Source organism: Blennius ocellaris, assembly GCF_963422515.1.
Source record: "Blennius ocellaris genome assembly, chromosome: 12".
NCBI lineage: Eukaryota > Metazoa > Chordata > Actinopteri > Blenniiformes > Blenniidae > Blennius > Blennius ocellaris.
The window spans coordinates 15624183-15685130 of NC_137661.1; the positions used below are offsets into that span (position 1 = coordinate 15624183).

The window sequence follows — 60948 nt, forward strand, 5'->3', positions numbered from 1 at the left end:
TTGGAAATCTCATGAGAATCGCACATCCTGCAGCCCAAATGGAGACGCTAACATGAATGTAAAGACTATTAGTTTCTAAACCTGAGAGAGTCCATGCCTGTAGTGTGGAATGAAGAAACATTTATTTTTCAAAGACATGGTAAGGACTTACATCGAAGCATGTACAAAGATCTTGTGTGACTCATCCTCATTCAAATACTTATGGTTAATCAAGTCTTGTGTTTTAGCTCTTTAAATGCACATAATAAAGGTAGTCTCTAAGATGTAAATACACTGAATTAAAAAGACAAATCTGAGTGGCAGTGTTAACACAGTTGCGTTTCTTTCTAAAGCCACTGCCTTAGACCTACAGTAACCTCTCCACCCTTGAGAAGAAAACCAAAACAGCATAGTGGTGGAACCACAAGGTCTCTTCAGAAGAATAACAAGCAAGTTGTTTGTAATTTTGCATAATTCAAAATCACAAAATGATGGAAACATTGTTCACTATGAGGTTTATGAGGCCAGACTCATTGTGGCAAACTGAAGGACACATGATGGTGTCGAACTGTGTTCCCTCCAACTTAGCTGTTGGAGCGAGTAACCTGCAAGTGTGTGTGTGTGTGTGTGTGTGTGTGTGTGTGTGTGTGTGTGTGTGTGTGTGTGTGTGTGTGTGTGTGTGTGTGTGTGTGTGTGTGTGTGTGTGTGTGTGTGTGTACTAGTGGGTGTGTACTAGTGGGTGTGTCTTGGTGTATGATGTCATGTCATGGATCCGGGTGATTTTTCCCAGCCAATCAGTATGAAGCAGGAGATTTTTTTTTGGGGGGGGGGGGGGGGGGGGGGGTGCTGTCAGTGAATGATTAAGGGATGGGGGAGGTTAAGCTCTAAACCAGGCTGTAAAACATTGACCTACTGGTTAGTGGTGTAGTATGTTGCATGTCATTATTCGCGTTTCAGGCCAAGAACCTGTCTGCAGCCAGTCCAAATGAAAGAGGCTGTTGGATTTAACCCAGAAGAGACATGAGCCTCAGTTAATCACTGTACAGATAGCAGGAAAAGAGGAAGATGTAATGTCATGGTTTTATGGTGTTTAGGTCATAGAGAGCAGGAGTCAGTACCCAAATCCTGTAAGTCCTCCTCAGAAGATCCAAGCTGACATGTTGGAAAACCCAAGAGAAGAATTAAAATGGAATTCTTTTCAAATGTTACATACTATAGAAGACAAGGTCTGTTGGGTTTATACACCATTTGTAAGATATAGATAAGAGATGGACTGATTTGGGAAGTCAGTCTTTTCCTGACAGTAAACAGTTTATTTAGAAGAGAGTTCTAAAATTACACTGCCCAATAGGTCACCAATGTAACTGCAATGCTTGGATCTGATCTCCTCTGAGTCATTCCAGTATGTCAAACATTCCTAGAAAATGTACGCCAATAAATTCACAAACTTGATGTGTTATCTCTTCACTGGTTCTGTTTTTTTGGTAGCGGATCTGCTCAAGGTAAGCCCCTTCAGCAGATGCACTGCTGGACATGCTCAAAGCACATGTCAAGGCAGATGTGGATCACATGCACATAAGGCTCTGCACCACACAAGTTCATTAATTGCATTGTGAACGACATCAATCTGAGATTGAAGAAATTAACTGATTACACCAATTAAGGAAAACAAAACATCTATGCTCTATTTATCTTGCTTGGGGAGACGTCAGGATATTTTCTCAAAAATCCATAACATCAAACATTTATGTGTGGGAAAAATATCAACAAACTCTCTGGCGGTCTTCTGTTAAAGTCCTTAATTTAAAGTTGAAGGGACCAACTCTAAGCATCCTGGGAACAAGAATACAGCATTTGCAAATCCACTCGTCTGTGTAGTGGACATGTCAAAATCCTCTCTAATCTAATCATTCAGACCAACAAAGCTGTTTTTGCATGAAGACAGCCTCACTGTTCACCTCAAATCTCCTGGATTTACTTACTGGAAAAAACAAAACATATTTCAACTCAATTCTTTTCATGTTTGGTTTGACTCAAAACAGTTCCAAGTTCCAAGAAGCTATAGTGATTTATTGCTGTCCAGTACTATGAGAGTGTTTTGTGCTTCATCTTAGCTGTATATCTATAAGAGTTATTGCTGAAGTGCAGTGAAGAGCACCAGCATTCAATCACGGAAGTAGTTAATTTCTTTCATCTGTCTATTTGTCATGAAACACAGCAGAACCTGCAGACCTCTGTAATGAGACAATAAATATGTATGTGATTGGGACCAAAATTGTATCTATTACACATGAGTAAAAGAGGAAGCTTTTTTCAGTTAGAGGAAAACATTTGCTTTAAATAACTACAGACCCAGGTCACAATTCTACTTCATGTGTAATTGTTCCTCTATCATATAAGCCTGGGAAGCTTTGTGGAGAATTACACCACAATTGCCTTTCACACAGAGTGAGTCACAACAACACTCAGCTCATCTTTATTTTCAGAATCACCTCCACACTCTGCACCATGCTGACATCTGCATCCGGTCATTAACTGCAGACGCAGTGGAAAACATGCCAGTCAGGTAAAAACATCCTTTACTACCTTGTTGGTAAAAGAGACAAAATCATAAAGTTAAGATGACAAAATGAGCGTAATTCAGCAACCATGACACACCTTTGAATTAACGTAATTGGCTCAATTAACACACAATTGCAGGCAAACACAACAAATAATGATAGTGATTACAGATCAGAACATCACAACAGAGCTAAATTGAAGCCCCAAATAACTGCTTCTTGTACATGTCCAAAATTTGTATTGAAGCACTTTTGGCAACTTCGTCTCTTCTTCTGAGTGAGCAACATCATGTTACTCTGTTGTTAATTTCTTTGAAATAAAGTTTGAACATGCAAAATTGGCTGATATTACACTCTGTTTATATTCTTATCAACGGACAAATCTCTGACTATCAGAGCAATTAATCTCGATCCATCTTCAACTCAATGGCTTCCTGCATCTCCTTACATTCTACCAAACAAGTCTGAATATGCCTCCCTGCTGTTTCAATTTTGAGTTGTGGCTTGAACTGTCTAACTAGTCACATTCCTGTGTGGGACAACCACAGGTGTGAAGAGGCTGGTGAGTAGAGAAGCAACAAGAAAAGGCATGAAAAAGCGAAAAAGGACCGGAACAAAAGAGGCTAAAAAAAAAAAATAACTGAGGAGAAACGAGAAAGAAACAATGGAGGCTCAACTCTGCTGTCTACTGCTGTTTCTGATGACTGTTAACTGGACTACAGGTATGGTGTGTGTGTGTGTGTGTGTGTGTGTGTGTGTGTGTGTGTGTGTGTGTGTGTGTGTGTGTGTGTGTGTGTGTGTGTGTGTGTGTGTGTGTGTGTGTGTCCTCACACTGTACCCTCTTTAAGTGGTTGTTGTACTGGGTGTATGTGTGTCACCTCTCTGGCGGGGGGGACTGGTCTGCTCTGATGTTTCTGGACACGCCTCGGCCTGTTTTCTGAGGAATGCTGAACAACAAAAAGAAACCCTCATAGCACAATACTTGTAGATAAGATTTAAGAAGTTATCTGCAATTAATGGAGTGGGTCACTCACCACCAGCATGCACTGGAATGTGCTAGGCTCTCTGAGACCTCCCAAAGGTGAGCTGAAGTCAAAATTTTATTTGGTGGTGGCAAGAAGGCAACACTTTTAAAGCTGGACTGGCTAAAGTTTGGACAAGGCTAAAGGGTTTCCTCTCACAAAAAAACAAACAAAAAACAACAACCCCAGTTTGAGTATTTCACTTTTTTGTGAGGCGCTTCATTATTTTCCTGTGCAGGTGTCTCCTGTCCGCCTCCTCCAATTCAAAGACTAATGAGGTAGATTAGCAAAACCCTAACAGGTGTCATTTTGTACTTAGCCGTGTGATTGGTTCCAGCTTCCCATAACCTTGGATGAAGCAGAAGTAGCACAGGAACAGACTGATGAACAGAGAGTTTGGAGTGCACCCATAATTATTTATTATAGATTGACTTAATTGACATAATAGCTACCTCTGAGCTCTTACTGACTTGCAGTCGTTCTTAACCTGTTTTCTTTGGAATCCCACAGATTAGTACAAGGTAAGTCTGTGGACCATTTCTTAGATCCCTGATTCACCCAGATATTACAGTGAAGCCAAAAACGTGCCCTTGCATGACAAAAAGTAGAATCAAACCAATTGGCAGTTTCCCAAGACTGGGCCAGATTCTGAAAAGTATATGGTTTTCTTTTACAAGTTACAGTTGTGGTTTTCAAAAAAATCTGGCAAGAAGAAAAATCTCAGGTCCTCTCTGCGAATTGCGGTTGCCCCCCTCATGGGACCTCTGGACTGAAACTACAGATTCACTGTATAATATATATGAGAAATTGTTGCATCAACACATCAGAAAATGTGCAACAAAACCAGTTCATGTTGAAATATGTTGCACCAATACCGAGTTACTTTTGGAGGGTGACAATAAAGATGAAGGAAGAGCACATAAGTTCAATGTTAACACTAATAATGTATAAAACATATTGATTTCATTTGTAATTTTATATGGCCCTTCTTCAACTTAGCATGTAGGTTTCTTTCACTGGTGATATTCACTCACACTAAAGAAAAATTAAAGCTTCTATCCCAACAATTAAAAAAAAAGTTTAGCTGCAGTTATTTATGTATTTGAAACATGGACTTGAACACAAATGAACAATTTTGCAGGCTCACCATGAAAAAAAAACCCAATAAAACATTACAACAAACATGAGAAATCACATTATCAGAATGCACAGTTGAGACATGATGGCCACACTATCAGAGAACTGAAACTGTTTAAAACTGCTGCCTCGTTCTTTTAACTTTTATGTCTTTCTTCCCATCAGGTGGCGTCAATAGCATCAGTCCACACATTCAATATTATGAGGGTTTATCGTACAACAGAGAAGATCTTCACAGGAAGCACTTAAGAGCCAAGAGGGCGACACAGCATCAGCAATATACTCTCCATTTGGATTTTACCGCTTTTCACAGGTGAATTTACATTCCTCCAAGTTCAAATACAAACTTCCAGCCATCCAATTGAATAAACAATTTATAAATGTTTGAGAAAACTCTTTATATTGGATTGTAAACTAACGCCACATGCCGTCTCTTACATGATCTTCGCCCTGATTTGCAAGCTGCTCCCAAAACACTAAAGATGTGGCCACATCTGTAAACGGTGTCTTTGTTTCCTTTTAGGAATTTCCACCTGCTTTTGAGACAAAACACAGCAGCGTTTTCAGAAAAGTTCACGGTGGTCAGTGAAGAGGGGTCCAGATCAGCTGACCTCTCACACATCTACTCAGGAACGCTGCAGGGTGGGTATGATTGGATTACGTGCACTCACTGTAGAATAGGAAATAAGTCTTGTATACTAGAAACAGATACATATATGTTTTTAAATACTTTACAGCAATTGAAGACAAGTGAAAAGAAATTATTTTCCTTTTTCCTTATATTTCCCTCCTGATAACATTCCTAAATTGTATCAATCGCAGCAGCAAAAGTGTGAGTGAGAATCAACATCAGTAACTCATGTGATGACAGGCACATGGGAGACACATTTACTGCACTTTTTTTCCCTTTTTTTTGGGGGGGGGGGAGTTAATAATATACAGATTTTCTTCTTACTGAGCTTTGATGTACATTCACTGGAATCACAAATTCACGTGGAAGTTTATTGCTTTTTCTCTTTCCTTACTACCCATCTTTTCTGCTCCTGATGCATAAATATTACTTCTAATCTTCACATTTATCTCACCCTCTGTGTACTTACTCTAATTCTGTCTCTGCTTATCAGTTATCTCAGTTAGCTTCTTTTTTTCTCTCTCTCTCTCTCTCTCAAACCTTGACATGTTATCTTTTTTTTTGACCCGGTCTAATAGGTGAGAAAGGTTCCGCATGCCACGGGTCTGTGCTGAATGGCCAATTTGAAGGAACCATCGATACAGACAATGGGACTTACCACATAGAGCCATCTTATAGATATACCAGCAACCCATCAAAATACCACTCTATCATCTATCATGAGGACGACTTGGGTAAGGATACTTTCGCACTATCAAAACTCAAAGAAAAAGTTGGCTGAACATATATTCAGCCTAAAAGTTTTAGGGAAAAAAATTAAGCCAAATGACACACTGGAGCTCCAGCTGGTGTCTCCGGCCTTTTGCAAATGATGGGAAAGAGCACAAAACATAAATCCTCTCTACACTAGCTCTCCATAGTTCCACGGCCCCCTTGGCAGCCTCAGAGAAGGACAAACAACTGCAGCAAAACACATTTTCTACTCCAGTGTTATTCATCTTGTTTCATACAGTATCTGCAACCTTCAGCTCTGGTTCAGACGAAGTTTACTATAGGGCAGTGAACCTTGCAGTGAGAGCAGAGTTGTAATGTAACCACACTCACTTACTTACTCTGTGGGGCTTGCTGAGGCCCTTTTTTACCTGGGAACCAGCCAAAACAAAGATAAACTGTGGATGGTGTGATTTTTGCAAGAGGAGGAGGAGGATGGAGTGAGGGTAGTAAAGGTAAAAAAAAGCGGATAGAGGGATTCACTTGTTCACCGAAATGGTAAATGAAAAGGGAGGGAATAAATGCAGAAGAGGGGCATGGGGTGGCTGTTTTAGACTCTTAAGGCCTTAGAGACGGTCGCTACAATAACAGATTGAATTGAGGTCTTGGTTGGCTCACAATTAGCCTTATGATTTGGCCAGATGGCAATCATCAATGAGCTGTCAAAATGTGCATGTGTATTTTTCTGTGTATGATTCCCATGGTTGACTGCACATAATTGAAGTAGTATTTGAATATTTCCAGAAAGCCCGTTCCTGGAAGCACTGCGAGTGGTGCCAGAACCTCCCTGTGATTGTCCTTAAGTCTTCTCAGATTGTGTGGCCGCCTTCCTTGCAACTCCTCCCGCCACTTTCTTTAGCCTTTCAAGGTTGAAGTAAAACTGTAGCTCCATTAGACAACACAGCAGCTGATAACATCCTGTTCTCTCATTCATCGGCCAGCGTATCAGCAGGAAACGGTGAAAGATTTGGCAGATAAGCCAATAAACAATCAATGACAAAATGACAAAATGGGACATGAGGGGTGACATAATGCCCCTTGTTGTGCATTTTCACTTCCTGCGGTTGTCGTCTGGAGGCAACACGGGTTATGTGAGGTCGTTTCTGTCCCGTGGGATGTTGGATGTCATGACACCAATTAGACGTAGGATAACAGGACACAGTGAACGCAGTCCAATTTGTACAAATGCAGGGAAATGACCTCAACACACCTGGTCACAATCAAATACTATTTTTTTTTAGATCAAGAGCTTGATTCACAATGCTGAATGGCAACACACATCAAGATAGCAGAATAAAATGCAGATTTCATTCATTAAATCAGACAAGTTTGTAAGTCAACATTTTACAGAAAAATTCCTCCTAACAAATTAGATTTTAGATTTTAAAATGATCACATTAGTGACTTTAAAATGATGAATGGACCCAAAATAAAAGTGGGTGACCTGTTGCTGCAACATTTCCTATAAGATGTTTTTTGTATCACAGCCCCGTCCATATTTGTCCCATTTGTTGGTTTTATTATATGTCAGGGACACCAAAACCAATTGGTTGTTTGTTTCAGCAACGTATTTCAACCTTTATATTGCTAGCATGTTTGCAAGTTCAACCTGTCCATACGTTGGTGTTCTTCAACCATATATTTTCCTTTCACAGTCCAGAGACAGCACATGTTGCATAACAGAGGTTAATTGAATTTAGGGGAGGACATGTGACTTTCTGTTCGCCCTGGGATGGACATTCTCATTGTGATTCATTCTCAGTGTCTTACCCAGTGTTTCTCTCGTTATTATGGAAATAAAGTCTTTAGTACATATCTATACAATAAACGTTAACAGGCTCAATTAACTTAAACTGAACTTGACTTTGAAAGGTTTTTAAAACTTTTAATTTCTTCTAAATGTGATGTGTGTGAGGGTGGGCCTCGCCTCCAAAGCTAACAAACTGCTGCACTAAATACAGATACCATTATCACTAATGGAGGTCAAAGAGTAAGAAAACGTGAAGCACACTGAGCAAGAGAACGAGGCAGAAAGGAGAAGAAGAGGACAGAGAAGCCATCACTGGTGCTCATGCTAGGCTAAGCTGGCAAATCAATTCAAACGGTGAAATGAGGATTGTGCTGAACAATTAAATTGTCAATTGCATTGCACTTTTAGCTGTAAAAATTCGGATAGATAAGGTAGTAGTGCGAAGAGTTACCCGTTGCTCCCAGGTGAAACAGGAAGTGATACAGTTACTGTGACGCAACCGTATGTGAGTCATCTGAAATACAGAGCAGAGATATCAAATATAGAAATGATATCATTTTGAGGAACTGTTCCCTTTTGTTTTGAGCATGTGCTCCTGAGTTTACAGTTTTAATTTGAAAATTAGGTTAAAGTACCGTGTTTCTCACAGATGTTATTTTTGGTATTTTTGCACGTGAAGGCTTCAGCTGGAAGGAACAGCAGGAAACGTTAGATCACTGAGTCAAGAAACATAAAGGTCATGACCTTAAAACAGGAGTGCAATAATCCAATAAAAGTACAAAAATGCCCTGTTTGTTAAATGTCTAAATTAATGTTCACTTATTTGACTCTCGCTCCACCACACTGACTCGTCTTTATCATAAAAACGATGCACAAGACTTAGCGATTCAGATGTGATTTAATCACACCAATAAACTGTCTTTACTAACAGAAAACAAAGCAACAACGTGTGTTTGATTGCTGTTCCCCACCTTGATGTCTTTCATGTTTGTCTGAGTGTGTGACAGTCGTCACCTGGTGGCTTGGGTACGTGACGGGCTTTTCTTTTGTGTTCCGATTGTCGGTTCGTCTGTGTTTCCATGTTTCTGTGGCTCTGCGTGGCTGTTCTCCTGTGCTTCAGTGCCTTTTTCTCTGTGTCTCAATTTCCTTTTGGATAACATTCTGACTTTTGGATATTTGGTTTCAAAAATTTTTGGCAATAAAATGAATTTTCTCATCAACAATGTGGCACCTCTCCTGAGCCAAACGTAGCATTACCAGTGAGGGGGAGAGGGAGAGAGAGCATGGGAAACCGGAGAGGTCTGTATATAATTTTGCTCGTGGGTCGACACCAGCCTTTTAGGTCTCCGCTTCCACCCCAACCCCCACTCGTGCCATGTATGGACTAAATTGGGGGTTTGTGATTGGGTGAAGGACTTGGGTAGAATGGTGTGATCCAATCATGTGTCCCTGTTCCATTATAGGCTCATCTCCGACCTGTAGAGACCGAACTGGTAACAGCGTTTCACAAAGACAGACTTTGTATTTTCTCCTTGATGTTATCATGGGTCACCTGTTCGCTGGCAGAACTTTGCCTGATTCTGTCGCTCACATGTGAAAGTGATTATTATTTCACATGACTCTACTGTAGGCAGAGAGCAAAGATATTGTGTCTACATTAATGCCGCTTGGATATTTTGTTTCTGTGTCGTGGTCTTTGTTTTGACCACCACTGCTGGTTCTATTGCATAATACACTGGGAAAAAAATAGTTTTTAATGCTTATGTCCACTCATGTTGCATATAGCCCATATCCATCATATTCATACAGAGATACACCATGTACTTGATAATGAACCTATCATTCTCTGTTTTAACATGCCGTTTTCTTGACCTTTCCTACTTTGCACACATTTTTGAGCAACTTCGTTTTTGCAAGTGCAAGAGGATGAGCCAATTAATAGAAATGTAATGTTTCCCTTGACTGAAATCCCATCTTTGCTACATCAATCCAAATGCAATCAGTGGAGACCCAGGGGAGTTGCAAATCACAGACAAAGTAGGAATTTTTTTGTGAATTCAAACCAGCTGCTTTCACAGGCTTTCCACAGAATGTCTCAGGACTCCAGACCACAGTGCAAGATTTCCAAATGGAGGACCTCTATTTATAAAGTGCTTCAGCGCATGAAGGTGTCTGAAACAATTCATTCACTGCAAACTTGAGGAGCCAGTCAATAACTAAAGTATAACTAAATAAAAATAAAAATAGGCCATAAAAATGATAAAACAAGGTTTTAAGAAAGGAGGAACATCATATTTAATTTAATGTAACTAAATTACAAAAAAAAACATCATACATTTTACAGGTGGATTGGTCAAAGAGAAAATAAATCCCACAGCTATCACCGATTGGATGACAAGGATAAATGCTGGCATTAAAGCAACAATGTGTGTGGAACAGACAAGACATATCTGTCAGAAAAAAAGGACATGTAGTTGCTGAAATCCCAGATACACTTTCCTACCTTTCCTGCTGCAAACTTGTGATGAGTAGAAACACTGAATTGACCATCTACAGAAGCAAAGCTCATACCCAATGTCAAAAGGCTTTTTGTTACAAATATTTCCACTGAGTACATTGACCTTCTCAACCTCAGATTTTAAATGATTCAATATTTCTGCTTGGGTCATTGCCCCCGAGTTGACCATATCCATTGCAAGATATTTAAATGATCTAACCAGAAATAAAGAATACTGTGGCCCTGGGTCTCATTGCATATGTGTGTGTTGATTTGTCAGCTTTGCTTTCACAATTTCTTGTTTGCTCCCAAAAAGTACTCAAGGTTGAACCTGCCTCGTTATTTATCTCTGTTCCGTTTTTTTTATTATGCCGAGAGAACATGAGCTAAAGGGACACATTCAAGGTCAAAATTGCTCATGACAGTGTTTGCTTGGCAGTCTGTGCCTGTGAGTGTTTGGCCAAAGGTGAGTCACAAAACAAAGTGGATTTAATATGACCAATATCCGTACGTGAACTTAAATGTGTTTGTTTTTCCTGCAGTTCTGCCAGACAGGACTTCTGCCCCTGATGCTTTCTGTGGTGCAGAACTTCTGAATAACCTCACCGAAAGCCTCGACCCCCATCAGGTGGGACAGTCCAGACATAACTGACACAACAAACGAACGGAGTGTAAATGAACAAAAAAATAATAATTTCTGGATTTTGAATTCACTTTCACATGTCTCCGTTTATTCATGCATGTCCTCATTTGTTTCTGAATTTAAGGCTCACATGTATTAGGTATGTTAGAAAGGTAAACAATCCTAGTCAAAATCAGATTTGTGAACTGGGTGAAGTAGAATGGCACATGGCACAAAATAGTCAACCCCCATCCCCATCAGCTCTCATTTGAATGAAACATCTTTTCGAAAGAGGCCAGAGACAGACCTACAGCATGAGGAAGCACATCTGCAAACGGCATGTGAAATTGGAGGGAAGCTTTTTGCAAACAGTTGAGCACTGCTCCATTACATCCTAATTTCATGTCAACCATGAGCCGAAGTGATTCACAATTCTTCCATGCTGAAAGTTGAAATAGTAAATAGGTGTTTCACTCCCTAAACTATTCATCAACTATCTCATATCAATGTTTGCCCTGTGTTGGAGTGGTGACCTGTCCAGGGTGTAATGTGACCGAATAAATGATTGAAGGTCTGAATAAATGAATTGCCTCCATCTGCCATTATCACAGGTCATTCATTCATTCATTTTATCCATCATACTGCTCAGAGTGTACTGCACCTGTCCAAGACAAACTTCATTCTGCTGTGAACTGTAAACAACAGCACTGATAAACATCTGCGATCAGTATTCTGCTGAAATCCCCCTTGGGCACGTTGCTAATGACTAACCTTTGACCAAGTGGGTGGTGATCTCAATGTCCATTGTCGACAATGGATGCCGAGACATCGGTTTGGATCTATTTTTAATAACATACCTGCCGGTGGAGATCATTTCCACTATTTGAATCTCAAATGATCGGAACAGATGTTTTTTCCCAATGGAAAGTCCGCATTGTGTTCCCACTGAAATACATCCACCAGTCTCGCCGGCACTTTCATATCAGTAAAGGATCAACGTTTAGTTTCAGACAAGCTGTATTCCCCGTTGAAATGTTCTGATCAAAGACAAAGCCACCTAGGCTCTGGGGAACAAATTTAAGTACATTTAAGCAATTAAAAAGGCCTTATCATAGTTTAGCGCTGCCTTTGTCCTCCCGCCTCATGTTCTGATGTTTCATCCTACAGGAGGCGCCACTAAGCCGGTCCAGGCGAACTCTGGACGAGTCAAAGACCAGTTGCCTCATCCACTTCCATGCTGACCACCTCTACTACAAAAAGTTCAAGTCTGTAGAAGCTGTTGTGGCTCAGGTGAGAACTTTAAATATGCCTTTGAAGACACTTTGTCATTTGTCTATCATAAGTGTTACAGTAGCAGTTATAAAAGTAAAAAACAAAAATGACACAAGAAGAAATATTGTGCTACGTTTTGAGCCTCAAGTGCATCTGTTAGTTATGGGTTTTTTTTGGAGGCTTTTTTTGTTTCTTTCGTGGGGGTGGCGTGGGAGGTGGGGGTTTGGAAACAGAAAAATGGATTCACTTCATAGAGTGCATTGTTTATCAGACTGTCTCCTTCTGAGATTAAAAAATAAATAAATCCAACTGATTCACCAATTCGGAGCAGAGGTTTCACTGAGTGCATCATGCTTTGTTTACAAACTTGTTGCAGGATCTATTGTTTCAGATGTTGCCTGCACGCTGCTACATTATTGCTCACTTTGACGCTCAAAGTTAAAGTCTGATAGTAAGTGACGGCATATGAGATGTGCAGTAAATTAGTCAGAAGGTCAACCAGGAGTTTTTGACCTGTTATAAAATGTCACAGTCACGATAGTTGAAACGGGTGTAAAATGTAACAGATGTGTGAAAATATCAACAGTGATGTTAACAAAATTATCATACATGTATTTTTTGACTTTTAAAAGTCTGGATAAACTGAGCAGAAATAAATAATGCTTCATGTGTATATACATCTGTCTCTTTTCAGGCCCCTCAAAATAGCCCTTACATTTTAAAAAGGTTGATGACCCTATTGACCACTGGAGCTTTTTTTCCCCCAAAAGTTGAAAATTTCCCCATCTGCTGACCATCGGACCTGATTTTGACTTTTTTGTGTCGGCCAAGCCGTCTATGAACTTCAGAACCACTGTCTTTCACTCTGCACACGCTATTTAACAACAAAATACATTTGTATGAACTATTAACAACTCTGGGAATTTTTTGTTTGTTTGTTTGATTTGTTTATTGGTTTGGCGGTTAAGTTTATTGTCAATAATATGAACAATTTCAAGACTTTTGGTGTAAAGTTCATTCTTACTGTGTTAAGGAAGGATTTTGGTCACCCAATCTGTTGGCGCTACTTCGCTGTATAACGGGCCAAATTCCAGACCTTGTCGAGACACACAAAGCAGTCAAGACACTGGAGGCCACTGCAGACCTTCTTGCTTTTTGACAATATGGAGTCACATGGCGAGAGCAGACATCTGGCTCAAACAACTTCACGCCAAGGCTTTTATGCCCGGCAAAGAGCGGCAAGTACACATGGTTGAATGAGCAGAACCAGTCACTCCTATGACAGCTTGACTATGGAACTTTATCATGAAACAACAAGCTGGAGTTCAGAAGTGAAGTCGATCTACAAGTACAACGTCAACACAGAATCACAAACTTCAACCAGATTTTGGATGTTTAGTGAACCCCCGTAGTTTAATGCACACTGTGAAGTGTGAGGAGGGATTATCGTATTAAAGTTACTGAACTTGTGTGACCCTCTTTATTGCGCTGAGGCTGAGGTTTTGGATTCAAGCTGATTTGATTCGGTTGCATCTGTTTGGTCTCAAAGTGTCTTTGGACATGCTTTGATCGTTGATTCAGTAAAAAAACCTTTTCATTGGGGTCAGTGGCAGGGCTGGAAGTAACACATTACAAATATTGACATTTCTGGAATCAAGTGGGTCTGGGTACACATATTTGAAGTACAATTCACAGCATGTTATTGACTTTAAAATCATAAGTCCCGACTGAGTATACCCACAATGATGTCAAGTGAATTTCATGAAAATTAATAATGTATTGATTTTTCCAAACTTTTCTCTGGTGGTTGGATGATACCTTTAAATGCTGTGACGATCAAGATATATGATTGTGCACTTCATTACAATATAATTACTTTTTCAATTATTTCATTATTTTAAAAAATCCCCAAATCTGTGATATTTTTTGGGTGTTCCACGTTTGATACAAACTGAAGAAGGCACAGATATCAGGCTCCATCTCGGACATGTTTCTTTTTAGAGCGTTTAGTAAATTGAATCTATTTCGAACAGAGACAAGGTCACCTGAAGATTTGGGCAGTTTGTCCTCATAGCCGCTTCTTTTGTGGCTACTCTGTTATTCTGTCCGGTCCTCCTCCTGCTGTCCGGCCTCTCATCACCTACTCTGACCCTCCTCAGATTCTTTCCATTACAAACACGCACACTTGTTGATGTGATTGAGTGAGTGCCAGAGCTTTGTGCACCGGCCGAGAAAAGTTGTGCTGATCTCTGAATGTCAATGCACAGAATGTTGTTGTCACTCACAGTCTCCTCTGGTCAAGGTGTCAATATTTACGTGGGTGATAGTTTCCTAGCGGGCTCAACTTCATGTTTATGCCCGGCTCTATAGAGTTGGACCTCTGCATGTGACTGCTCTGCACGTGCCCAGCTGAATGGTTGACCAACTGTGTCACCCATACAGAAAAGGCCCCGTGGCTGGCCCCATTTTACAGGTTACCAGACACAGTTCTTTTATATTTTTTGTTTGTAATTTAGCCAAAAATGCTTGTATTGTTTTATTCTGTTCAGGGCACCACAGGGGGGACATTTCAAAGAAATATCCAATGCATTGTCAGAAGGATCAGACACTATACCAGCTGTGAAATGTTTTCTATTTGTTTAAAAAAAATAGAAAAGAAAAGTCCATAGCATTCCTGTTGTGTATCAGTCAGTTCGTGACACTGATGTTTTCTAACAAAAACTTGTATTTTTCACAGATTGCATCCTACGTCCGAGCAGTGAATGACGTATACGACAAAGTGGACTTCGATGGAGTCAAGCTGATCAACTTCAAAGTGAAATCTCTGCATGTAAGCAGCTGGTGCACTGAAACAATAACCCCTATAGGGATAAACCTCAAATATAGAGCACCAGTAACACAGAGCAATATATTACACTGCACTCCAAACCTTTATCTGTTATAAAGCAATACATCATGGCCTTCTTCTGAGTTTTTTTATAATAGGGATTTATGGAGATAAGTTGATAAGTGCACCAGTCACAGTCTATCCATTAAGAATCAAACAAAGTGAACGAAAAAGGCCACCATGTGTACGTCAAGTAAGCTGTCCATCTTTCCCCTCAGGTGATAACTGAAGAGGATAAAAACGATCCTCTGCAACCTCTGTACATCGGACCTGAGAAGCTTCTGAGTCTCTACTCTGAGAACAACTGGGGGAACTTCTGCCTGTCCTACCTGCTCACTAACAGGGACTACAGTGGAGTGCTGGGGCTGGCCTGGGAGGGCAAAAGTGGTGAGTCAGAATCACTGCATCAGAAATCTCAACGTCACGCATTCACAATTCAATTACAATGCAACAGTTTCTACTCACCTGCATATGAATGCTGAGGTGATTACAACTGATACGCATGCAAAGCACAACATGGGGGTATCTTATTTTGTTGTTGATCACTTTCACAGCACATCACAGCAGCGGTTTGCAATAAGAGAATCAGTCACATATAACCAGTATCCTGATTGTTTCACTTTGACTTCTTTTTTAGCTGCTTGTGCCATCTGAGTTCAATTTTGTGGCTCTGAATGGGGTGGAAATGATCTCAACCGTTGAGTTTTCCAATATTAAATAAGAATGTTGAGACTGTTTCAATATACACTGAATCTCAAAACATGTGAACAGAAAGAAAAAGTGAATTTCCCCACCGTTAATGAAATTACTGACGGAGAAATGTAAAGACAGAGCTGTTATTCAGCTGAAGGCACAGAAAGTCTCCAAAGAGCTCAACATCATCAAACGTCCTTATAGATATTCTGAAATGTAAAAATGCTTATTTCTTGACACATGTTCATTGCACCGTGTTTCAGTCATCAGTTTTTATTTTTTATTTTTACAAATACGAACTTTGTAAACGACATAGTCATCTTACAATCAGGGTCATCTTATATTTGGACCAATACAGTATTGCATATTATAAATTCTCTTTAGTGATTTCATGATATTGCTGTTGTATATGTTGCACCAGCATATATATTTCCAGAAAATGTCTCTTTAAGATGTACATGTTTGCACAAGATTAATCAGATTCATAGTCAATATGGTAATTAGAGCTAAAGAGGAAAAAGTAATGCAAGAAAGGTATGATTAGGCCAAGTTGTTTCCCACTGCTTCTCCTCCTAATGATATGCTAAGCTAATTACATGCTTGCTAGAGCATGATTCAATGGAGTAACGATCTTGTTGTTTCACTGAAAAGAGAATGTCTTTATGTTTATTTACATTTTAAATGGAATATAAATTTACAAGCTGTTCCAATGATTGAAAATAATATGACTTTAAAGGTGTATTGCTCATTTCTCAGAAGTGAATGGGCCTCATGTGTAACTGATTGGAGATAACCCTCTGACTTTAGGCCTGAGGCTCGTGTAAATTAATCCACACTGTTTTGACAGCAGACAAGAATTTGAAGTATTGAATCAAGGGCTGTCTCCAGAATAAACAAAAATATGAAATAGATATAAGTCAGTCTGTGTATGAACACTGGAAGGGGAAATGTTTTCCTGCTCTGCCTCTCTGTGTGAAACTCTGCGTGAGTCTCGGCTTATCTGGTGAAGCGCCGCTCGTACTCCGGCTCCCAGGATCCCCTGGCTGCACGTGAAAAAAGAAAATCTCATCAAGGGTCACATTCAACACTCCCTTACAGTTTCCAAAGCAGTGTGAAGTATTTGACCCGTGACTTGGGTGAAGTGAGTCAACGACTGTGTAGAATCAGCTTGAATCGAACTGCATCCAAAAATATTATTGGAAAGATGGTTGATGAAACACGCGTGCATTTAGTCAAATTATTGTTAAAACTCATGTTGTAGATTCACCAGTCAGGTGCAATGGTAAAATGCATGTCAGTTTTATGTGTGGGTTTTTATTATTTTATTATTTTATAGTGCACAGTTACAGGAATCATCCACTCCTATTTCAAATATCATTTATGTAAGATAACGTTAGCTGAGCTAAGTAAACTCATTAGTCAACAATCCTCAGTTCTGTATAAATCCTCAGAGCTGCATAAACTGGTAGGTGCATATGCGTCTTATTTCTTGATCTTATCTTAAATTCTGATAACTTTACTTAAATGGCTTATCAAGATTTTCCAGTGCCAGTTTAAAGGTAAACATGCACGTAAACATCCCTCTGCTCAGTGTCTTGGTGTTATTGAATGGGTTTTTAGATATTCATAGATGACACAGCCATGAATCTTTTTTATAGCTTCTACCCAAAATGTTTATTTCCAAACTATCAGCTTGAATACCATTAAGCAGCAGAACTGCAGCCCAGTCTGCCTATGGATTATTTACTGGAGGAAGTTGGAAACGTATGTGGGAATTACTGTGGTAGGAGGTCCTCTCCCCTTGTATCTATGACATTGTCTCTCACTCAGTGTTTGATTGGCTAAACTGAGGGGCGTGAGCGCAGACCACCACAGTGACATGTGATCCACACACACCCACACAAGCACACGCACACACATGCGCACATATGCACAAATGTGTTTACATGCCTTTTGCAGATTTTAGTGACTTTGATGAATTTCATGCAAACTTAATCTAAACTGAACCATAAAAAAAATACTTACTTAAATTCAAACACAGTACGACCTCGAAAGGCTTCACCTAAAGATCTTTCACAAAGATGTTGTGTGTGCGTGCATGTGTCTCCATGGGACTTTGCATTGATTTACATTCATTTCCTGTACACTTAATTAAATCTTCATAACCACCAATGTCTTACCCTGACTTTACTCTGACCTTCATTTAACCTTAGTTATCTCAAAATAATAATTGCAAGGACAACAGGTCCTCATTATGTTAGTGTGTAAACAGACATCGTCCTCACAGTAGTTATAAATATAGGTAAACACACACACGCGCGCGTCTTAGCGAGGATTGCATTCCACAGCGGAGTTACCATGGTGACATCTCACGTGAGGAACACATGCACACGCGCATTGTGGATTCATGATGGCATTGACATTGTTGTGACTTCTCCGCATCATGTGACCGCCTCCAGGGAAAGAGCAGCTCGGATAATGTTTGACCTCCAGGGGCCGATACACTCTGTATCTTCATAACCTACTTCCAGTAGTTTACAAGCGGTCTTGGGTAATGGACGGCCTCTAAGCACACAATCATAAACTCCAACATCCTTAGACTTCACTCATCCCGCTACAAGAGAGCACACACATGTAGGAACGCACAACCCCCCACTACACCGTCCGAGTTGCATGTGTCGGTGCAGGATGGGGGTTGGGGCCAGAATATCCTGCTCCACTGAGGCTTTCAAACCAAAAAATTCCTCCCGCTTCTTGTGAGACTGAGTGAGGCAGACGCTAATGTTATACACAGTATGTTTGGAGTCTTTTGCACCGAGAGCTGGAGTTTAACATTTGAATCAAACACATAGAAAATGGCTGCATTTGAATAGTATTTTAAAAAAAACCTTTGAAAGGTGAATTTAGAGGAGAGACAGCGAGTGAAAAACACAAATAAAATACAAAAACACAATAGGAATAGTAGTGCATGGCTGTGAGAAAATGTTGCTTTTGACAGTTACATTTTGCTGTGTAAAAAAAAAAGTTTGTATTAAGCCATAATGTTGTTTGCTTTGAATATTCAAGTGAAATTACTACTTATAAAACTTAAAAGATTTTCTCGTCATGACTTAAGGCTTTTAGAAAATTGTGCATCTATCCCTTGAGGTAAATGAGAACTTTGTAACCCTCTTCCCTGTTTTCTGCGGATGGACTTGCAGCGTTTATTTTATTTTCCAAAAGAAACCGACACATAAAGTCTTTAAAGGGATTAAAAACGCATTAGAAAAAATACACACAAGACACATCTTCTAATATAACCAATTTCTTGTGATTGTGTACTTGCTTTTCTAGTTACATGATGATTGTGAATTTTAGGTTAGTAAAGATAAGGAAAATAACAAAGTTATAACTCACCAGGTAAAATAGAAACTTTTTATTTTGTGATTAGTAATGAGAAAAATATTAGAATTTTTTTTTTTTACATGTTTGATTACTGTAGCTTTATTGTTCGTGAGAAGTTCACACTACAACAAAACAAAACATTGATATTATTATTATTATTAGTAGTAGTAGTAGTAGTAGTAGTAGTAGCAGTAGTAGTAGTAGTAGTAGTAGTAGTAGTAGTAGTAGTAGTAGTTGTTGTTGTTGTTGTTGTTGTTGTATCACATCATACAGATCCAAAACAATGAAGAAAGAATATTCAGCTTGAAAAAACATTCCAGACAATTGAATGTCTTTAGTTTTCAAGAACAAAAATAACAGTCAGTTTAACTGGTCATTGAACTGCGAGGACAATAAGAGCAATGATGGAAAGTTCCCGGGTAAGGATACATTACTTTACAGTACTTTTGGTTGGCGTCCAGCGTCGTGCATCTGATGGTTTCTGAGAAGTGCGGATGTTGTTACGAGCGATCAAAGTCTGGCCAAGTCTGCTGTTGTTGTTACAAGTGTTGTATGGACACTGAAACTTCCTCCCATTAGTTGAGGAAAGATTGGCCTTTAACTATTGTTCATTCTTAAGAAAACATGTGAAACTGTGTTTGCTTATGTGTGCATGTCCACGTGCATGTGTGTGTGTGTGTGATTACCGTCACGCCTGCCTCAGTGCGCAGCAATATATTTGTCTATGAATGTAATTAAGACTAATTAATCAAACATATTTGTAACAGAGCTGGTATCCGTCTATTGATGAGTCAGTTTTCAGAGGTACTAGTGATATCTGCAGGTTTGTTTGTTCGCTTGGACTTGTGTTTATCCAGTGAGCTAATAGTAAGAGTCTTTCATTGGGGATCTTTTCTGTGGTAAAGACAAGACGGAGGAGGAGACTTAACCACAGCCTCTCTCTGCTCAATGCTGCCAAAATCCACAGCACTGGCCCCCAAAGCGGCACTCTTTCTAGGAAATCTAGCTCCTTGAATAGCCCACAAGGGGGCCATTTTAGGTCAAAAGCAGGGAATGCTGCAAAAATGCATTCACAGTTTGTGATCTGTATGGATGAGGGAGTGCCGCCTGTCCTGCTGTGTGGCTTTTATCTGCAAAGTTAAACAATTAAAGAGGAGAATATTTATCCCCCTTTCTTCTTTTTATTTTATTTCCAAGTGAAAGTTTAAATATCTTAGTGGGTATTTGCATTTGTAGCCACTTCATGGTATCAAATGCCAGGAGATAGAATGGCATCAGGTGACTGCATTGTCCCTTCACATGATGGTGCAGTGGCCCTGTCTCCGCGCTTCACAGCAGCCTCTTTGTTTCTGCCACAGCAGAGGTCGACTGTTTTCCAGCCTCTAACTGTCCCTCACTGTGGCCGGAGGTCAAATGCACATCTACAATGCAACAAAAAACACTCTGATGGGAAATGCAGAGATCGGCGGCTGGTTCCCACAGACCTCAGTGACACCTGTTTCGCCGAAACACACGCTAAATTACTCCAACATGACGTGTGGTGTACCAGCTTCACCCCCCCCCCCCCCCCCCCCCAAAAGGATCTGTAATATTGTGTAACAGGTGTTACATAAAACTCACGTTTGACTGCTAAGGCCTACAACATGAAACGCACATGGGCCCAGAAAAAAGGCGGGAACTAATCAAGCAACTCGATGGAAATACGGAAATGTAGCAGTGACAGAGAGACAAGGCAGAGGTGGCATCTTCTAGATGCTTGTGGTAAAAAAAAACAACAACATATAAATATAAGCATAAACCTATAAATATACAAAACAGTAAATATCTGAGGAAAAATATTTTCACAAAAAACTTTTACAAGCTTCTTGAAAATGTGTGTGGTTGTGAGGTGCATTCACTGAGACAACACTGGATGGGATTTTTCAATTAACTTTAAATATTTCGAGTGTCATTTACATCCAGTTTTGTACATGATCTCTCTGCACAAAGTTTTGTTAACCACAGCCACAAAATTGTTCCGTTTTTGAGACCCATTATTCCACCAAACCCGATAGAATGAGTTACTTCTGTAATCCTCCTTGGTTTTATGAAAAAGGCACAAAGTCTGCTGCAGAGAAATTACAGCTTAACTTCACAATGATTCTGTTAAATGCTCCAACTCACCCATGTGATTTTGTTTACAGTTTTCTCTTATTTACCCCCGGTCTTGTGCGGCGGCCATATCATAGGTGCACAGGTGGACCAATAGGGCAGCTTCATGTGCAGCAAGTCATCTGGCTGGTCTGCAGAAAAATGACGTCACACCAGAGCTGTCCATCCATGTGAATGTGCCAGCTGTTTTTAATTGTAGGACTGCCCTTCAGGGACATTATGTAAACCTAAAGAGAAACAACCAGAGGCAAATGGCTCCCAGGCTTTGATGTGACGCTCTGGGAGCTCAGCGGGTCTGCTGGACTGACCTCTCCTGCACCTTGGAGGACCCCAGTGGCTGATAACACTCTGGTGACAAAATATTGTTGGGTTAAACTATTTCAAGTACGACAAGGTCACTTATGTAACCTTACTGCAATGTAAAGTGGCGAGCGGCTTCGTTTTCATTTGTTCTCTTTGGGATCTGTGGAGTTTGAATACAAGAGCCAGTATTTGAAGGGATTGTGTGGCACTGATGAGTTGTCGTTTCTGCCATCGTATTGCAGAGCGACGTCTTTTCAAACCTAAGAAAAATAAGGCAATATTTACGGTGTCTGTGTTTAGCTCAACATGATCTTGATAAAGATACGACTATATATGTAACTATCTGTGGTCTGTTTCTTTTAGGAAACTGGGGAGGAATATGTTCAAAGCACACTTCCATCCCTAAAGGCCGTCCCTCCACCCTGAACACAGGCTTGATCACAATCCAGAACTACGGACAGCTTCTGCCTCCTCGACATGTCCAGCTGACCCTGGCTCATGAGCTCGGTCACAGCCTCGGATCTCCGGTTGGTCGTCACCCCAGATACTCATGAATCCACTCAGTACGCACAACGTGTATCCTCATCACTGGAAATTTATAAGAAATTATATTAGCAACAAAAAGATGACAACACTTCATCCATGCACATATGGAAACATCATTTGAAAAAATATTACAATTATTAGTAGGCTGTCATTTTCTGGATGTTGCAGAATTCTGCTTTGGCCTTTTTATCATTGCAGATAGGTTGATGTTGTTGGGCAAGAAAGTGTTTGTTGGTGCATTAAGAATTACTTCTGTAAAGTATAAAGAAAGAGGGACAAGTGAGAAGATAATTTGAGGGAAACAGTGGCTGTAGCCTTTGGTCCAGGTTCTCTCCTCAGCAATGCATTTCTTCATTGACTTACTGCAAAGGTGCTTGAAGATTATATTATTCTGGCTTTGGTAAATGGACTTTGTATTTATTTATGAAAAGAAATCATTTCAGGATGCTTTAAAACACCTGTGATAGAAAAATCAAGATTGAAGTTATGATAAAAACCAGTCAGAATGTGTAGTTCAACAAACATTCAGACCAAGTGTTTTTATAGAAAAAAAACAGCGGGTAGAACTTCAGCCCTCCGCGCTGTTCTTTTTCCACACACCAGAACGTGACTCCTGACTTCAGACTTGTCTGTGCTGGAAAGGTGCAGATATTTCACATTTTTATTGCATTACAAGGTCCAAGCTGACTGATTCTGAAACACTCTGCCTTTTGTTATTGTATGACTAATTAAGGTGTGACTGCTCACTGCTGCATACTCAGCACAGTGATTGACCACAGCTTATTATTATTATTATTGTTGTTATTATTAATATTATTATTAGTAGTAGTAGTAATAGTAGTAGTAGTAGTAGTAATAGTAGTAGTAGTAGTAGTAGTAGTAGTACTAGTAGTAGTAGTATTACCAGTCGTTTGTTTTGTTTTGAGTTGCCTAAACATCAGCTTTGTTTTTCAGGTTTGTGCCTGATGAAATAATCCTCTAAGAAATAAAGACGCTGTTTCTCACATGTAATTTGCACTTTCCATGGTTTCTGTGTATTTCGGAAACCTCCTGTTTACTGCTCTCCTAGTAACTCAAACCGAAAACTGAACTTTTAACTGAACATGATGAATGAGATTTAGATCTCACACATTAACAGTAGACATTCACAACTGTTTGCATTGCAGACGGACAAACAGTCCATAAATGATTCACCTATGTGGGCATTAAGACTTTGGGCTTTATTGACTGCACGTCATATTAGGACTCGGTGCTCAGTTTTACTGGAAAATCTGAAAAGATAAACAGGAATTGTACTGATGTTACTAACGGTGTGTCCTATTTTCAGGTTATTGTCAGATGAAGGCCCGTATGGCCTCTTCCACGAACGCAACAGCAGCACACAGCTTGTATATACGGACACAAACATTTGCTGCTCCTGCAACGTGTGACGACTGCTAACATGTTCAACCTTTCTCCCACTGCCCAAATTGCCAGCGATGCTTCTTACTCTTTTCTTCTGTCCTCTGTTATTCACATGTCCACACACCAAAGAGTTCTCTGAGGCATTCATGAACTAATTAGTTCACCTAAATCAGTCCCTGTAGGCTTTTTAATAAATGAAACTACAGTAAAGCTGCCTTCTTTGGCCCAGTGTCCTCCAGGAAGCTAGAACAATGAGTGAACGCTACACTGTCAATAATAATAGTAATAAAATTATTATTATTATTATTATTGTTTTCAACATTTCATCTGTATTGAACAGTAATAGAGTCATATGGCACTACTTAAATCCACTGGTTCAAGCTCGTAATAATGATGATTATAGTCGTTCACAGTTCATGTTGGTGTCATTTGTTTTGTGTGACACTAAATTATAGCCCGACAGCAGTAAACTACAACAGAAATGAGTAAGAACTCTTTATCACAGCCAAACAGAGCTGCAAATACTGACCGATACAATAAAGACTATAAAATTATCACCCACTTTAACGTGATCACCAGCAGATGGATGAAACCCCACATCAAAAGTTGTTCTCTCTGCATGTGTCGATGTTCATTTCAAGTTTGAGCTTTTGTCTCTCAGACCATCAGTGAGTTTGACATCTGAGAATAATGTTCTGCATAAAATACAGAATACGAACATAGCAGCAGGAACCCTCTGTTATGTCTTTGGTTTCTGCACATGTCGAACATGACATTTGCCTTCAGATCAGCAATAAAGGGAGTTTATTCTCTCAGCTGGGATTACACTTGAAGCAAATGGATTCAGCTTATTTGGATCATTTATTTTCCCCAGGTGGTTCTGTCTGGAGCTCAGGGCGGGTCCATGACTTGATGTGGTGTGTGTGTTTCAGCACGATGAGGGTTCAAACTGCGGGAACCTGGGCTCCAGGGGGGGTAAAGGCAGGTACCTGATGTTTCCTCACGCCACAGACGAGGTGCGCGAAAACAACGACAAATTTTCCCCCTGCAGCATCAAACACATAAGCAAGATCCTGAAGCTGAAGAAGGACGATTGCTTTGTGGGTGAGGGACCAATATCAATGACCAGTACCTATAACTCACATCATTCACTGTAAATGATTGTGTGTGCTTATGTGTGTTCAGTCAGTGACCAGCCCATCTGTGGAAACCAGATCGTAGAAGACGGTGAGGAGTGTGACGTTGGTCAGAAGGACACAGACCCGTGCTGCTACAGCGCGAGAGAGCCTGTAGGAGTCCAGTGTCGCCTCAAGTCTGGTAAAGCCTGCAGGTACAAAAACAATTCACGATCAAAGTCTGCATAAAAGTAATTCCATGTTAAAAAGTTATCCTGTTAGGTTTATTACTCTAAATTTCAAAACTAATTATTATAATTGAGTCAACACGTCCTCACAACATGTTGGGTGTATTATGGCTTACTATTAGCAATTTAATCTTTCTGAAAGTATTGTAAAATGAGATAATTGAATCTGTGGCCACAAGATAGTAACTTGTTCCCTCAACTTATTGACTTATTTTCTCATTCCCTCTCATTATATTATTTCACCAATGTCACTGACATCCCCTTCATATTTGCTGTTATGGACACTTTGAGATCAAATGATGCGGACCACGTAAAATATTGGTGTTTTCTAACTAAACTATGTGAAATGCAGGAATGTAAAACTCACCTTGGTCTAAAAGAGAGGATCTACTTTTCAACAGCTCGGATTCATGTATCCCCTGTTTAGCATAAATAAATAAGGCCGGGGGCTTATTTTTCAACATTTCAGCATTACATTGTGAATTCAGGGCTCTGTGTGTCTGCTCCTGTGTGTTTCACCTCATGTTTCCAATTAACCAATGGCCTTCTCCCACTGTGTGCTCCTATCGTTGTGTTCCACCTGTGTGCTTCCCTTGGGTATATAAACGTCTCCCTCAGTTGTCTTTGTCGATTTGTCTTGTCAGCATGTCACGCCTCTCGCCGCTCCTGTGTCCCTGTGTTTTCCCCGTGTTTCCTGGCCCTTTGTTTCGATAAACCTGGTTTTTACGGAACATTTTGAATCTGTGCTTGGGTCCAGCCACGCTCCACCTGTATTCCCTGACAATTTCTGCTCTGCTGTTTTGTAGTTACTGATGCACCAAAAGTATCGCTTCATTATAAAGAAGTTCTGTGGGGTAGAAAATAGTGGGGCGACTCATAGCAGAGCTAGCAGGCTGCGGTCATAACACAATACAAGACCTGGAAGTGAAGTTGGTTACAATGATATTACAATGAAAAGCATGAAAAAAGGACAACAGAAACTGCTTCCAAATGGTATATCCGATGCAGCTGACTGTGTGACAGCATAGGTCCACTGAAGCACAATCGCCGCCAGCTTCACCATCACTACAATAAAACGTGGCCACGGATTAAATGATCTTGTTCTCTTGCTTTATTAACGTGAGGGAGCAACTTACTATCTCATTCCCACACTTTTTTTTGTTTTTGGAAATGGGAATGTTTGGGCCACAATTTGCTGTTCTTTACCTGTGGCACAGTGTGCACAATAGGTAGTGTATGCTATATAAACATATGAAAGGTTTGCAAATGCATTCAATTATCCATGTAAAAAAACATTGGGTTATTTTTGCATATTCATTAAACCAGCAATGGCTCCAAAAGAAGTATTTTTCTTTTTCGCAGGGTAACTTAATTCATCCTACTGAATGTATGTGCGTGATTCTTTTTCATGTGTTCATCCATCAGTCCAAGCCAGGGCCTGTGCTGTGGTCAAGACTGCGAGTTTAAGCCTGCTGGACAGACATGTGACGAGGAGACAGACTGTCAGAAAAAGAGCATGTGTTCAGGCCAATCTCCCTTCTGTCCCAACCCGGATATGAAGGAAAACCTCACTGTCTGCAGTCAAGGCACACGGGTCTGCCTGAATGGGGTGAGGCATGCACTTCACCCACACACTGGAGTGACTCGAACTGTGTCGTCTTCAAGGAGTTAAATTGCACTAGTGTGCAGTTATGGCACCAATAAGGTCGGAATATGCCTTAATGGTGCTGAAATCTTAAAGTAACCAAATGACCACAAACAACCTGAAATATGTATTTCATGAACACTTTCAATGAGATCTACACGCAAAAACCATTTCACCTTTTTCTGTATTTGAAAAATCTGGATAAAATCCTCCTATGAGCAACAATTCTGATTTTGCTGCTATGACAAGCAGCAATTAAAAAAATAGTACAGCCTCTTTCATCGCTGTACTTTACCTTTTAATGTGTTTGCATTTCTTCCACTCAATAGCATATTTATAATAAGGTACTTTAGATTGGCTAAGTCTCCACTGGCGGGCGCACCATGGTTGTCTGTGAATAATAGTTAACAATACAATCCTACCAGGTTTATTTAGAAGTTGTTCTCCAGCTGACAGGCCTTTTTCAACTGTCAATATTGGGTTGATAGCAAACAGTGTTTGCTGACCTTCACTGGTCCCGTCTTGCATGTAGAAATATCATTTCAGGTTGTGTCACGCAATGGAAATTTGCCGGTAGCTTTGCTGCAGCAAAGCACACGTACCGCCACACCCTTCCCACTCATCAGTAGTGCCAGGGCTTTCAGAAATGTTTTTTGTTTGTTTTTTTTAACTCTGTTTCTCTTCAAGAAGCTTCAACCTGCTGACACTCAGTTTTCTCCTTTTGCATCTATGATTAGAAATAAATCCATTTCTAGATTTAAATGCTGTGCTTCTTTAAATGCTTTTTGTTTAGATGAGATGAGATGAACCTTTAATATCTCCACAAGGGCAACAAAGTGAGCAACAATAGGAGAAGCATAAATAACAAGACAAAAAAAAGAAAAGAATATCAATCAAGTAAGTTTTTCACATTGTTTGTAAAACACAGAATCAAAGTTAACATTACCCTATAAATCAGAAAAGTGTATCCATACTTCTAACACACTGACCCAGGTTAACTATACTACATCTATCTTCTAGTGCTGTTGAGATGCAACATGCATAGTTTACTGTCCTTCCACATGTCTCTACATTGGCTGGTCACATACCTGGACATCACATCTGAAACATCACTGAGAGTATTTCTTCATTCTTCTTAATAATACTCAAATTTAGATTTTCTAAATGCACATTTGGATTTATCATGCTCAAAAACAAAATGTTCTACCACTTTGAAAGGTGGCCATCTTAGAAAATAGCAGCCATTTTTTTCCCCCAAGTGGATAATGTACTTTTCCGAGAGAGTACATTCTGAAGCACCTGTGTGCCAATTGGTGCTTGTATCACCAAGTGAAAGCTTTTTCCAATAATCTGCTCCACTATAAAAAGCCCTCAGGAATGTTCCTTCCACTCAAAAAAAGACCTTAGTCTCCTGAGCAGTTAGAGCCCACTCTGGCCTTTCTTATAAAGTTCTGAAGTGATTATTGCCCAGTCCATGTCAGCTGGCGTGCACTGAAACACCTCTGGAGTATTTCAGCCACATGATGTGTGTTCTGCTTTGTAAACACATGTCACGACACAACATCACTATGAAAAATCATGATTGAATCCTTAAGTGGAGTCACGTAAAACTATTGTGTGACTGTTTGATCTCTACCACCAAATTTGAGGGGGAAAATATTTTACTGCATCTGTGCTTGTTGCTTCATTGTCGGTTTGAGAAATATTGTCCTCCAGATGCTCTAGTCATGCTGCCCTATGATGACACAGTCCAGAAACCTAAGTGGAAAAAGCACAGGGGAGAAGTGGGGAAATTGTGTAATCCCAAATATTTGACAAATGGCTAATGAATAGTCAGACTCCTCAAAAGGTTTCAAGTTTTCAAAACAAGAAAAAAAAAGTTATTTTTCAAATACATGAAGATCTTTGAACAGCATGTGCAGAAGAGAAAAAGTATCCAGAATCCCAAAAGTCTCAGGAAATGTTGAGGCAAAAAAACTTCTATTTATTCTTCTTTAAATAGCCTTATCTGGGTTTATCTCAAATTATTTCCTGATTAAATAAAGATTACCGGTAAATAAAAAGTCAACGGGGGGCCTCCATGAAGTCCATTTAAAAATACTGTGTACTGTACCTTTAAATGTCGCCATTACTTTAGTGTCAACAATGCAGTTTTCTATGTGTTTATGGAAGATAAACCTTGATTGAACTCTATTTGCCTGTTTTCATTCAATCTCTACATTCTGACCTTTACCAATACAAATTGGTGGCCGCTTGGGTTGTATGTATGTATGTTACCAAGCTTTCGCATAAACTATTGACCCGAATTGCATGAAATTTTCAGGGATGAGTTGTTACCATCCAAGGATCAATTGATTAGATTATGAGATTGATCAGCTCCTGGAGAGACAAGATATTTCCTCCATTGTGGACACACTGTCCACGGTGAGCTGTCAGTTAGGGCTGCAGCAGTTGTGTGTTTCTGAAGACTCGGGTTGCAGTTTATCTGTGTTTCACACAGGGATGTTGCTCTCTGACTAGTTTGCATCAATTACAGCTAAATGGATAACATGCTGGTGATGCTAACTCAGTTCGACAAAGAAATGTGGTGTTGGTGAAGGTATGCGCTCTACCGAGTGCCCATTCTAGTTCTGACCTGTTTTCAGTCTTGTGTTGTTTCTCCTCAGTTTCTCAATGAGTCAACTTCCTAATGAGAGTCTGCTGTTGTGTGTTCAGGTCTGTGCTGAATCTGTGTGCATAAAACATGATCTGGAGCAATGTGACTGTCCAGGAAGCTCCATGAAGGAAAAATGCACCATGTGCTGCCAGCAACCAGGTAATCACCGGACCCAGCTAATACTATTTGATTTAACCCATGTAATTGATAAGATCCCTGTCCTTAGTCCAATGAAACAGGAAGTAGTTAAACAACTCTTAAAAAGAACTGTTTGAATCCCAACTGGGACACACAATAATTGCAGGAAGATGAAGAAGACAAGCTCAGCAAGAGTCTATCCATCTTTTATATTGTTTTATCGTGTTCAGGGTCATGATGCATTGGCGTTTATTCAAACTAAGGCTGGAGAAGGCAGGATACACCATGAAGAGGTCAATCCATCACCGGGCAAACCAAGAAAGAGTGACAATCACACACTCTGAAAATTCACATCTTTGGGTGATTTGGGATGATTGATTAATCTCACATGCATGTCTTTGGACTGTGAGAGGAATCCAAAGTACCCACTTACGCATCAGTTAAAGATGCAAAATCCACACAGAAAGCCTGACAGGAGAGCTCACCACTGAACCACCATGTCGAAGAGTCAAAGATTAGAATATCTCATACAATGAATTGCATGTATACGATTGGGTCATGGGGTCATTCAAGTGTCAGATTGTCACTTATTCCAATGGAAATATCAAGAGGCGGTGAAAGTGTGTTCATACAACACCAGCAACTTAATCACCAGTGACATTAGAACCATCAGAATTGGCCCGATGTCACTTATCAGTTTAACAGCTCAGCACGTAACTCCAAGCCATAGTACAGGCCACAATCAGGGCTCCCCCACCAGGGATGCTACATGCTAAACATGATTAATGACTGATACACTCATTAACAGTGAGGTGGAACATGTAAGTGGCTCGGCTCCGGGATCTATAGTATACTGAAGAAAATGCGTATATCTGTCATGCACTGTGCTATACATAGTGTAGGCTGTGAGGCTGTTGTAGGTGTGTGTAGCATTGAGACTCTGCAAAGGTGGTTCACAGCAATGCATAGCCTTTGTGTATGGAGTATGAATTAAGCTTGATGACATTTAATAGGTACTTACCATATATCAGTATTCGTTATCAACAAGTGGCCAAAGATGAATACTTGAACCTGCACTCGTCCTTTAAAATAGGGATATTGGTGCATCCTTACTACATAATGTTGAACTCACAACTACCGGTATGCTGAACTGACACAACTGTTCCAGGGTTCCTTATTCCTTTTTATTTTGCAAGGAAGTTCATGACATTGCCTAAATGGTTGGAACTGGTATGAAAAAGTAGGTTTGTTTGGCTAGAATACTGTATGTCTAAGACGTCGGAAGCAGAAGCACCATTGAACAAGGGTCGGGAAACAGTAGGGAGCACAGTGTATGGGTCTAATCACATCACTCTTTCTGTCTAGATAAGCCTGAGACATGTGCGAGCACCACCTCCTCCGTCCTGTCTCGTCACTTCCATAAGAAAGCCTTGCCGCTGATCAGTGGCGCTCCGTGCTCTGGGAATCAGGGATATTGTGACAAATTCCAAGTTTGCCGCCACCTGGATGCAGATGGTCCAATCGCCAGACTGAAGAACTCTTTTCTCAACTTGGACGACTTTGATGACTTGGGAGAGTGGATAAAGGTGATTTTCTTTATTTCTATAGATAGGAGCTCAGTCACCAGGGAGGAGCTCGGAGTAGAGCCGCTGCTCCTCCACATCGAGAGGAGCCAGCTGAGGTGGCTCGGGCATCTATTTCGGATGACCCCCGGACGCCTCCCGAGGGAGGTGTTCCGGGCATGTCCCTCCGGTAGGAGGCCTCGGGGCAGACCCAGGACACGCTGGAGAGACTATGTCTCTCGGCTGGCCTGGGAACGCCTTGGGGTGCCACCGGAGGAGCTGGAGGAAGTGTCTGGGGCAAGGGAAGTCTGGGCAACTCTGCTTGGACTGCTGCCTCCGCGACCCGGCCCCGGATAAAGCAGTAGCCAATGGATGGATGGATGGATCTATAGATATATAGATACAGATTTACCAACACGGGAAGTGACGAGTGAATCTCAAAGGAACTGCTGGAATACAACTAGACCTTAAAAATGCTTGCAGGTCTCACATTATTCAACCTGTTGCACCACAAATCTTCTAAAGGACGTCTTACCCGCGTTACCATGTTGTATGTGCTCATGTTTGAGAAAAATCTATTGCTGCTTTAATTTGTGGTAGCTACTTTTCTATTTAATCTATTCATAAAGATGTTTTACAAGATTTCCTCACCATTGTAAGGTCTCCAGTGTTTCCATCTGTCTCTTGGACAGACATGAGATTAAGTGTGAGGACAGATGTTTGCTGGACGTTAGATCCTCGGTTCAGCGCAACGTTGTGAGACTTCTCCTGTCAGTGTTCAGCTGTCTTTGGGGGTGTCGGTTGTAGCGCCCTTTGAGGTTTAGTTTCTCATGACAGCATGGAGAATCGGGAATGTCCATTTGGGGGTCAGACCACCTCCTGGTTACAGTCACCCAGTTTACAGGAGATAGAACTGCCCCCTTAACTTTATCAGCAAATATGCTGTAACTCGTCCACTTACACATTTTAAAAGAGGAATGACAAAGATCTGATTATATCAATATGAAACATTATTCCAGTTATACCTTCGGCAAGTAGGCGTGATGCACATTGGTAGCCTAAAAAGATAATTCATTGAGAATACCTGTAACTTATCCATTCAGAGGCCGAGAAGCTGCTCTGTCCTACTGCCTACCACTCCAATTCGGGGGTGCAGGGAAGAAGATCACATCCATCCATCCACCCAAAAATATAAATCAGTGCCTATGATTAAGAATGGACCGGAGAAGAAATTTCCACTTTGTCATCAACATTGTATGATAAAGTTTTGTTTTTTTTAATTGCATATCTTTTTTTTTTTTGTCATGAGTGGTCCTAATACTCTTCCATAGTTCAGTGATAGTGTTAACAGTTTGTTTTCTTTCTATACAGCTGTACTCACCCAGATTCTGATATTTTCAATTTAGGCCTAATTGCATCAATAAATATATTAATAGTACATGTATGTTTTGTATTTGTGTTTTGCAGGCTCATTGGTGGGCAATCCTGTTGGTCATCCTGGTGATGTCTGGAGTGATGGGCTGCACTGTTTGCCTCTTTAGCCGTACGTTGAACACCCGAAACTTGGTTTGACGTACAAACTCAATTAGACACCTTCAACCCGGGATTCTCGAGTGTCAGTCCCAATACCGAGGAAGCCCATTTGGACATGTTTCTTCACCTGTAAAAGAAAAAGAAACTTAACACCTGCTCTTTCATGAAGAGACCTCGCATTCCATTTGCACAACCCTTGTGCAACTTGCCTGTTCACATTTCAGCGAGGGGTCTACTCTGATGCATGTGTTGTGGAAAGTATTGCTGCCAACAGTTGGATATCCTTCTCCGGGGGGCAACATGCTGCAGCAGGGCAACTACTGTGAGTTAAAGGCACCGCTCTCTGCAAAGACCAAAAGAAGTGAGCATGGGTGAGTGCTATTTTCAGCATCACTGACCATCCACCTTTCCAGACAAGTGCAGATTTGTGGTGCCTGTGACCTTTGGACTAAATCTTGTTTGGTTTGGTTTTTTTCATATTTCAAAAGAATAAAACTATGTTATACTGTATGTTTGTGTCGACAATTAAACCCATAAAAACACATACAGATACTGTCTGTAAATATGAGTTGGAGGTAACGGATGTTTTGTTTAGTTTGTTCCATTGTTCAGTATTTTGAATCCAGTCTTTTCTGACTTTTTTTGGAAACATTGCACTTTTTACTCCATCTTTGTGTTATCTAGGCACTTTTTCCAGTTTCAGGGTATTTCACTTAATTACAAAAATTCAACAGCTGTCGTTGCATCTGTCCACAGTCTTGAGTTGCTGCTCTCACATTCACTAGTACCTGGAAAACCAGCCCTCAAAATAGAAATAGACAAAGAGTAAGCACAGCAAAGCTGTTAAAAAGAATCAGGAGATCTGTGTATCCTTTCATTGGTCCATTTGATGTTTTGTGAAACACAGAAATCAAAACAGAGAATGTGCCTGTTTTTTAACAAAGCGCTTTGTTTAGAATATAGAGTAGACTCTAAATGAAAAAAGTGAAACAATAAAATTAAAAAGTGTCCATTTCGTTTGTCTTGAAGGGCCACTGTGTTTGCATGTCGGTAAGAGTGGACGTGTCCACCAGTGCTTGGTTCACATATTTTGGCAAACCAGACATCAGAGGCGGGGTAAGCAGCTTTTCTCAGAGGCAATCCGAGGTGAACTGAGGTGACTGTATGAGTCTGTATGAGAACAACCGAGCCTAAAACTTTGGGGAAAGCTTTCAGGGAATTTCAACATTCACTCTCCACTCAAGAATAAACTCATTACATTTTGTAACTGCCCTCATGTTTGTCGTGTTTTATGTGAATGTTGTGAAGAAATCATATTTCCCTGAAGAGAGTGTCTTTGTTGTTCAGAAATGAACTGTTTACATTGTGGCGGTCAAAGTGTAAGGTTACTTATTGTAAACACTCTCTCTCTCTCTCTCTCTCTCTCTCTCTCTCTCTCTCTCTCTCTCTCTCTCTCTCTCTCTCCTCTCTCTCTCTCTCTCTCTCTCATCTCTCTCTCTCTCTCTCTCTCTCTCACTCCACTCACTCACTCACTCACTCACTCACACAATTACATAAATATGTCGGTACTTATTTCACACAATTGTTGAAGATGATCAGATTTATAAGTGTATTCCAACTCTCTTCAAACAGTAAACACGGCATACTCACTCTTACTCTATTGGTCACTATCTTCACTTCAAACATTAACATTGTTGAGAGGAAATTAATGGCCGTTGAAAGTGAATCACCCAACATTGAAATCAATAAATTATTGTAATTATTTATGACCTTTGTTGAAAGGTGCATAAGTGAATCTACAACCCCCTTATTTCATTGCTCACGGGTCACCTTGACACAGTCAAACACACTGGCGTCAAAGCTGCAAGGACATAATTGAAGAAAAAACAACAACATTGTATTCTCAATGATTTACTAATTCTTTGGTCTTTCGTATCAAAAACAGATGTGTCTAAAGTTTAGATTCAGGTTGAAATCACACTTCACTTCTGATAATAAAGAAAATGTTAAACAAATAGGACTTGACCCAGCAACTGAGTGATAATAGGAACAATTTTGGTTTTATGCATGTCCCTCTCCTGAAACAAAATTAAAACTCGAGAGGAGATCTGAGACCAGTGCTAAGTTTATTCAATAATTTACACATTATAGGGACATATTTACAAATATGTACAGAGAATTACAGGGGCACATTTCTCAGATTAATTTCAGCTTTAAAATATATCTATTTCTAACAGCACTTCTCACAATAAATGTTCTAATATATATTTTAGTATTTACACACATTTCCTGTACAAGTAACTTGGTTTAGCAATGTCTTCCTCTATTTTTCAGTGCAAAAGTAAAACATTTCCACTTTATTAAACTCACAATGATTACAGTACCGATCTCTGGAGAGCTGAGGTTTAGCGATTGCTCAACAAACTGGAAATGTCACGATGAATAAATGAGCATAAAATAAAATTTTTGGAAAAGGTCTTATGCATAGAAGACATTACATCAAGAAAGACATCACAGTAAAAACACTGACATAAGCTGTGTCTACTGTGTTTACTTCACACTGAACATCACATACTCCTAGAAAAATGACCACATTAATTGAGATATGTCTCACACTTCTTTGAAGTGACAGCAGCAAAGTAAAATGTATCTTTTCTCTTTTTTTTTTAGAGGCATATAATAAAATTTAAGCAAAAGCACTTTAAAAGACAAGCTTCTGCTGGATCTTCCATTTAACACTTCTTAAAAAAACCAAAACAGGAATAGCACAAACTGAGGGAAAAAACTGCAAGAAAAACATAGAGATGAGAAAACTCCAGTTTCCAGTCTAATCCCAGTAAGGCACACTGATACAGGTTCTACAGTCACTTACAGGACTGAAGGCCTCAGTGGTGAATGCCTGCTTCGATTCTGCAGTGCTCAGATAGTAGATAGGCTGAAAGTAATTATACTTAAGTAATTGTACCATACTGTCTGAAACACCTTTAGAAAAAGGAAAAAAAATCACCTTTGATATTATATCCTTCTCGTAAATAGGATCTGCAGTCTGCAGGGCATTTGTCTTTCACAGTGGTTACTTCAAACATTAAAGCAGGCATTTCAAGAATTGCAGTACCTCCATAACAAATTTGGCAAATCCAGTCGAAAGCTTGACAGACAATGACAACAGGGAAGTTACAGTCATATTTCATTAAAAAAAAAAAAAACTTCTTACAAAATATAATACAATATTCACATCTATACTTTTTTTCAATATTATACAATCATCAGTGGATAAATAGAACACAGTGAAGGTTTTGTTAATATACAGCTGTATAAAATGTGACATGGGTTTATCTGTTAGATGTTGGCATGGACAGAAGGGTGTCCAATGGTGTCTTCACTGTCAGTGGTTTTTCAGAGTTACTCTGCAAAATAAAAACAAAAATTAAAAAATCAATGTTACTATTAATGATCAATTCTAACAGCTTTATCATCATGACAACAGGAAGGTACAGAGAGTAACTCACCTTTTCTGAGTTCTTCTTGAATGTGTCCTCCATGCATCCTTACACCTAACAAACGTGACCTCCTGCTCTAAGGTGTGAGCATCAGCGTCTTTAATACAGAACACCATCCTGCAGGAATATTGGATTTGTATGAGCATTTCATGTGTGACATGAACTCTGTCAAATGAATCTGTGATAAACTGTCTACAACCGTTAAAAAGCAGCATAACGATGTCGTAATTAGACGTGGGCAAAGACGTTTACATCAGTTACATTTCAGTCATTTACGCGGCTTCCCTTTAGAGCTGGATACGACATGATATCAAGTTTCTCCACAGATGGGTCACATTAGCTTTGGTCTTTAGGATACTGATTTATAATTATATTTGCATTGCAAAAATAAAATCACATACATGTTCAGTTAAGCTAAAGGCTCACATCGGCATGTTATTGTTGTCATGCCAATTTGAAGAAAAGTCAAAAGGGAACCAAATCATGCAGATGCTTCCTCTGAGGCCAATGCATTTCCAAAGGAGTAAAGTGGAGGATACTTCAGTCTGAAACCATTTAATTCACGGATCTAAAGCCATGGTGTTGACATTTTGCTGCCTCTCTCTTATTCTACTCTGATGAATACAAATGTAATGTGACACCCCCCCCTGCCCCCCCCCCCCCCCCCCCCCCCCCCTTGGGCCCATCATCTGCAGATCTTCTCTTACTTTTGTTGTGTTTCTCCAGCTCTGATACGGATTTTGTGAACCTCCATATTGGAGCCATCAGAGTTGCCGGACCACCACGAGGAAACCATCTTGAGCATGCTGGATGCAGACCAGCCATTCGTCTCTTCCCACTTAAACTTCAACATCAGCAGGTCGCCAATGTCTTTTTCGGTCACCAGCAGGAATGATTGAGTCCTATTCGCCATAATTTTCTCCTTTCTGCCAAACACAAATGCACAGAAATATTATTGCTCTGCTCAGACTCAGTGAGAATGTTTAGTATACGTCATAAAATAGGACAACGATATAACCACAGTTATAAAGGGCCTACTTTTCTGTGCGTGTGTGTGTGTGTGATTACATCACTTATGGTTTGTGTCTCAAGTTGTTTTCTTTGAACTCGTACAACTTGGAACTTGCAAGTCATGGTGCTGTAATTGTGTTTACAAAGGACTTTAAACAGTTCACTCACAGCTTCAGCTCCAGATTCTCAGCCTCTCCTCTGGTTCCATACAGTGAAACGCTCAATGACGGCTCCATCTCTGAAATATTCATCTTGCTGGAGAAGTGGATCTTCAACTGATAGTGGTAAACTGCAAAAGAGAGCAATAACAGTATAAACGGCCTGATCTACTAAAGGTTTGTGCAAATTGAAAACAAGTTACAGGAAGCAGCACTACATTGCTACATTGCACAACCGGATCAGAGGTGATTTGATCCCAGTAGATTAAAGTAGAACACACCGTGTGATTTATTACATCTGAAACCATTTGCATTGTTTATGTTAGTATCTGTTTTTGACACGTTCGAACAAGTGGGGCAAACCCATTCAGCCTTTGGCAAAGACGCTGTTGTTCATGGGGTTACAAGCATTTCCTCAGCTGGTTCTCCACAACTTCTATCTGCTGCCTATATTATAAGATACTTGTAGTACCTTTAGACTGATCGTTTCCCATATTTGTTTCCTTTTTTAACAGAAATTCAGATACATTTACTGTACCGCTCTTATACGTTTGATAACTTCCTCCACCAACACGTGAAACTCCAGAATATCACATTTAATTTTGTGCCAGTAAGACTCCATCTGATCACGCTTATGATGAACACAAGCAAAAAAATACTGAATTGATACTGTTCCCACTGGATCCTTCACAAGTAAACAGGGTCCAATCCACACAAAATCCTAATTTGAATATTTGAATTATCATGTGATCACCATGCTAAATGTAATCAAACTGAAAGCGCAAGAGTAAAGTGCACTGACCTCTGAAAGGCATGGAGGCTCTTGTCTTGGTGTACATCTGAATGCTGCGCGGCCTGCGGATCTTGCTCACGTCGTAGCCCACCGTGTTGCAGCGATTTTTGCGGCAGCTCAGACACATGCCGCGATCGAACGCCTCGTTGCTGCCACACCTGTAGGCCTTGGCCACCTCCTGCTCGTTCAGTAGAGAGTCGATGAACAGGTGGATCGATCGCTCGTGTTCGCACTTCACAGCGTCACTGATGGCTGTGGAGGAAAACAAGGAGGGATGATTAAATGTATGCAGCTGAAGGAAAGTGGAAGAGTAAAATATTCATGCGAGAGTCTGAAAACGGCCTCCTCTTGGCTGTCCACACTGCGGATGGGGCACTTTAGCTGACCTTTCCCCTGCCATGTTTGGAGCCTCCCGTTTATTTTCAGCTCGGTGTGAATGACGTCACGGTGCAGCTGACAGTAACAATGTTCACAGCTGAGATGTATTAATGGAAAACAGCAAGTAGCTAAAAAGTTTTTCAAGCTGCAGAACTGCGTACTCCAAATGACGACTTAAAGAAAGCAAGGAGCAGATTGCAATTTGTTTGCAACAAATATATATATTTTTTTTATCTTTTAGCAGTGTGGCATACTGTTTCAGAGATTCTGAAAGTCTGAGTGTCACTGGTCGTCATGAACAGACATCATTTGTTGTAGTTCAGTAATATCGGAGGTATATTCATAATTTAGGCAGTTGTTAGCTGGTAAAAAAAAAAAAAAAAAAGTACACTATCCTGAACTCCACCTCTGCAAGGTTGTGAGATGTTGTGACAAACTATAAGAGTTGTTTATTTTTCCTACCAAATAACCCAAAGTTGGCAATCTTCTCCAGAGCGCCTCTCAGGTTGCAACCCGGCTGGAAGCTTCCTCCATTTGGGTAAATGTCCACGTGTCCGACAGGCTGCTGGATCCCGATGCTCAAGCCCAAGGAGCCGCGGGTGAAGGTGTGGAGGACGTCCACAAAGTGAGCATCGTCAGGGGAGAGGCGCCGTTGTGCATGCTCGCCCTCAAAGTCGGGACCGGCTGGATCCAGACCTTCAGAGAGAAGCAAATTCACATGCTTACTATTACTAATACGACTTTAAGGAAGAGTTAAGTTAAGTTTTAGGAAGAGGTTACAAAATGCTTTGTTTACCAGTAATTCGTCCAACTTTATTGGTCACGTGGCTGCCAGCAAACCCTGCCACATGGGCCCCGAGGCTGTAGCCAATCAGGTGGATGTTGGTAAGAGGCATGTTGGTTGCTTCCTTTGAAATGTAAAGAAAAAAGTGGTTGGTCTCATTCTGCCTTTAACAGATAAAGTAAATACGCTATAGACAATTAACAAGATGCTGCATGCATTCATTACAGATAGACATTAATTTAAAAGTGACTGATTGCATTGGAACTAATGGCTGTCGATTACAGTGGACTGATGCTCTATAATGTCTCCTAAAGTCAGTATGTTATCACTGACAATGCAGTGAATTGCTTTAGCCTGCTGCAAGCACATGCTTTAAAAGCTGCCAGCTCACTAGGCTGCAACAACTCACAACAAGTTGAAGACACAAAACTGTGATAAATCACAAATATTGATCACTTTCTCTAAGCCTGAGGTCACACAACACTCGCTCAGTATTCTCGCATAGTTGCATCCATCCGTCCACAATACTGATTATATTCTGTTCAGAATAGCTGACTATGTGTGAGGGCAGGGTACCAGCTGGACACATCGCCAATCCATCACAGGGCAAAACACAGAGAGATGCACTCACACCTATTGGCAACTGAGGGTTATGAATTAACCCCCACATGCATGCTTTTGGGATGAAACCTACAGATAGGAAGATCATGCATGACTGTATTTGAACCCTTGACCTGCTCGTTATGAGTTGAGAACCACTGCACCGTTTTGCAGCTCTCACAAAGTTCACAGTTTTAAATTAACATTTGTTTCTGCGATCACAGCTGAGAACATTGAGTTCTTATTGATGAAATACAGGATCTGTCCCCTAGTCCAGGCATCATTTGTTAATTGGAGGTCATATAATGAGTGCAGAAACTAAAGACAAAGACATGACTGACATGCTGAAGACTGAGTGGATAACTTAAGGGAAATGAATCGAGAAGGCTCAAACTGTCTTTTACAAAACACATGGAAATAATATGACTATGTTCAAAAGTTAAGCAACACCCATGTGAGGTCCTACAAGTATGAGCAGGAAAATGCCATTCGAAACCCATCATATTAATTAATATTGCTAAACTCTCAGCTGTCACAAGACACCTTTCAATAACCGAACTCTCACACCATAAATCCAAACTGTAACGGCTGACTGATTGACTGACCTCTATCCAGTCGATGAAACGAGCGATCTCCTGTCCCACTGCTTTGGTGTTCTGAGCTGCGACCACATAGTGATTCTGAGCCGAGTTGAGCCAGTCCACCACGATGACATTGGCCGTCTGCTCTCTCTGGTACAGCGCCGAAACCAGCTTCGGCACCCAGCTTTCAAACATACCACTCAGCTGTGGAAACAACAGTCGACACGTTAAGCTTATGATGTGACAAACTATTGTTGTCAACTTGTAAAGTACTTCTAAAGTAAAAAATGTATTCTAAGATAAAGGTCTGTGACCAAATCAGTGTTTTTCAGTCCTGGTCTGCATGCTGAAGGTGCATCTGTCAGCAAGATGTTCACATTCAACTGATTTGTTTAAACAGTCTATGCAGAATCCCACTGGAAATAAATTCATTTGAAAGAGTTGCTATAGGCAGATTCTTAGTTCATGAAGAAATTGAGAAACACTTCATTGAAACAAGCTATTGCTTGACAAAAACTTGATTCCGTGTGTTTGGTGAGACATACTGGCTCCTGTTTCTTTGGTTCTACCCCAATGTGAATAAAGCTCGAGGGGCTCTGCATCCCAGAGATGGGTCACAACACGCTAAGACACAATGTTCTCACCGTCCACCCGTGGATGACGAGGAAGGTTTTTGAAGTGCTGTTGAAGGTGCAGGTTGCCAAAGACTCTGGGTTTCCAGGAATGATGTAGCACAAGTCATCGTCAGGATGGGATGGCTTGCGGAGGGAGAATTTGGCAACAGTGGCATTGTTGTCATCTTCGCTGTGGTGCAACAGGTCGTTCAGACGGTCTAAGACATTACCTAAAGCAGGAGAACAACAAATTAGTTGCCTGGTTTAGAAGGACATTGTATTCCTGGGGTTATACTGTGAATGAGAAGAGAGGAGCTTGTGGGTTTTTTTGTTTTCACGTGTGTGACATTTATCTGACGCGCCGGCTGGGAGGTCTGAGATGCCTGACTAACTAGCTGAGTGACTGGATGCAATATGCACCGACAGCATGGGGCCCCTCAGTAAATGAGATTTCCACCTTAGAAGAGATCAATGCTTGAGTGGGTTGCAGGGGTTCACTTGATGAGAACTGAGCTTCGAAAACCCCTGAGGGTTTTTCCCAGCTTTGTTTATTCCACCTCACTGACCACCTTGCAGTCATCTGACTCAACCCAACTGGAGGTTGTGGTGCTTTTCAGAGAGGGGGGGAGTCCGGGGGGTCTGAGCTAAATACCAGAGAGACAAGGGAGCAACAGTTTCAGGGTGACATTGCAAATATGAATTTCTCAGCATTCTTGCCATTTAATTTACACTCTAGTATTGTTGATCTTTAATAACTCATTTAATTGCAGGCAAAACTCCAAATGCACCCATTGAATGTCCAGAGTTGTCTCCCCAATAATGAAAAACACTAAAAAATGTCGATCTTGTCTGGTCCTGTCAAAATCAGTGAGTGAGGGTTGGATTTTAGCCAAACGGCACAGAGACGCGTTCCCTAAAGCGTGTCTTATTCATCATTTGTGTCAAACTCTACAGGCCCTGAACACATACTTTAAAACACTTAATCGACACGACACTTTCCACCTCCAGGATCTACGAGCCCAGCGTGAAACCATTGAAACAAAACAAAACAAACAAACAAAGAAAAGAAACGGAGGAAATAAACCTGGCAACTCACCAAAAACAGAGTCGGTCAGTTCTTCTTCTAAGGACGTCCCATGGCGCACAGCCGCATTCAAAAACGCGAAGCACAGGAGCAAAGTTTGCCACGTTTTCATGTCTTTCCCTGCTGTATTCCTCTTGTTTGGCAGTAACTCTGGTCAAGTGTGACACGGCGGCTCTGCACCGTGTGTCCCTGAAGCAGCAGCCCTGCGCGTCGTGGTGCGCCGCCGCTTCCTCTGACATCTGAACCGCTGAGCGGCGGCCGCGTCTTAAATAGCGCCTCCGAACGTCTCAGCAGCTATTGGCCGCACGGCCTCGGGCGGAGAACGGAAAATTATATATAAGGTAAACCATTAGTCTGCTTTATGGGGAGAGTGCAAATCACTGAAGACGTATGTCTTCAGATGGAGCCAGCGTGTACGTACACACATGCAGGGACTGTTTTTTTTTTTTTTCATTACGTTCCTTTGTGCCGAGGCCATGTGTTCCACAAATGATGAGGGAACTGCCAATTTCAGTAAAAGTAATGTTGTGCCTGCTTACAAAATAAAACTAAATGGTATCGACCTATAGATCTGCAGGACTTTCTGTAATAGTAATTATGACATGATCTTTTTGTGGATTTCCAGGTGACTGCACACCAAAAGTGTTTTGTTTTAAGGTTTTCATTAACTACTGATATAGGTGATGTTATTATCTTATCAAATATGATTGAAACGATGAGTTTTGGGTTTCTCTAAAAGGCCAACAAGATGTAACTTCCTCAGGTGATTCCTGATCAGTGTTGAACCAGCCAGTAAAAAAAATAGTTCCTTGATTAGAGTTAATAGTTTCTTCTTTGAAAAGTGGAGTTACAAACTCCCACCAAAAACTTGTGCACCCGTGCATTTTGCATTTTTATTGTGTCTTTCGTTTAGGATGTGTGAACATGTTTTGTTGAGGTGGTGTTGTGACACATTAGTTAATATGTCAGAACTGTGTGAGTCACAGAGGTGGGCACTCCTGGTCATGGAGAGTTGCTGTACAACATAATTTAAATGTCCTGAGTCAACACCTCTGGCTTAGTTTATTGTGGATTTTTTTCACAGAACCTCATGATGACACGTTAAATAAACTCAGATCTGGTGCATCAAGAAAATATTGAAATCATCTTGGAAATCTTTCATGTCAAAAGTTTAGTTCAGGATTAATGAGTTGATTCTCCAGTAAACAAAATGCCTAAAATCTTTATTTAAAAGAAAAAAAAAAAAGCTTAGGCAAAGCTAACAGTGGATCGAGAAAGCAGGACACAGAGCAAGAGCAGCAGAACTGTTTTTATACCCCAAACGTAACGGATAACAAACTGAAGAACACTTCAGTTCTTGGGAGTGTGATATTCATTTCATTATGACAACCTGTTACCTGTGTGTCATCGCCAAACGTGGTGGGGTTACAGTAATATGATACCTTGTGACACAATATTTCCAACATTGCTCCTGAGTTAGGCCATAATATCAGCTGATAAAAATATCAAGGGTACTCTCAACATCATTTGAAACCAAGTGCTTTAAGAGTGATGGCTTCGAGATGCTGGGGTCAGTCTGGTGTCAGTATTTACAGTCAGCCTTTGTGATGCAGGTGAGACACAAGTCATGACTGTAGTCATGACTTGTGTCTCACGTGTGACACACAGTGTCTCACTTGTGTGCTTCTCTGTGATATTTCAAGACCCATAACCAGAAGGACATAAAGTACCTTTTAAGGTCTCTCCTCGTGGATTTTCGTTGCCACCCGAGACAACAGATAAGAAAAAGAGACACCATCGGGCAATTTTGTGTACTTTTTGACAACAGCAATACCTATTTGAACATAAGGTCACCTTCACACAAAGTATTTGCATTTGGACGTATGGCTATCATCGTTATGTAGTTTTGTGTAGCAGAATAACTCACACATTTTTTTTTAAATGGCACATTATTGCCTCTAATGATTCCATAAGCTGGAAGGTTTTATTTTGGGTGAATCACAACGAGAACCTTGCTGTGTCGAACTTTGACTGACACATTTTTAGGAACGAAGCCATCAATGACAAAAAGTATGGAAAATGTACTTTTAACATTTATAAAGTTCATATTATTTTTCATCTTGTGCATTATTGAACTTTAAAATCTTTAACAAATAGGTTGAGCTGAGTGTTGTATTCATGCTCACGATTTTCCCTTTCTGACCAGGCCAGCAGGCCTGATGGGGGTTGTTTGGAGTATAAACAGATGGAATGTTATTTAATCATTTGTTCTTGTCATCGTAGACCTGTCAGACTTTCTTTTCTTCAGCTGCTTAGGCATCAGGGATAAACTAATGCGTCGCTAACAAGAATTTTATCAGGAAGCATTCAAGTGAGCCCTAAAGTCGTTGGCTGGCTTCTAATAAAAATGGCACGCTTACTGAAATATTGCGGCATTTTCGTCTCACGCGGAGGCTGTGATCTATCATCACGAGACTCTTTTACTCAACAACCAACTTGATGAAAATGCCAGCTGCAAACTATGTTCTTATATTGAAATAAGACTTGGCTGCACGCTGCTGACTTTTAACCGAACATTTCAGCATGAATATGCCAAGAAGTGGGACAGAGGCAACCGAACTGGCGGCTGAAGTGTTACAATATTGTTGCTGTGAAGGTCAATTGACCAATGAAGACGGCCGGATGCCTCTGAGTTCTACACAACTGTGACTATCCAAAATGCACAAAATTCAAATTTCATTTCATTTCATAGAAACACCCATGACATAAAGTCACCACTATTTACTAAATTGTTTGAAGTTTTGTTGGTCATGTTACCTGAGAGCTTCTCAAAATAACTTGCGCAACCTCACACATTTGTGTTTTACCTACATTGGGTCACAGTAAACGACTTCTTTGATTGTCCAGATATGCCCGCAGCATCTTTTGGTTGACGTTTTTAACAGGCTCAAATGTTGGAATGAAAAAAGAATATCATACATCTTGTTTTGTCTTGTCTTGTTCGCCACTGCTTCCATGAAGACATCACCAAAATTAAATCACCACCTAATGATCATACCTATCGAGCTGCAGCATGTTATAATATACTTTCAAATGAGAGCCTCATAGAATGATTAGACCAAAAACTAAAACTGTTGATTGTGCAGACTTTGGTAATTTGACAACCGTCTTAAAGGTTGAAGTCATTTTAGCCCTTAAGTGGTACCTGTTGCACAAACTACAGCTTCACTTGGTCCTGACAGGCTGTCTGTGCCGCAGGTTCTTTTCTGTCCAGTCAGCCAGTTGTGAAACATCTGAACCTTTGTTAAAAGAAAAATAAATGTGCTGCTGTGTCAGCCAGCAAGACTCTGCATCTGTGCATAAGTGTTCATATGATCAACTTGTACCTGAACAAATAAAAACCGAAAACAACTACACTCCATCAAGCAGAAAATCAGGACGACTGTATAGTATGCTTTAACTTCCTGGAGTTTGTGTTGCTTCACTGGAAGAGCTGTGGCTCCTTACTGTTGGATAAATGTTTTTACTTTTCATCTAAAACACACACACACACACACACACACACACACACACACACACACACACACACACACACACACACACACACACACACACACACACACACACACACACACACTGAAGATGTCATTCTCATAGCAAACCAGCTGGCTTCCTGAGCTACTCGCCTTCTATGAACATGTCAACATTTTCCTCGAAAAGCTGTGACCACATTTATTTTCCTACCACTGCTGCTGCAAACCAGACTCCGTTGTATTTATCTTTACAGGGTGCCTCTGCTCTGATGCAGGGACCCTGATGAAGAGCAGAATGAGTCACCTCCACCATCTGAGGTCAGTTGGATCCAGCAGAGATGGGAACTGGACAAGCAGTGACTCTTTTGCAATGTTTGGACACAACAAGATGCTTCAGAATATTATGGATATGACAAATTTCCCAACCTGATTTCTAAGAATGCCATGTGGTTACCAGCTCCATGTGTTGGGACCCAAAGTCATAGAAGTGAGTACATGGAAGTAATCAACAATACATTTTATGCTGTTATTCCCTTGGATAGTGGGAGGGCTTCATCCAAACAGAACACTGACAGGAAATACAATTACCAGGAATTTGTTTGGATTCGTGCATGCACAACTCACACTGCTTTCTTGTTTGTCATACCTGTAATGTCAACTGACGGTCAGGCTGGAGGTTGGTGCAGCCACAAATGCTGTCTTTCTTCTTTCTTCTCCACATTTACACGTTATTATTCCAGAACCAGAGGTGGCTCCTCATTACTGATTGTGATGAATGGCTCCATATCGGGCTTTCTGTAGAGCTTCACAATGAGACTTTCATGAGATCCAAGTGAGTTGGAACAAGAAGACAATGACATCAAGCCTGACTCATCAGGAGCAACATTATCCAACTCTGAGTGACAATAACAGCATCACCTCCATCTCAATACTGCTGCAATCCGAGTCCAAACCTGAAGTTCAGGGGGTACAACTTATTTTGCTTCTCGATTTATGCACATTTCTAGTGCAACCGTGTGTTTTTCACATATAGAAGCATCATTATGAGAACTGCTAAAATGTATATTCTTATTCAGAAAAAATGTAATTAGAGTGTTTTTGTCAGGAAAATGCTTATAAAAGGTTTCACTAAGATTTCCTGTGACAAAAATTTATCTTTATGGTTACGAACCATAAATATATAAATAAGTGCAATTTTATAAAAATGGGATTGCAACATGATTGTATCCTGTTTTTTTTTTTGTTTTTTAATGTGTCATCATCCCTACTGTTGCTCAATGCATGGGGGGAATTGCTTTCACAGAAACACATCCTCAGACGAGAAAAATCAGAGAAATGATTTGGCTTAGTATTGTGCAACATGTTTTGAATTGTTCTTTTTGATAAGCTGGCTCAGTGATTACAACCAGCTATAATCCCATTCTGTTAAAACATGTTGTGAGCCACACACTCAGAGCACTTGTGAGCCATGTGGGAGAGACAAATCTGGTATGGTTAATCAGAATAACAATCCATTTAAAGTGCTTGACTTTAACTTGTCTGAGGCTGCATTTGTTTTGTTTTTTTTTCTTACAGAAAGAAACAAGTGTCAGATTTAGCTCAAATACAACCATTTGTTCTATTTGAGTGGATATCAACTACAACTTAATTTCCCTGGCCTAGGTCTGCAACAGCTGAAGCTTTGTAAACAACAACTTGAACCTTTCTTGCTTTTGAAATCTGCTCATTAGTTTAAAAAAACTACAAAAAAAATGTACTATATATGTATGTAGAAAGAAACTGCAGTGATATTTTTTTTGTGATGCAGCTGTACAAAATCATTGTTATTTATACTATCATAAACTATTTGAGGAAGACAGGATCATATTAAAGTAAAGTGTAACAAACCTCAAAACATGCCACCAACATGCCAAGTTTGACTTGACAAGTCATAATCCCCATTGCCTGTGGCCCAAGAGCCAATATACCAAAATATACACATTATTAGTTTCATAGTTAATAGGAGTAAGGAGGTATTTTTAACCAGCATTCATCCTGATACACCATATAGGGATTCAATTAGGAATTGTTAGCACTGTTGTAACGGTGAATGTTGAGCAAAGATCTTGTAGTGATGACAAAAGTCCAGCTGGCGCCAATGGCAAGATGTGAGATACACGTTTCAGTGTAAACACCAAAAAAAAATTCTGATATGCATGAGGCATTGTCACTTGGAATGTTGTCGCGTAAATGGGGCCATAGACTCAAGCTCCAAATAGGATGCATCCATTAGCCTCGGCCGTGAACCTGAAAACTACCAGAAAAATATGTCGTCTTTCACCTTGACGTTGCTATTGGAGGGAAGTCTTCGCTCCTGTGGTGCGGCAATGTCAACATTAAGCCTCTTTAGCTCGTGGTTGATGACAGCTGTTTTCCTGGCATCGTCAACTTGCTGAGGGTCATCAGGAAGGCGAGGACATATTGTTCTGACATTCCAGGTTGAATCAAGCAGATTGTGACGGGTCAATGCCTCATTGGCTGGGGGCTGCCTTGTGTGAGGTGGGCAGTGGAGAGGTAGTGGGACGCGATGGTCCCACCCAGTTGTCAAGGTTGTGAGGGGAGTATGAACTGTTGCTCTCTCCTTCAGTTCCTCTCTTTTGTCACTGACCTGATGGATTTCCACCATTGGCGTCGTTGGCTGCTTTCTCCATCTCTTCAAGGGTTTTGAGCTCCAGTTTGTTTTAATCCTGTGGGTTCTCGGCATGATACCTTTTATACAACTGTTAACATGACAAATACGCCAAACCAGTTGAATATACTAAACTGAAATACAATTTAATACATCAGGGACCATTGAACCATTTGCTCAACTTAACCCGCAGCGTGTGGCTCAATTTACCCCATAGCCACCAGTTTGAGAAAAAGTGCTTTGAAATTCGTGGCATAACACTCATTTTACTTGTTATGCAGAAGATTTACTATTGCAAGCAAATAAAAGTTTTGTGTGTAAAGAAAATTACTAATCCCATCTGCCATGTGCTTCTCTGCATCACAGTAAGATGGAAATGGCCATTGCTTCCTGAATTTATGCTCACATGACGTGAAAATCTGCCTGGTTACCAAGACAGAAGGGGTGGATCAACTGCCCTCCGGCTCATCTCACCCAACTCTCCCCTAATGCAGAAAGTTGAATGACAACATGTGATGCAAAAATGACATCAAAATGTATTTGGTGATGTAACAACCGAGATGATAAACATGTCTCACATGAGGATACAGTGCAAGCTGTACTTTTTGTCCTGGTGAGAAACAGTGTATATATGATGTCTTCATGAACAAGGAGAACTCACAGGCCAGATCTTATCTGTACACTTTTTCTAAGTGTTCATTCTTGGTTTTTGTATGATTTTATAATTATATTTACTTTTGTTGTATATGTATATAGGACAAACATTACATCCGTGTTTTTAAATTTAAATGAATGAGTGTGTTTAGCAGAGCGGAGCTTGATGCGTCGGTTCAAGTATTATTGCAGTCATTGTATGTCGCTAACATTTTATGTCTCCCTTCAGTAGCCTGTGCTTTCCACTCTGTCTTGTCCCTGTAGTTTCCTACATTATAACAGGAAGTTCGGGATAGTCATTAGGTGTAGATCCTGGACTTCAGTTAAAATGTCAGATATCCTGTAAGAAAGCACAGAGACAAACAGTCTGTTGTGTAAAAAATAGCAATTTCCAATTTAGTAGTGGGTGAACACATTTGGACAGAGACAAAAAGCACCAAAGAGCTTAAAATCAGACTCCAAGCTGTTATGTTAATCACTATATGAAAGGAATTGAACTTACTCGCAGGTCCACACCAGTGAGGATTTAATCATGTAAATATTATTTGAAAGCAACTTGAAAAGTGAGTAAAATGTATTTTTTTTATCTCTTTATTAAAACCATTCGGGGCTCTTTCATCAAACAGCGCACTGCATTTCAGCTCACAAAAATCAACGCAATGCACTCAACAGGTGGCATGGAGACCAATTTGATCTTTCCTACCAAAGCCTCATGCATAAAAACACAGAAAGCTTCAGTTATAAAAATACAGACAACAATGGAAGCCTGTCAAAATATATTACAGCTTCATATACAAATATATAAATGTACAATCAATAAATACAAACATGAGATCTTGAGATGTATTTTGGCTATTGTGTAGGCCAGTTCATCAATTAAAAGGCTTGGATGATGTTGTTTTTACACTTTGAGCATGTTGTAATATTTAATAATAAGGGCGCTTTGAAGGCTGGGTTTAGTCAGTGAGGTTAAATGTTTCATGTGAGACACTGTTGAGCATTCGCCACAAAAAAAACAAAACAAAAAAAAACAAAACAAAACAATTATGAGTTCTGCAACATTTAAAAAGTGGCTGTTGTTCATTTTCATAACAAAAACACATGAACAAAGTAAAGAATGCATACCACTACTGGAGTGCAATCTCATTGACCTCGACATCTATAAGTTTAAGGGGGACAGAGTTTTTTTTTTTTAAAGTGACCAGTGACACAATAACCAACACAATCAAAGAACAAGAAATGTTTCAAAAGATTAGATATTAACACATAACTCATAATTAAGAGAATATTGGTGCTGATCAAGGTATTAACAAAGATCACTGTGATTCTCCATTCAGTAGATAGTAAACTATTCTTTGGTCCCTGTAGATTGCTGTCAATTGTAGTGGTTATGAAATATCAAATAAAACAATGATGTGCCTAACAATTATGCCTGTCACAATGAATTACTTTTACATTACCAAGAATCCAAGTTCACATAGGCATTGAAAAGATACCAACTCAAGGCTTCAAAATATATGAAAGATGTACATACAGGATACAAGAAGCATAAAAAATGATTACAAACCAACAAAAGCTACTGAATGTCTACATTTGTCACAATATAAGCACGTCATGAAAAACAAACCTGTAACATTTTTCAGCAGCAGAATTCACAGAGAATCATGAGAAAGCTCATGAAATGACTGATTTGTTTAGCGTCGACAACAAGGTTGTGTCGGTGGCAGGAGGATAAGAAAATGAGATTTTCTTTTTATTTATTTCATAAAACAGCATTCATTATGTATCCAGTTGGTTACTCTGACTTTCCCAGTGTCTCGTGTGTGCTGTCCATCTTTGGCTATGTATGTAGAGATGGAAAATGAGCATGTCAGGTGATCAAGTGCAACTTCAAGCCTCGTTTTGCCCAAACTGACTTCCCTGTGTTTTGAGTTTGTGCATCCTGAAAAACAAAAGCAAACACTGTCAGGCTGTGCGGATAATAAGATCTGATAAAAAAAGAAAAAAAAGAAAATACACATAGATTACTGGACAGTCTATTTGGTGGGGTGGCCATTGCATTCATTTATAACACAAAATACTGGATTGATTTAATCAAAGCAAAGTAACAGAATACATCGCGAATCATGCAGTTATAATAGTACCTTCATGTTTCAATAACATTTAAGCATTTTCTTTAATATGCCATGTTTGAATTTAGTAGATTTCGCTACCATATTATTATAATTGTTATTCATAAATAGATGATTTTAATCAGTGTCAGGGAATATTTTCAAAACTGAGAATATGTTTCAGAGTGATTGTGACTTACAGCTTTTCTTTGCGGCTCAAGTTGTCTTCTTTTGACTTCACAAACACTGCGTCCTCTCCTCCTCTCACCATGTAAGCATACTCTCCTTCCTTTGCACTGAAGATCAATCTAAAATATGAAGAGAAATATGTTCTTAATATAACTGTCTGGAAACTTATGCTGTCTCAAGTAGTACATGAATGCAACCAGGTGGGAGTTGATTACAAAACTCACTTGGACTGAGTGTCCCCTGACTTGATGCGAAGTTTTCTGATGTGGAACTTGCTGCTGCCCCACCAGTCTGACCAGCTGATGATGGTGTCCTTCTCCCAGCGCAGCTTCACAATCATCAGGTCGCCGATGTCCACGTCAGTGGTGATGAGGAAGGACAAAGTGGTGTTATCATTCAGGACAGGCCTGCAGGGTTAGAGGAAGGACAATGCTCAGCTGATCAGCGTGGACTGGACTCTGCAAGGCGGCTGTGAGTGCAGTAATGTCTTTAAATGAATGACAGCACCGCCTAACATACGTACAGAACAAAAGCAATGTTCTCTGTCTCTCCGTGGGTGCCATACAGGGAAATTTTCATCGGCTGCTCAGTGAAGCTCAGCTTGTCCTTGCTGAAGAAATGTGCCTTCACTTGGTAGTGGAAAACTGCAAGAGGAGAAGCAAAGTTACTCTCAGTATTTGTGATTCACCCATTTCTTGCATGCTTGTGGTGCTTTTTAAAGTTTGCTTAACCCTATGAAAGATTTTTTTTCAATCAGTCCGATAGCTGATAACTGTTACAGTTTGCTTTTGAACACTTTGTGCTAAACCCTTGCCCATGAATCAAGAAGTGTCTACAAACCTTATTTAAACATAGTGCTGCATATCCACCACCATTTACAATGTGTTTAATAATAACACTGGTATTCTGTGCCAAATTGTAATTCTCAAAGAAGACTTTTCCATTGCATGTTGTATCACATGCAGAGGGTTCATATTACCTTAGCATAGCACCCCCCCCCAACCTTCCCTTCCTCATGTCCTCCAGAGAGCTGAGTACATGTGTGTGCATTGAGTTTGCCGTGTCCATAAAAACATGTGTGGTCTATTTGCTCACACATTAACTTGAGAAATATCGGTTCCAGTCCAAAGCAGCTACACTCACACTAAGCACACTCAACAACAGTAGCTCATATGCTATGGATTAGTATAATTAAGATATGTGCATGATTTAACTCGACTCTCAGTAATCCTCACTCAAGCACATAAACCCAATCAGATATTTTTCCTGCAGTCAAATGTATTTACAACCTGTGCTCTAGGCACAGACCCTGCTCCCTTTTATTTACCTTTGTAAGGCATCATTCCACGTGTCTTGAGGTACATTTTTGTACTGCGGGCTGAGCGGACCTTGTTGATGTTGTAGCCAAGCTTATTGCAGCGGTTCTTCCTGCAGCTGAGACAGAGCCCCTTGTTAAAGGCTTCTCTGGAGTTGCAGCGGTAGGCCGTGCTCTGCTGTTCAGTGTTGAGCAGAGAGTCAATGAACAAGTGAATGGAGCGCTCGTGAGAGCACTTCACCAGCTGGTCCATGTCTGCAAAACACAGAGCAGAGAAAGTGTAAAGCCTGTGCACGTCCACATCAGATGATGTCATGCTGGTTTGGAATATTACTCCCTCATGTTGACCAGGAGGATTCTCTCACTTGGCACAGTTTCGCTCAATTAAAACACTTTTAAGTGATGAAGAGAGGGAAAAGCAGCAAAACATCAAGCGCAGCTTTAATCTTGGTGGTATGATGGGACTCTTAAAGTGTGTTTGCTTCCAGCCATAACACACACACAACTAAACTGTAGTCCTGAAAGCCAAAGTGTTTGAAGACACTTTACAAACTTGTCTGAACTTCTTCCCGATGATTTACAGCAGCATTGTTGTGGGTAGAATTTTGTATTCAAGGACCGTAAGAGGTGGAGATGGATGCTGCTTTGTTTCACAGTGTTTCTAAATTCAACTCATCTGTGTAATATTACACTCCACATGAAGGGAATCTCATACCAGTTTTGTTTTCCTTCTTCCTATTCCACTTTCTGCCTTATTTGTTCTGTTGTGTAGCGCCAAGGTCATCAAAACAAATTCCTCATATTGTGTAAACTATACTTGGCAATAAGCCTAATTCTGATTGTGAAAAGACTTTTTGACACTGCAGATTAAAGACATTAGCTAACATTATTATTAATAATTCTTATTATTATTAATCAAGATTGTTGCAGACACAGAGAGGGTTTGTGTGACGTACTCTGGAGGCCTTTGATCCCTTCCAGTGCAATCCCCATCAATGTGTTCTGAATGTCACAGCCTGGCTGGAAGGTGCCTCCATTGGGGTAAATGTCGATGTGGCCCACTGGCCTCTGGATGCCGATGCTGCGGTCTGGGGAGCCCCTGGTGTTGGTGTGCAGGACGTCAACAAACTGGGCATCATCTCTGGACAGAATGTTTTCGTTGTCTGCATGTTCGAAGGTGGGGCCTGCAGGATCCAGTCCTGGAGTGGAGGGTTCACATCAAGAGGAGACAAAAAAGTAGATCAGGCCTTCAACCTATTTTAAAATGTTGAGTATTGACGTGCATTAGCCACTTTGTTTTTTGTTTTTTTGGGGGCTTCGTGCAACCTTACAGAATGAGTGAAGCTGGGAACAATGTGAAGCAGTGATTGTGAGCTCTTAATGGGCTGCAGCGCTCAGATCGCAATAAACCCACTATTATTCTAAACAGGTCAGGGAGTTTTCAAAGCTGGATAAACTTCATAGCGACAAATAGGGGGATTGTAGCCAATAACTGGCACTGACTGGCCATATGCACACATACAATGCAGGCTTGGAATGTAACAACGAACAGATTATGTTTCACTGGTGAGCTGGGCTGCTCCCCTGAGCTGGGCTGGAAAGAAATGTGCACATACATTACAGTATGGTATGTTTATACGCGTTGGCTCAAAGACTAAAAGTATCTAATGACAGCTGAAAAACTGGCTTATGGCTTCACGGTTGTGATAGATGCATTTAAGGACAACGTTGCAACTTTTTTGGGGGGGGGGGATTTACAGCAAGAGGCTCAAATTGAAGTCAACCAAACAGAGCCAACCTTTCACTGTCTTATAGAAAGGAAAGAATCTAATGGGGGTATTTCTAACCTGTGATCCTGCTGATCTTATGGTCCGTGAGGTCTCCGGCGATTCCAGCCACATGTGCTCCGAGACTGTAACCCAGCAGATGAATCCTGTCCCAGGGCAACTGCAGCTCTGCCTGAGAGGGAGGAGACGGGTGGGATGTGTCACAAAAAGTATTACATGCCGTAAATAAATTTAACAGGCATCCTGCAGACCTTGCTGGAGGGATTTAAGAACGATAGCTGCTTCTACCTGGTAAGGCTCAGCAACACTCTGCAGAACTGTTCTATTTAATTCCATGCCATGCTCATTGTTGCAAGTTTTAAATTTGGCAGTCATGTCAACAAAAGCCAAACACGTGAGAACACTACCGATGCCGATCGGCCCTTTCTTTTGGCTTGAAGTCAGTGTGTAATGAGAGGCAGCAGTGGGCTATAGACACGATCATAAAATTATTTTTATAGGTATTTAAAATCATAACCAGTAGGATAACATTTTTGCAGCAGCACAACAGTGTCAAGAACATTACATAATGAGCAACAGTTATACTACAATGCTTCAGGAATCTAATCAGCAGAAGGCCAAATCCACTTGTCCACTAGGAAAGTGTGGAAAATAAAAATATGACCCAGGGGCGAAGAATCACACTGAAAAAAAAACTTACTTGTAACCAGGTAACAAATTTGGCGACATCACGGCCCACGAGCTTGGTGTACGCTGCAGAGGTCGGGTAGTGCTGGCTGGCACGGGTCAGCCAGTCCACCACAATCACATTGGCACTGGGCACTCTCTCGTACAGAGCAGACACCAGCTTGGGCACCCAGCTCTCAAACATCCCTGTGACCTACAAACAGCAGACACATGCACAAAAGCCGTCACACATATGGTCAGGTCAGCTGCATGATGGTGTGATTTATTCTAGCCTTAGACATCACTGTTTCCCGCTGCTGGAAAGTAGCCAACACATCATCAGGTTCACATTTTGCTTGCCGGTTCGCTCTAAATCACATTACAGCCGAAGACACATGGACAGTTGGCATTGCAAACTCCAGCCTTTCAGTCGACATCCTCATAAGTGTATTTATGCTTTAAATAATCTCACAATCCTGTAATCGTATCAAGCTGGACTTAGTTTTTTATTGTTGCTTTCAACATTGCATTGACTGTGCTTGGCTTCTGCATGTGCTGCTTGTTGAAACCTACAGACAGACAACTCAAGCAGAGACCAAATTTGATTAATTTTCAACCTGCCTGATTAAACAACAGTATCATCCTGGGGGTGATTTTCGGTATCAATTCATGCTGTACAGCCATCGTGTTTCATCTGACTCACCGTCCAGCCATGTATTATGATAAAGGTCTGTGTCTCTGGATTGAATTCACACTCCTGGATGGTTTGGGGTTCTCCAGCCACAATGTAGCACATATCATCATCTGGGATGTCTGCAGAACGCAGGGAGAACTTGGACACAATATCAGCATAGTCCGTGATCCATTCAGAGGGAGTTGGCAGCGGAGTAGCTGTGGTGTTTACTGTTTCAACACACACACACACAGACACACACGCACGCACAGATACAGACATGCAGGAGATTGTCAGATTGTTGTGACATGACAGTGAAACTGCTCTTTCTATAACAATGTTGTTACAAGCTGCACCCATGCTGCTCACACCTACAGGAGTCATACAGCAGAGTGATGCCCGGGGTCGCGGAATAAATATTCTCAATGATATCAAACTATCAAGGACGTGCCGGTCGGAGTATAAAGCATGACAGTGTCGCCCCCTTATGTTCCCCCTGAACTTTCACCGGCACAACTTCGATGCTACTGAATTGAGTAAACTCTCAACAGCTTGAATATCTTCATAGAAATACTTATTTAAAGTTACTAAAATTCAATTATTTTTTTTTAATTAATAGTCCTTGACTCTTTCATTTAGTCAATGCTGTTGTAAAAAAAAAATAATTCAAACGCTAAAGAATGGGAGAAAAAAATAGATTAAATAAAGGCAAATTCGAACGTTAAGTGACTTGGAGTGTGGAAAATAATATGGTGTGTTTTTAACAACACTTTAAAAATGTATATATATATATCTGTGCTTTTATAATATAACCTGAAGAAAATCGCGGCGATTATTCAAACGTATGAGCGGATGCTGTGTTAAAGTGTGACTGCTTTGCTCAGCCAGGCTTGCGGCTCAGCTCCTCTTCGTGCACACATGGAGCTGGGTGGCATGAGATGGGATGCAGACCTGAACCCCCTTTTTCCACGGGGTTATTCTCGGTCAGCGCGCATTAATTAACCTGCTTCCGCCTGTGTTTATCATGAGCAGCATCACCATATAAAAACAAACAAATAAATAAAATAAATACATCTTCAAAACAATAACATTAAGTCGGTCTTACCTAAAAGAACGGTGCTGTTGGCAGTGGCTTCGGGGTCTGAACAAAAAGTTGCAAAGATTTTTCCCAAAATTATCCAAACAGTGAAAAAACATATGTTTCCCTTTCCCATATTATTGAGGTGTTTTGTCTTCTTGATGAGGCCCTGGATTTTAAAAAAAAGTTCTTCGGATGATGGCCACTTGTATATCCACTCGTGTGCTTTACAAAAGTTGGAGAGCAGTCGTATCTACAGAGTGAAGTTTCTTATGGTCTGTCACAGTTGCCGCTCCAGGTCATCTTTATGGGTGGCTCATTTAAATATCCAAACAGGATTGGCTTGGAGGTTCGAGGGCGGAGATTAGACTTTGTCCCGGCTATGAGTTGCAGAGTGAAAGAGAGAGGGGGGGGGGTCATTCACAAGGTTCCTCACAGGAGGGCTGCCCCCCTTCACACATCACCACCAGAGTCATCCATCAACTACTTATCAACAGATTCCCAAGCAATGAAAGGGGGGAAAAAAACTTCCCTTTACCTGAGAAAGACAGAAACTGTTCTAAAACTGGCAATGGTTTCAATGCACTAAGACTGTTTCCATCCACAACTTCAAATTCTTAGAATCATACGACAAAAAAAAGAGCAAAACACATATGTGTTGCCTTAGATAAAGTTTAACCACCTAATGTAATACAAATATGATCACATATTGTATGACTATAATTCTATTTATAAGACACTGTATAAGTACTATACTACACTCTCACCCTGTATCCTAAAGAAACCTTCACAGCAGTGTGTAAGTATTAAAATTGAGATACACCACAGTATATCAGTTGCAGTAGTGGTACTTTTATGCATGGGCTATATTTTTCCAGTGTGTAATTTTACTCATAGTCAAATTACAATGTACACTCGTTAATGTGTACTTGTTCAAATTAGTGTGAATTGTGACCAGTCCAGGTCACAATTTAGACTCATTGAGAGTGTGTGAACTGCAGTTTGCTGTCACCCATCTGGGATTCGCTCCAGCAACCCAACACACTGAAAAAAGGCAATAGTTTGTGGTTAAATAATAACGTATACTACAAAGAGTATTTATTGTCTACATAGGACTTAACAGATTTGTCATGATGGGGTTACCACAGTGACATGACAACCTTTTTTTAAAAATACAAAAAGTATGACTCAATACCAGAATTATGTCGAAAGGTTGAAAAAAAACTGTGAACATGTGAAAGTATAAAGAAAAACTAATCAAATGGACTAATTTAATATAATGTTATCACAAATAAAACTTTACTGCAACTAAAATTCTATAACGTTGTTCCAATAGATATTCAATCTTTGTGAACTACCTTTATGTATTTAATGGTCGTCATAAATAAAATCAAAAAAACAAAAAGATTAAAAAAAGCAATTCGAAAAATAAAGCTAATTCTTTAATCCTGATATATCCATTTCTCAACATATTTCCTATGAGGCTCATGTGAACATATCTTCTCCCTTCAATGAGCTTACAGTTGACCCAAAAACCCCTGAATAAGATGCAGGAGGCATTCAGGGCATCCGAGCATGCAACCGCAAAAACACAAAGACTACAAAAGTGCAGGTTCACCCGGGGCAATGCTTCACATACTGTAGTATTTATATTGTCAGTGCGAATGTGCCTTCCGCAGCACTCAAGCAGCTCATTTAGATCCCCAGGGGGGTGGGAATTAGTGTCCATTTCTAAGAGAAGAGCATCACATCACATGTCAACAGAAAACTGTTGAGGATTAAAAATGATTACAAGATAGACAGTAGTACAATGAAGATATTGAAGATACTAGAGAGCTTACAAAATGATTGTAACATGAATGAATTAAAAAAAAAGAGGTGCTATGTGAGAATTAAAATTAGAAGAAGAATGCAGGAAAAAAACAACAGGAACTACTAGGACAACAATTCTGAAGAAGGTGTAGGTGGTTCAGGGGGTGGAGTGAGGCTTTTATATGCTTTTGTCTGGCTACTGGAGTGTGAAAATGTGTCCTTGTATCATAGATACATCAGAGAGGGGATGTGTTAATGAACCCCATTTTTTTTGTTTTGGTGGACCTCGTCTGCGATGTCTGTAGTTTAAAGACAAAGCATGATGTCAAGTGATACCACAGTGTCATTTCCTGTGGCCGCTGGCCATGTAAATGAATAGAAACGAAAATGAGAGGCACACTTCTTCCTGATAACGAGCCACACTAAATTACAACAAGATGTTGAGACACAGCGAGCATGTTTAGTGGTGGCAGTTAAACCTTTTTTTTTTTTTTTTTTTTTTTTTTTTGGGCCCTTGAGGGACACAGAGGAAGAAACATCAGAGAAATGAAAGACATATGGAGGTTACAAGCAGACACGAGAGAAATGTGTTTGTCAGAGTTTTACGATTATTTTTGAGCCAAAACACCTGTGTGAGAATATTTTACACTTCTGATTTCTTTCCAGCACCAGGGCAAAAAACACAGGCTGACTTTTCACCCAGATTCTGTTCTAAAGCATTATTGTACACTCTGTTCTCCGCTGTCAGAAAAAAAATATGTTCTCATCCCATGAGATCACTTCTGGTATTGAAGGGTAAAGCATGGCATTTTCAAAATGTAAATGTGATGTACTTTTCAGAGAATTAAATCTTCCTTAATTGCCCATTCACGAGCCCGCCATATTTATAAGATAGACACAGTACAGTACAGCACAGAGATTACTGTAAAAAAACAAAAAGGTCCATGCATCCATCTTATATATCGCTTTATCCCGTGTCCTGCAGCCAATCAAAACTAATTTAAAGGTCATGGCCGGATATTTCCTGGACAGGTCACCAGTCCCTCACAGGGCAAAAACAAAAGAACAATCTCACACACTCACATTCACATATATGCACAATTTAACTTTTACCGTTTCATCTCATATGCATGTTTGTTTGGGCTGTGGGACAAAACTGGGGTACTCTATGAAGCAATGATTGCCTTCATAAGACCTATTTATAAATTCTACATATGTATTCTTCTTCTTCCTTCTCTTCTTGGGAAAAGCCTAACACACTTCAAATCAAATAATACACCCCTCAGACCCAGAAACCCTTTTGAATTAATGAAGGTATATTTTACAGCTGGTGCTCAAGCAAAGCTCAGAAATTGAAAAGACACTTCTTGTGTTTCAGATACTTGATTTTCATGTCGACCCGTTGACAACGCCATGTCATGAAAACTTGTGTTCACTGTGCACTAAAATTATCATCCTCAGCAATCAACTGCTCCATATGTGCTCTCTCTATGTATAGCCAATGTATTTTATCCCACACTCATGGGTGCATACATGTGTGTGCTTAGGTGTTTTGTGCACGTGTGCATGTGTGTGTGTGTGTGTGTGTGTGTGTGTGTGTGTGTGTGTGTGTGTGTGTGTGTGTGTCAGTGATTGTCAGGAAGGTGATGCTTAAGGCCTAAGGAGGAGGACCAACCCAGTGATTAAACAGTGGAGCTACGCCTATCCCTCGGCCTGTGATCTCGGACTCAATCTCTACTCCTGCTGCGGTTTTAGTAATTGACCGAAAAGGAGTCTCGTAGAGACAAACGACAGGGCAAAAATGAATAAATATCCTGTGAGAGACACACCCAGACGACATCATCAAAATTGTGTCTGACTTCATGGACCTTTTTTTAGAACAAACTTGAGCTTTTTGGGGGAAAGGTCACGAAGGTTTGTTGTACTTCTTAAAGCCAGATGGACAAGGGGGGGTGGGGGTGGGGGGGCAGTGACGACAGCAGCTTATTAATGACAGTGGGGCAATAAAACATTTAGGGAAATGAGTAAAGGTACTTTTTTTTGGCAGCAATGCAGATCTGACATGCTGCGGTTTCATGTCATTCACGTTTTTGGTCCTTCCATTAGTTTGGCTTTGACCAGGAGAACTGCCGAGGAAATGAGAGATCACTGCAGCGAGAACACAGATTTCCCGCTGGGGAGGAATTCCTTCACTTTCCTGCTGCTGCTTTTTCATGTGATGCTGTGCAAACCTGAAGCCGGCACATTTGTTTCACATTCCCCCGTTTGCATGGCTGTAAGGTTTGGTGAGCTGCGGCTCGTGAACGTACACCACAGAATTAAGTCACACAAACCACTTGATAACTTCACTGGGCTCTGGAGCCAATGTGATGTTTCCAAACTAATTGTAAATGTTTAAATTTGTCCCAAATAGAGGCCATCTGTTCCCTTATCTGCTGTGTCTTTCTTACAT

General features: G+C 40.4%; 3 protein-coding genes across 3 annotated transcripts; 1 reads left to right on the top strand and 2 right to left on the bottom strand.

Annotated features, from left to right (window-relative positions):
- Positions 1–3581: 3581 nt before the first annotated feature.
- Positions 3582–32546, top strand: LOC308137160 (disintegrin and metalloproteinase domain-containing protein 10; the record flags this gene model as incomplete). Its single annotated transcript, XM_080505734.1, has 15 exons — positions 3582–3621; positions 4865–5012; positions 5223–5341; positions 5909–6064; positions 10891–10976; positions 12138–12260; positions 14980–15072; positions 15348–15516; positions 22024–22187; positions 24543–24714; positions 24796–24940; positions 26399–26582; positions 29334–29433; positions 30778–30998; positions 32442–32546. The coding sequence occupies 15 exons, from the start codon at positions 3582–3584 to the stop codon at positions 32544–32546; spliced, it is 2025 nt and encodes a 674-aa protein (XP_080361860.1).
- Positions 32547–34663: 2117 nt separating this feature from the next.
- lpl2a (lipoprotein lipase 2 a) lies at positions 34664–42224 on the bottom strand. Its single transcript, XM_080506801.1, has 10 exons — positions 42023–42224; positions 40957–41156; positions 40337–40516; positions 39144–39255; positions 38810–39043; positions 37979–38221; positions 37187–37307; positions 36715–36933; positions 36017–36124; positions 34664–35914 (listed from the first exon to the last, which is right to left on the bottom strand). Exons 1-10 carry the CDS (start codon positions 42120–42122, stop codon positions 35893–35895), a joined length of 1539 nt encoding a protein of 512 aa, XP_080362927.1. The 5' UTR covers positions 42123–42224; the 3' UTR covers positions 34664–35892.
- Positions 42225–49464: 7240 nt separating this feature from the next.
- Positions 49465–56948, bottom strand: lpla (lipoprotein lipase a). Its single transcript, XM_080506590.1, has 10 exons — positions 56712–56948; positions 55637–55836; positions 54968–55147; positions 54328–54439; positions 53437–53679; positions 52493–52735; positions 51689–51809; positions 51390–51572; positions 51177–51284; positions 49465–50807 (listed from the first exon to the last, which is right to left on the bottom strand). Exons 1-10 carry the CDS (start codon positions 56818–56820, stop codon positions 50756–50758), a joined length of 1551 nt encoding a protein of 516 aa, XP_080362716.1. The 5' UTR covers positions 56821–56948; the 3' UTR covers positions 49465–50755.
- Between the last annotated feature and the right edge of the window lie 4000 nt (positions 56949–60948).

Excerpts from the sequence above, each read along its gene's own strand:
- lpl2a (XM_080506801.1), bottom strand. The coding sequence starts at position 42,122 with ATGAAAACGTGGCAAACTTTGCTCCTGTGCTTCGCGTTTTTGAATGCG. Across the intron at positions 41,157-42,022 it reads ACTGACCGACTCTGTTTTTG|GTAATGTCTTAGACCGTCTG; the intron begins GTGAGTTGCCAG and ends CTCCTGCTTTAG. Across the intron at positions 39,256-40,336 it reads GTTTCATCGACTGGATAGAG|GAAGCAACCAACATGCCTCT; the intron begins GTCAGTCAATCA and ends TACATTTCAAAG.
- lpla (XM_080506590.1), bottom strand. The coding sequence starts at position 56,820 with ATGGGAAAGGGAAACATATGTTTTTTCACTGTTTGGATAATTTTGGGA. Across the intron at positions 53,680-54,327 it reads TAAGATCAGCAGGATCACAG|GACTGGATCCTGCAGGCCCC; the intron begins GTTAGAAATACC and ends CCTCCACTCCAG. Across the intron at positions 52,736-53,436 it reads AGGGATCAAAGGCCTCCAGA|ACATGGACCAGCTGGTGAAG; the intron begins GTACGTCACACA and ends TGTGTTTTGCAG.